We start from the raw sequence: 64,441 nt of genomic DNA on the forward strand, positions 1-64,441 counted from the left end.
AGATGATCATGATTCCTATTCAGAGTTTCTCAGCTCAGCTGAAGCATCTCTTTTGGGTTTTGAATGATGTCTTCATCAGCAAAATTTGATTTTTTTTTTTCCTCTGGGAAGTTTCAGATTCCGTTTTAGAACTGATGTCACTTTCTGACAATTTTCTCTTACAGCAAGAAATTCTAAATTTTTGGTTTAAGTTTAATGTGTTTTAACTGTACATTCTGTGTCACCCACAGATATTTCAGGAGATGGTGTTTTCCCTCCTGGCTTCAGGCTTCTTTGCTCCAAAGATCCATCTTCATTTAAAATTTCAAAATCTGTTGCAGATTCATACCAGGAAGATATGACATTTTTGATTCAGATTCTGAAATGTTCATTTGATATTTAGTGTTGCATTCCCTTTTGGTAATGCAGAATGCTGTTCAATTCTGGAAGAATGAATATTAATGTAAGACAAACCCAAACCAGAAATTCTAAATACAGTATTTTTAGAAGCTCTATCTCCCTTGCAGATGGGAAGAATTTTAGATCCAACACTCCTTGAAAGATTAAGAAGCATTTCCTCTGTTCCTGCATGAGAAAGATTCTGTGATTGAAAAACTTCAGCTCCCAACATGCCTGTAGGCATCTTGGAAGGAGATGTGAAAGGATGTTTCAGCAATCTAAATTGTCCAGCGTTTTCAGTTTCATTTACAGAGCCATTATCTGGTATACAAGCAGGTTTCAAGTTTCTGCAACTTCCTTCCTAAGTTCTCGTAGTTCCACATAGTTTCCATAGTTTCACAGACATTTCCCCCATCCCAAATACCCAAATTTTGACTTTCTGCTTGTTTCTGTCTTGTTTCCAGTGTGTGCTTTTTATCAGTGCTATTTCCAGTCCTCCCACCTGTATGGATCCTCTTGCTGTGTGATCCATTACATCTATGTGGATTCCTCCTTATAATTTCCCTTTTTATTTTGTTCATTTCTGTTTCTTCTGTGGGAATTTTGATGAGGCCTGTGGTGTTTGTTTATCTGGGCTTTCTTTCAGATCAGGTATTTCTAAACTGAGCTTTGATATCTGTGTTGTTATAGCTGCCATTTCTGGTGCAGTAAACCTCGATGTTGATTCCTTGTCTCTGTTTTTTAATGATTTTTTTTCAACTTCTGAATTTTTTTATTTCTTTTCTTCATGGGTGGGAATGCTGGTTTTTATTTCTTTAAAGTCTTTGGTTAAAGTTTCCAAACAGAGATTGGGGTTCATTTTCCTTGCAGTAGTTCAAAGCTAATTGAAGATGGGATGATTGGTAGCTGGCACAAATTCAGCAGTTGGGAGAAATGAAGAAAGGATCATCTGAGAGGATTTTCGGGTTGGTTTGCTGCTGATTCTCTTGTTTGGTGTTTCAGCAGAGCTGTCTAGATCTGGAGCAAAGCAAATGTGGAGTTGAATGGCTCTGTGTGGTTTGTGTGGTTGATTTACCATCCAGTGGGGCACAGCCATTGAGTCTAGAATAGTGCAGCTGATCAATATTTTGAAAGAGAGGAAAAGCTTTATAAACCAGATGCTTTAATCAGGGAATCATTATATGCATCAGCATATGAAATTACCATAACCTGTATGCTTCAAAATCAAATTAGGAATTGATCAGAAACTGGAGTTGCTGTTAAAAAAACCCAAACCTGCAAAGTCTTTTGTTAATCATTGTGTTTCTTTTGCTTAAAAATTATGTATTTCTCTCTTCACTTCTTATATTTGGGCTTTTGGCCTTTCAGAATGCAATACTACAGATGCATATGAAGGTAGAGAATTTAAGCAGCCTATCTATGAGAATGTAACCTTTCATTCCATTTACAAGTACAATCCTTCCTGTAAAAATTTCCCTGTTTAATGTTTTGGGGTTTTTTTTCATTTTTGAGGGAGAGAACTGAAATGCTTCTGTTGTCTTATTTTCCCTACAATTTTGATGTAGATCAGTTTAAATTGACAAAAGAAGCAATGGCTACACTACATATATTTTTGACCCAGATGCAATTTAAACAGAGATCACTCTCAGACAGAGAATCTCTTCTTACCAGGATGGGTTTCTTCTTACCTTGCACTGGCTGGCAGGAACTATTAAGTTCACTTCAGCAGCTGATTTCTCTCAATAAACAGAAATTTGAGCTGTGATAGACCCAAACTTGTGTATTTGCCCACACATTTATTATGGTTTGTTGATGATATCAAGGCTACAAGTGGTGTGTTTTCTCTCCAAGGCTTTTGGTGTTTCATACTTACCTTCACTGAGCTGTGATAATCATGGAATCATAAAATGATATAATGGTTTGGGTTGGAAGGGACCTTAAAGCTCATCCAGTTTCACTCCCCTGCCATGGCCAGGGACAGTTTCCACCAGAGCAGGTTGCTCCAAGCCCCTCCAACCCAGCCTGGGACACTCCAGGGATGGGGACATCATTGTCATTGTTGGCCTTGTGTTGGACGTAACAATTTCCACATTTCCAGTTTGCACAGGCCTCCCTCATGTTCTGAGAATTATGGATTTATCTTATTTTGAATAGGGGTGTGCATCTCTGCCATCAATTGACCCAATGAAATTGTGGCATAAATTGGAAATTCAACCCTCGTGTAGCCCAGAGTGAGCCCCACCTCAGGAGCTGCTGACTGAAAAATGGGTCCTTTAACACTCTGCACTTGGATAAATCTGTCATGTGAAGTAGATAAACACATCAAAGTATTCAGCTTTATCAGAGTATCTGCCCTGTGTAAAGTAGCAGAGGTGTGAAGGGGAAAAATAACGTGGGTCAAGTTTAGTTGGATATTATTTCATACAATTCTGAACCATTAAGAACAGAGTATGACAACTCTGAGTGCACAGCCCATGACAAGAACCACAGGAATTTTACAGGCTGTGTGCAAGGAATGATGCAGTGACAGTTAATGCTGTAGTAAGTAAAATTATCATTCATGAAAAAAAAAAAAAAAAGAAACTTCTTGAAGGAATTAATTCCATGCAGTGCTTGTTGAACAGAACTCTAGGAATGGAAATGAGAAAACAAATGTATCAATCTCTGCTCTGTTCCTGACAGTCATCATGGCATTTATTTTTCACTCTCACATTAGGATCCCCCTGAAAAGGGAAGGTGAGAGGAATCTTCCATTCCAGTCCTTCTCCCAAACAAGGCACACCAGCAAGTAACCCCAACTTCTGGCCAGCTTAGAACTTGAAATTTCAGAGGGCTTGAATGTAATTTGTTTCTCACTGAATTGCCTTGTGAAGAGATATGCAGATAACTTAAATTCATGCTTAATACCCTCTAAGCACAGCCCATTTTTCTGGCCAAGGCAAGCACCAGCAGAAATCTTAAATGTTTAAATGTGTTTTGTACTCACAGGGTCTGATATTCTGAATTCAGAGAGAGCCCCAGATGATTCCCAGGTCTGACTGGGAAAGCTGGTTAAAGGAAAGTATTGCATGCTTGACTCAGAACAAATCCCAAGGATTTGTTCATCAAGGATCTGATTTCTCCTTTCCTTTAACAAGTTCTGCTCTAACACTCATTTGATTTTATTCCTTTGCTTCTAATGGTATACAATCTGCTTGAGACTTTTTTTTTAATTGGTAGCACACTGTGCAACAAGAGAATTAAATACATCAGTGATTTTTCTTTCTTTTCCTAAATGCAGAAACCCATATAAATTGCTGGGCTTTACCCCTCATAATATCCCAACCCTGCCTTCTATTCCCTTATTTACAATGGTCAGATTCACACAGCTCTGCCACAGCTCTGAGGATTCACTTTTATGAAAGTTCAAGGCTGCAGCTCATAGAGACTTGCCTAAACTTGGAATCTGAAATTAAGGAAGAAGTGACCTGGCTTTTGTTGGCTGGACAGATCAGCAAAGCCCAGCAATGTGCACTAAGCAAGGATGCAGATCTAACAGAGCACAGCAAAATGAATGTTTTCTAATTAGCTACTTTGCCATTGCAAGCAACTTGCAGTTGGTCAGATGATTATTTCATTTATACAAGTGATGTGGGACTAATTATCAAACAGAATTCAACCAACCTGCAAAAAAGGCAATTGCCTATCCAGGAGCAATTAGAAAAGCTTTCTGAGCAGCACTGGAACCACAAATATTACATAAGTCTGGACGATGAGCATGGACAGGAAGATTAATTGGAGAGATAGACTCTGAAGTGAATAGAAATACGCATTTTAAATAAAATGTATATCTGAATCTTGTTCCCTGTGCAAAGCAAGAAAGTTTCTCTCATGTCTTAGAGAAACTGATTTCTTGTAGTGTCCAAACTGTGATGATGTGAGAACTTCTGATGGTGGGGTCTGCCTGCAAACCCTCCTGTGTGTGACACTTCCCCAGCTCTGGGATGTCCCTCCCACAGTGACAGGAATGCACACAGTGCTGCAGGACAACTTACCAGGTGTTCATGTGAATACAGAAAATACAATCAGATCCTAATCCATGCGAGAAGCAGAGCTCCAGTGCCGACAGAGTCATTCCATGCCCACGGCCCTGCTGATCCTGCATCCACGTCCCCTCTAAGATTGGAGATTTGGTCTTGCCTTGTCATTCCATGCCCATCACTGGGTACTCCCTAGTGAGCTGGAGGGGCAGGTCCTGGCTGTGATGTCCTGTCCTGCCAGCCTGGGGAGCTCCCAGCCCACCCTGTGCCCCAACAGCTCCAACATTAACCTGCAAGGCAGTTTAAACTGCCTGACTTTCCAGGTCAAATCCAAACTGAAACTAAGCACCCCCACGAAAACAAACATAAATTAACCTGGAGATCTAGACATTTTTTGGCTTTTTGATGGCAGCTTCCAGCTAGACTGGGAGTTTCCACTTTTTTCTTTTTCAAATTACAGAATTCTAGAATGGCTTGAGGACCATTAAGACCATCCAGTTCCAAACCCCTGCCATGGGCACCAAACCTTCCACTAGACCAGGTTGCTCAGAGCTCCATCTAACCTGGTCTTGAACACTTCCAGAGATGGGGCAGATGGTTTGAGTTATATATCTGGTTTTGTATATATTTATTTACTGGTTTGTTTTATATTTAGGTTGTATAATTGGTTTTATACCAGTCTGGGGCTTTTTGAAGTCCCTGTTTACAGGAGTAGCTATCCAGACATGCCTTAAACTCCCCATTCCCCATCAAGAATTAAAATAATTTATTAATTACTGTACTATCATTTGCAGTTATGGTCATCTTAGATTTTCTTGACTTCAACTACAAATGTAAAGTGACTTTTGGGAAGCTGGGAATTTGCCTCACCATATCTTGTTCTTTTACACCCCACTTCCTACAGAAATCTGTTTCAGAGGAGCCATCCTACAGTCTCCAGGTTATATTTCTGCAAAAGTCAGCAGATAAACTTAAAACAAAAAAAAAAAAACAACAACTTGGCAGCCCTTTGAGTTATAAATTGCATCTTTGCCAAGTGCTTCCCTGCTGCACAGAGCAGATTGTCGCTTCTCACTTCAGCTCCTTGTGCTTTGTCCCACAGCTTGATAAGCGTTTTTGCAAGTGTTACAGGATGGGATCCAATCCCTCCAGACAGACACACACCTCTCTCACATGCAGAGCAGGATGTGGAATGGAGAACTCTCCACACAGGGGGCTGCCAGACCAAAGCAGATGTGGAATGAAATTTGGGGGTTTGGATACCACGAGCGCTCTCAGACCCTTCTTCAGCACACAAATATCAGAGGGAGAACACAAGAAGTTATCAAACCTCAGGCTTTTTTGCTGCTGCTATCATGCTATGCAAAAGTTTTCCATGCACTAAGAGTTATACAGTCAAACTGCTGTACTATTTTTCAGGCCCCTTGCCTTTATTCCCTGGCAAAGCTTCCAGTGCTGTTAAAGGGTGTCTGATAGCAGCAGCATTCAAGCAGAACAGCTTTAAATCAAAGGTTTTGCAGCTTCTCTCATGGTTATTAAACCACTGCCTCAGATGCTCTTTTCTTGAAGCTGGTTCCACAGGCAAATCCAGGAATGCTTCAGTCTCTCACTCTTTTGCTCCTCTTGAATCCTGTCTCAGAAATCATCATTGTCTCTGCACAGTCCCGCTGAAATGTGATCATTCCCCAGAGAGGTCTCACCTTGAATGTGCCTGCCCTCCATGCAAAATTTCATTTCTTTGTTATTGTCAATGCTAGGTGGATTTTTCCTCCCCTGCAGCAGGAGTGTTCTTTTCAGTTCCCTGCTTTAAACAGGTGAAGAGCCAAGTGCCACCTTCTAATGTGCTCAGAGAAAAATCCTGGAGTTTGCCTGGTGATGGTAAAGAGATTGGAACAAAAGAGTCATGGGGTTTTGAATTCTGAAAGGAAAAAATTATGTCTAAGCTTTTTGAAATGCCACAGGATTTCATGGATTTGCACAATGACAGACCAGCTAAGAAGATAAATACTCCAGTGCTTGTCTGTAGGGGCTCAGCCCATCCTGCTTTCCCCATCTCAGCTTCCTCACTGCTCAAACTTCAGTGCTAGGGAAAACAGATGCTAACACCATGCACAAACCGACACTACAAAGTCAGGATCAGACCAACACTTCTCCAGGCTACAAAGCTGTTCCCACTTTTCAAGGCATGGAGAATTTTGGATCAAACCTAATGAGTTTGTGTTTTAAAAGGTATCTTCTATTTCAGTTTCTGAAAGCCTCTGGCTTTCAGACCCTGGGACTGATTTGATATTTAGCTTAAAAACTGGTTCTTCTTCCCTGGAAAATTATTGGTGAGCTCCCATAGTCTGCATGCTAATGGTGCGCAAGGAAAGGACACGAGAGGAGCACAGAAATCAAGTTGCTGTGATGACAGCAGTAACTCAATCAAGCAAAAAAACCCTGTATGAGAGGGTATAAAACCCCAAGGACCTCACCAGGGGAAATTGAGTAAGACTGGGACTCTGCCATTCCAAAAAGCAGATTATTCCCACCCGAGCGCAGCTGCCTGGCCAGCAGAGACTCCTCAGGGCCCTGCACATCTAGAAGAACACCATGGGTATGCTGCCTGCAGAGTGAACAGAGCCATTTCACAGTGTGGACATGACCAGAGACACTTCTGGAGTGCCCCAGAGCAACGTTCATGAGGAAACACGAGTCACTAACCAGCTAGAAACAATTTCTCAAGGGAAGAGAAGTCAGAAGTTTTAGGACAGCAATGAAGACAAATATTAGCTCATTTTCTGAGCCTAAAGAACTTCTTTCTCCCCTGGAAGGACCTCAAGAATTATAAACCCCTTGCTTTTCAGAACTGCACCCTCCCTCAGCGGTGTGTGGCAATGTTCCTCACTCGGGGCTCACCAAATGTTGAATTTTCAGGCAACCCCAACAAGGGAAGAGATGAGAATCTTGACTCCATGTTTCAGAAGGCTGATTTATTATTTTATGATATATGCTATATTAAAAGAAAATGAAATATTAAAACTGTACTAAATGAATAGAGGAAAGGATTTCATCAGAAGGCTAGAAAGGAAAGAAATGGAATGATAAAAAAATCTTGTGACTGCTCACAGCCTCAACACAGGTGGCTGTCATTGGTCATCAAGTAAAAACAATTTCACATGCTGGGCAAACAATTCTCCAAATCACATTCCAAAGCAGCAAAACATGGAGAAGCTGAGGCTTCTCAGGAGAAAAGATCCTAACGAAAGGATTTTTCATAAAATAGGTCTGTGACAGTGGTGCCATGTCCTGTTGAGCTTCCCAAAAGCAAAGAGCTGCTAATGACTCCCAACTCTGCTAATGACTGCAGAGCTCAGCACTGCAGACCAGCAGGTTTGGGCACCCCAAAATCCCTGACAAGGTCTCACCAGCACACACCTGTCCTCCAGACCAGCAGGCTTGGGCACCCCAAAACCCCTGACAAGGTCTCACCAGCACACACCTGCCCTGCACACAGAGCCTTGGGCTGAGCACATCTGTCTGTGTTAGTTGTGAGCTCTCTTTGCTTTTTTTTTTTTAACTCTTTAAACACCTTATTACAGGGTTTCATCTAGGAAGTGTTGTCTGGGAGCTTTTTGTGTTTGTGTGACATGGGTGATCTCAGATTTTGACAAAGGAAGACAACTGCCTGTTGCAGCTGCAGGGAGATTTAGACTGTGACTCCACATAATGGGGGCAGCACAGAGATGAAATAGTCCTTGCCACTAAGAAAGTACAATCTGTTTTTTTCTCTGAAGGATAGAGATTACTGTCCTCACCTGGATATTCTGGGGTGTATTAGAGAGCTGCCCAAGGTGACACAGGAAGACTTCACAGAATCAAGAACAATATAATGTAATTTTTCCCACTTCTTCTGGGGGAAGATTTAGACAGTGGTTGCCAAAAATCAAAGGAGAGCTCCCAGTTTACAGCTTCATCCTAAATAAATAAATCCTTTGCTCAGCTGACAGCTGTCATTTCAGATGACCTCATCAAAATAGAGAAGATTTGAGGAAGAATAAGGTAGCAGAGCTGAAACTCACTCTTAAAGAGGAAAACAAAACAAGATAAAAATACCTTGTTGCTCCCCTGCCAACCCCTATCGAAAAATAAGGCTGAGAAAAAAAAAATTAAAATCTAGCTCTGCCTGATCCATCCTTGACTGATTTTGTTTGAAGAATTTAGGGACAGGTTGAATAACAGAGGCTCCACCTCCTATTCCAGTTTTTTTGCTATACTTAGATACAAAATTCTTATGTTAATTTAAACCTCCCTTGTTTTAATTTAAATTCATTATTACTGGTTGTACCCACCATGTATTTGAACAGATTATTCCCCCGCTCTTTGAAGCCACTTACACACTTAACACAATTGAGGACTGTTCTTCAGTTTTCTGTTTTCAGCAGACCCCATACTTTTCATCTTCTCAAACAGTTCACTTCCTATGTCCACCATCAGCACCACACTTCCCACCTAGACCGTGGCTCACTGGTCCCATCCCTCTTGGATTGCAGTGCCCACAGGATTTGCAGGATTTCCCTGCATCCTACCTGCTTCTCCTCCCTTTTATTGATGAAGCTGAAACACATTCCACGTGTGAGCAAAACACAGGAGAAGCAAATGAGACGAGAATTTTTTCCCTTTTTCTCTGAGGTTCTCAGCTTCCCAGGAGAAAAACCCTGAGCGAAGGGATTTTTTCAGAGAATGTGAATGGCACACCCAGTGTGTAACCTGGGAGCAGTTTTGCCAGGAGGTGAGGGTTGGTGATTGGGGACAGACTTGGCATCAGTCAGTGGCTGGTGGGCAATTGCATTGAGCATCATGTGCATCACTTGTCTGTCTTTGGTTTAATTTTTTTTTTCCTTTAAAACTATTATTTTTGTTATTATTATCATTATTATTAATATATTTTACTGTGCTTCTATTATTAAACTGTTTTTATCTCAATCCATGAGTTTGGGATTTTTTCAAACTATTTCTCCTGATTTTCCTCCCCATCCCAGCAGGGCAGGTGAGAGTGAGCATTTGTGCGGTATTTAGCTGCCATTGAGGGTTAAACCACACCACCTGGGAAAGCCAAGGCATTGGCATTTCTGAAAACTGGCAATGGGACAGAGACAGAGCAGCACATTTACTTCTGCTCTCCCAGACTGCCTAATTTTGAAGCCAAGTTCAGTGCAGACCAAGCTATAAAAGGGATGGCTGAGGGATATATCAAAGTTCTCCCAGCCAGCAAGAAAATTAGTTTAGAAAATGCTTACCAGCATTCCCTTAAGAGTATCTTATCCATTTGACTTTTGAAAATAAGTCAGATCTGTTTAAACTACTATATTGCAGCCAACAAATAAAAACACCTAATAAATATCACTACAGTAATAGCATTTTGGAGCATGCATTCATATCTCTTCTTTCTAGTTACCAAATATATACTAATTTCTAAATATTCAGGAGATAATTTGATGTTTCTGGATATGACACTGTGAACAATATTCTTCTCAAAGTGATGGGAATACATTATGACTCACACATGACATCTGCCTAAGGAGTTATTTAAACTGGAGTATTTTATCAAGGGATTATTAATTTTGGTACCTAAATTAATGAGCATTAACCTGGGTGAATATCTAGAAAATATTAGGAATGAGTGGGAAGGGAGAAAACCTACTTGGTGACTCAGAGCAAAGTTTAAAATATCACTTAAGTGGATATAATGAGTACAGTAATGCTAATTTGAAAACTTGAGCCAAATTATGTCTGAGGTAAAATCTATTAAGGGTAACAGCAGTGCCCCCCATCACCATCAGAGGTCTGTGCCAAGACACCACAAGCAAGGAAAAAAATATCTTTTTTTTCCATCAGGCTAATTTGTTATGATCTGAGTGAGAGATTGTCACATTTTAAGGATTCCTAAGCACTGAGTTTGAGAGCCAGAGTCCACCAAAATGATTTCTTAACAAATGGGCAGAACTGCATTCCTACCCATACCAAAATAATTTTATTTGGCAGAACAAAGGGACCTAAAAGAGGACCTGGGGTTAAAAATCAAACATGCAGATTGGCAGGTGGCAAGAGGTAGTGATGATTTTCCACCAAATCTAGAGAATTTATGAAGTACACCATCAGAGGGTGGTTGTACCTCTCACATATGGGAATGTGTCTAATTAGAAATGCCTAATTTTTTCATCTTACACTTGGAATGGGCCACCCAGGGCTCAGAATATAGGCGCCACCTGACAAGATTGTAATGGGAACCCAGCAAGCCCTCCGTTGTTTATAAGCATGACTACTAAACTGAACTTCCCAAATGTATTTCTTGTCCTTTATGAAAAAATAATGAAGTTTTTCTCTGCAAGTATTTATAGTACTTCATGAATTTGGGATGAGTACTAGCAAATAGTTTAACAGCCAGTGAAACAATAGTAAATAAATGCATAAAGACTTGGACTTTATGGTGCAATGGTTTCTTTTCCCTTGGCTCTAATTAAAAAAGGGCAACTCACATGTCAGGCCTTGAAATGAGTGATCTTTTACACAACACAATCATTAACTTTTCAGGGACTAAAATTAAGCTCCTGCTCTATGTTTTCCCTGCTTTGGTAGTCACTGACTTGCAAAGGATTAGGAACTACACTTCTGCTTAATTCACCTCGCAGCAGGAACCCCAAAACTCAGAGGTGGTGGGGGGCACTGGTGCTTGGAGTGTCCCTAAGGACAGGATCTCCAGGGATCCCAGGATCGTTCAGTGTCTCCGTTTGGATAGACAGGAGTCTGCTAAGGAAGGCAGGAGCCTCCCCTGAAATGGAGAATGTAAACCCTCCCCACCCCTCCAAATAGGTATAAATTTTAAATTAAGGGGCTCAGGCAAAAATATGGGAGCAGGAAATAACAGTTCTTTAATAGGGAAGAAAAAAAACAAAAGGATAAAATAAACAATGCAGTACACTAGAACAGCACTGAGAGAGTCAGAACCCAACCTGACACCCTGTGGGTCAGGGTGTTGGCAGCAGTCCCATTGGAATTGTGGCTCAGCCCTCCTGCAGTGTCAGGGGTGGTTCTGTTGGAGCAGGGATCCTGGAGAGAAGGGTGTAGTCATCCTCTGAAGATCCAGGGGAAGAGACAGCTGCTGTTCTTCTCGGGAATCCATGAAGTACTATAAAGCTGCGTAGTTATTCCAGGATCTCCAGATTATATCCAGGTAGCAATGCTTGGCTCCTCCCTCTGGGCTCACATCTCCCAATGGGATGCTGTAGTTCTTATCAGCCATGCAGTGACATTCAATAGCTGTTATCAGCAGATGTCCCCTCCCTAGGGAGGAGTGATTGTGAGCACTCAGAGAGAGAGATAAGGAAAAACTGCCCATTTGACAAAAGACAACTGCCATACAGATGGTGATAGAATACATCTTGCCTTGCAATCTGGAACACTCAGCCAGGTGAGACCTGTGGCGATTTAAGCCTAGAAGAGAAAAAACTACAAGGGGAAGGAAAATCTCCATTGGATGTACAGAAATTTCAAGAGTGTCACTGGAATTTTCTGTCACACAGAGCTGCAGAGAGGGATGTGCCCTGAGGAATGAGCACTTACTTTTCTCTAAGCCTTCCTCGGGCTTGAAGGTCTCAATTTCCCCATGGAAGGAGAATGGCAGCCCTGGAATAAACAGTGTATGACGCTGATCTGAGCAGCCCCAGTCCAAAGCCTATCCAGATCTCCACAACATGAAGAACATCCCTCACAGGACAACTCTGTATAAACACTTTGAGGATTGAAATTCAGAGCTTCAGCTGCAGTGTGGTAGACACTGATTTAGACTCCAAAATAACCCATCTCAGGTAGGAGCAGACACAGGTGGTGCTTGCAGCGGCCTGTCCTCCCAAATGCCTCCTTTACTGGCACAGAAACAACCACAGCTTATTTGATTATTACAAACAAGATTTGTTTGCAATATCAGTGGCGATGCCAAGCTTCCACAGAGCCTTGTTTCATTTATGAAAATATATTGTTTTGATTTGGGTTTATGATTTTTTTTCCCTCTGAGTCATATATTTGCAGCATGAGGAACAGCAAAGCTTTCTCAAAGCAGGAAGAGGTGCAGAATTGAAGTGTAAGCCTGTGGAGTAAAGGCAATTTTGATATGATGCTGCTTTGTCAAACACAATTATTTTTTAGGATGACAAGGCCTGAGAAAATGTATTTTAAATTAAAATAATACTGCTTCTGCCATGAAAGTCCTTGGGTAAGTGCACTAAGATAAAACACACACAAAATCTCTCCCAGGCACTTGCAAGTTTGTCACAGCTCCAGAGGGGAAATTGTTACTGATCCAATGACCTTCCTCCAAAACCACACAGAGCTATTTGCAACACGACAGTGCGATAACTAAAACCAAGATGAGGGCAGGATCCTCAAAATTACCTGTTATGCAAGTCTGGGCTCTGGTTTCAAAGTGGTTTTGGTGGCAGGAAAGACAACCTGCAGAGCTTTTCCTTGCTGAGAAAGGCTGGGTGTTGGTAAAGCTCTAACTCTGCTCTTTGCATAGCCATGGTTGGATGCTTTTAGTAATAATTTTCAACCCCTCATAAATATTTTATCTGAAAGCTGTACAGCAATCTCTTCTTAGCTTGTAAGCAGGCATTTGACAGCTTGCAAAATAGGAGGTGAGTGTGCAAGGTGGGCTGACTGCCAGGATTTGCAGGGAGCTGCAGCAATGCCCTTTATTATCCTGAAAATCCAGGCAGCCTCAGAAGGAGGCTATGAAAACCCTCTGGCCAGGTCAGGAGCATTTTCACTGCCCACAGATTGGATAAAACTCTTCCATCTTTCCACTGACCTGAGAAAAATCCATAATTAGCAGGGCCTGAATTTAGGTATCAATCATACATTTTCAGATCCTGAGAGTTTTGACAGAAAATGCAGGAAAACTTGACACAACAGCTCCAGTTCAGGCTCAAAATGCAGTATTAGCACACACCCACTTGCTATGTTGTCTAGTCCTAAATAATTCCTGAAAACTGAGGAGTTTAGGTAATAGGAGAAGTGTGGGGGGAAAAAAGATGCTGTCATAGAAAAGTGATTTTTCCCAAAGCACAACATGCCACTAGTTCAGTCCTTCTGGCACAGCCAAGTTCCATTACTTTAAAGGAATAGTCCAGGCAAATCAGAACAAGCAAGGCCAGGCTAAGCAGAGCAAATGGAGCTGGCAGAGCTGCTGACAGAGGCAGGTGAGTCCCAGCACCATCAGCACAATGCTGCAGTCCTTGCTGCAAGAACAGCACTAAGCTTGCACTAATTTTCACACTCTTTATTTTCCTCCCCTTCTCCTTGCATGGCACGACTTGTTGAGCAGTGTCCTGTCCAGAAGGAAGGGAATTAATAAGGTGCCAGCCTTTCCAGACCCCAGTTTTGAGGAAATCTCAATTTCCAAGCTCAGCCAAAGCCCTCCAGAATGCTCCTCTCTCCCCTCCCCACCTGAGCCAGCCTTTGGAAGCAGAGCTGCCTGGCTTCAGCCATTAGGCTGCTAAGAGCCTGGCACTAAGACTATAAATATCCCATATTCAAACATTATCATTGAGCTCCCAGAGAAGAAACTACCTTGATTGAAGAATGGACTCATGAAGGGAGTGAAGTGACAGCTCTGAGCAGGCTCTGTTTGCAGTTTCTAAATGCATCTGCTCTGATGGGATTAAAGATGTGTTCCCCACTGGGAGCAAAGAATGGCCTTAATGCCAGGTCTGCCTCTGGCTACATCATTAAGCAATAAGACATGACAGGCAGTGCATTTCCAGGGGTTTTTTTGCACACTCAGGTATGCAGTGTCATAATGGTCATAGCAAAGCAATGTTGGCCCCCAAGAGCTGGGCTCACTGCACTGGTACCTATTAAACATAGCTCTCAGCCAGCCAAACACTGTCCATCTTCAATGCAATAATAGCAGGAGCAGAGAGCACCATTTTTTGCATGCCAAATAATTTTTGGGTGCAATTCATCCCAGCTGCCTAAACCCCAAGCAGACAGGCTTTAGATTGAACACACATAAGTCACTGTATCTATTAAAGAGGATTTGTGAGCAACCATCATTTCAGAATTGTTAGTAAAAGGCCACATCCTGGAGAATTCCCTGAGCAAGTACCATGCCAAAATATTCACAGGTGGGAGTAGAGAGCCAGCAGTGATCCCACAGGGCTTTGACACATCACTGAGCACAACTACAGCAAGCCAAGATGGGCATCCCCATGTGTGTCACTCTTTAGGAAGCCTGAAACAGTGGCACCTACATTGGCACGGGAATCTGCATCCTCTGCTGCCACCCTGGTGGAGATTTGCCCTCAGCTAACACCAATTCTTTGTGAGAGAGCCACCCATCATCACCAAAGCAAACAAAATGGTTTTACAGCAGTTCACTACTGTATTTGAAGGGACCCTCATGGCAGGAAGGAATGATGGATCTGACTCCATGTTCTCAGAAGGCTAATTTATTATTTTATTATACTATATTATATTAAAGAAGACTAAACTAAACTATACTAAAGAATACAGAAAGGATACTTACTAAAAAAAGCTAATAATAAAAACTCATTACTCTTTCCAGAGTCCTGACACAGCTTGGCCCTGATTGACCAAAAAGTCAAAACAACTCACACCAGAATCCACTGAAACAATTACCTGTGGGTAAACGATCTCCAAACACATTCCACATGAGCACAACACAGTAGAAGCAAATGAGAGAAGAATTGTTTTCCTTTTCTCTGAGGCTTCTCAGCTTCCCGGGGAAAAATCCTGGGCAAAGGGATTTTTTCAGAAAATGTGAATGCCACAGTTCACCTTCTACTGCTGCATACACAGGGAAAAAAACATCATTTTTTTCCATGCAGGAGATACAAGTGCAAGCCCCACAACCAGGGATTGCCTACACAGCCAGGACTGCCAAAAAGAGCAAGACAGATCCTGGTGACCGAATTAAGGCTAGTAAATCCACCTTAAAAGGAACAGGGTGGTCTTGAACCTCTCAGATCCCAAATGGTGGTGAAAAAATTAATGTAGCAGGGTCTACTGCTAATAACTGCTTCCAATGTGTCAGTCCTTTTCCACACATCAGGTCTGGCAGCTCTCCTTGCCTCTGGACTCACTACTGACTGCAGTTGCTTGAATGTATTCATAACCTGTTGCTTACTCAAATAAATTTTTCAGAGCAGAAATTCTCCAAAAATCCCTCAAGCGAGACACACAAAAATGAAGATGTTGAAAAATACCTTCAGGATGCTTTCCAAAAAGCATGTACACTTTCTTTTGGACTGCTATGACTGCAAAATGCAAGCTATGTATTTCATATCTTCACAAACCCAAAAGCAAGTCTGCTCCACATGCAGTTTGGCTGTGTGAATTATATGCCCTATGTGAACAATATAGGAAAGAAAACTACAAAAAAAAAAAAGATAGGCAATGGGGAAATTATTTCTTAGCTCACAAAGGGCCAATCATATGATCAGACACCATTCCCTGAAAGAGTCAAGTGCTCACAGCTGCTATAAAATTCTGACCACAGCAAATTGTTCTCATCAAACAAGCACCCTTACTTCAAATTGTGAGGGCTTATACCATCCCAGCGAGCTATGGAATATGTAGGGCTTCTCTTAGAAACCTGGAGATTTTTCTAAGTTGCTTAAATGAATGCATGTGGATGGGCTTAGGGCTGGCCAGCCCAGCACAACCTGCAATGGGCAGCTTTAGAGTCATTAAATACAGGAAAACACCACCTGAACTATCTGAGAGCTTAGTACTCCATTCCTGAGAGGCTTAGCCAGAGCACATAAAGGGGATTTCTCTGCTGGGTCTGAGATTTGTAACCAAAGTGTTTCCTAACAGTAAGAAATCACGACAAATATGACCAATTAGCCCTTTTTTTCTGTTTGTTTTTTTTTTTTCTTTTTTTTTTTTTCTTTTTTTTTTTTTTTTTTTTGTTGTTGGTTGGTTGGTTGGGTTTTGTTTTGGTTTTGTTTTGGTTTTGGGGGTTTTTTGTGGTTTTTATTTATGGAGTGAGAAAAGCTTAGATCACCACCATTTTCCCTCATGGCTCTGCTCAAACAGAAATCTTCACTGCAATGTTTTAGTCAAGAGGTTTCTGTTTCTACCTGGGGGGACATTTCCATCCACACAGATAACAAACTCAAATGACACCCTGGGAAGGCTCCTGCCCTATCCCTCCTGTATGTTTTTATCAATCACCCAGGTTGGTGAGCAAGCTTCCAGCCTAATCCCCCACCATGGTACAGCCACAGCCTCACATTAAAGCATGAAAATTTAAACTCCTCCTGCTCCTTTGCAATATTTACAAATCTATGAGAGTAATGCAAGCAAATGGCAGCTGTCTGGGGCTGAGGGGAACTGCTGACCTTTCCACCAGCAAATCTGTTCCCATCTTTTATTTACAGGAATTTAAGAGATTTCATTAGTCATAGAACAATTCACATTTCAAGACAAGTGAGGCCACACAGTTGTACTGCACTCAGCAACTCCCCAAATGCTCCCACATTTTTGTAGGAAATGCAGAGGCTGAAACTTTTCAGGCTAGAAAGCCCCAGGGATGAAACCCAGCAAGGAATCCTGCTGCAGAGGGTCCCACCAGGCTGTGCCACACAAACCCTCAAAGTGGAGGCTGTCGTGCTGTGGGATCATGAGCTGGCCCTGCACAGCAATCTGCCTCTGCTCCATCATCCTCTGACAGCTTTAACAGTCCCTTCTCTGCTCCTTATCTCCTACTGGCACGGGAACCACTTTGCTAAATTCATAGCTGTCCAAATTTTACAGGCTTATGCAATATTGGATAATCTTTCCATTTTAAATTGAGGTAGATTTTTAAAGAGCTGTTTTAAGTTCTGTGCCACTCAAACCATTTTTACACATTTGCTGTCATGTTCCTAGAAGCAGAAGAGCCACATTGCAAGAATATTCCAATTTCTTTTACTCACAGGCAGCTTTGTGTTACAGGTTCATTTGGCAAGAAATACCACTAATATTCTTCCATCCCTGAAAACATTCATCTGGTGGGAGATGTCCCTACTGATTGCAGTGGGGTTGGGCTAAATAATCTTTAAAGGTCCTTTCAACACAAATTATTCTATAATTTTATGCTGGGACAGACTCTCTGCCACCAAATGGAAAAGTGATTTCTTTGGTAGCCATCACAACCCACAGCACCATCATCCTCTCTGAAAGTATGTACCCTTCAGGGATCTGGCAATGGATAGAACCTGATCCATGCCACAGGCAAACTACCTTCCTGAAAATGCCTTGCTTGCCTTGATGCCATTTGCTATCAGACAGGATAAAGCATCCTTTTGGAAGAGGATGCTGATGCTACAGAAGCAATGAGATAAGTGAATATTTACCAATTCATGATTTATATAGGGATGAGAATCCTCTTGTCTGAGGATCTTCAAAAACATGAAGCTGAGAAACAGTCAAAGTTTTCCAATTACAGAAAGCAAGAAGACTCACAGCATTTGAAATTGATTGGTTTTTAACAAGAACATTTATAAATCCAGAATATATAGACAAGGCAGATTATGGGAACTCAGAAACTTCCTTAACCTTAGCTGACTTTAACTTTCTTTATAGAATTACCAAGACTCCTCTTCTTTCCTCCTTGCTTCTACATCCTTTGTCTCTCCAGAAACATTTTGAGAGCCCAACTCACAGTCCATGAACCACATAGCACAGTGAGTCCTCCTCTTGATTCACCCATAGATGTTACTGGAAAGAAACAAAATAGAGCCCATATAGCCTCCTCATTAACATCTGAGTTATTCCTGGAAGGCTCAAAGACTTTCCCATCAAGCTTGGACTGTTTTGGTTTAAAAGGTTTCAGCAATGTTCTGCCAGCTTTTCTCCAGCCCAGTCATAACTTATTAAATTAAACTGCAAATCTACTTTAATTGCTGTTCCTTCCCCTCATCTCCTCCTCCTTAAGGGGTTTCGGAATAATCATAAATTTGCTTTATTCGTGCTTAAAGCCTTGGAGCTGTTCTCTACCTTCCTGACATCAGAAATTCAGGTAAGCAGAGTCAGCCTTCAGGAAACCATCTGAGATGGACACAACTCTGTTTCCTCATCTTGGAAGAGGTACAAAGCAGAACAGAGCAGGTAACCTCCACTTTAGCCATGATATTTTCTGAAAAATCCTTTCCTTAGGATTTTTCCTCCTGAGAAGCTGGAGGCCTCAGGAACAAAATGTAAACATTGATTATCTGCTGCTGTGGAATGCAACAGGTGCATCTGTGATTGGTCTCATAGAGTTGTTTCTAATTAATGGCCAATCACAGTCAGCTGGCTCAGACTCTCTGTCCAGGACACAAGCCTTTGTTATCATTCTTTCCTATTCTATTCTTAGCTAGCCTTCTGATGAAATCCTTTCTTCTATTCTTTTAGTATAGTTTTAATATAATATATATCATAAAATAACAAATCAAGCCTTCTGAAACATGAAGTCAGATCCTTGTCTCTTCCCTCATCCTCAGACCCCTGTGAACAGGGTCACACCTCCACAGGACAGGAATTGCCCTTGGTGTACAGCCTGCCTGTCCTTGGCACATTGACCTCAGCAAATGCCAAACCATGCCTCAGATTAAAAAAAAATTCACCTCATTTATCAAGGAGATTCCTTGCAAGCCTTGTGGTAAGGAGCAGAGCTGGCTGAAACCTTCCTCCCCCCTCAAATAAAGATGATCAGTCCTGCAACAGGGTGCACACATGGCATGGTTCTGTTGAGAGACCAGTGACAGAACTTGGGAAACAATTATCATACAAGAGGAGATAGCTCTGGGAATATCCTGCAGCTGTGAATACAGCAGCAATCCTAACAGCCTGGGGAAGCATTGCCAGCACTGCTGTCTCAGTGCTCTGGAAGAGTTCCAGCCAAAAAACACTCCCTGGTTGTTGTGCTTGGTGTGACAGGACACACAACCACACCTCCTTGTGACTGCCACTACACCAGGGAGGTGTTTGCATCCAAAACAGGGTGGAAATTTCAGAAGATGGAACTGGTTTGAAACTTGTGATGTGTCTGGACTGTCCTAGGAGAAATCCATCACCCTTCTTTCCTGTGTTTGCTGGTGGACTTCCACATGAAGGTCCCATCCCATCTTTGGGTTCCCTGTGCTCAGGAAAATTCAGCTGCTGGGACTGGGCTGGAGCTCAGTTGGCTCCAGCCAGACCTGGTTGTCAGAAACCACAAAAAGAAGAGTTCTGGCCAGGGCCACTGTGCTTGAAAACACAAACAGAGCCAAATTCTGGCACTCACACAATCTGCATTGTAAATGCAGGGTCACCAACGTGGGGAGAGAATGATGCATCTGACTCCATGTTCTCAGAAGGCTAATTTATTACTTTATTACACTATATTATATTAAAGAATACTAAACTATACTAAAGAATACAGAAAGGATACTTACTGAATGCTAAAAAGATAATAATGAAAACTCGTGACTCTCGCCAGAGTCCCGACACAGCTTGGCCCTGATTGGTCAAAGAGTCAACACAACTCACACCAGCACCCCATGAAACAATCACCTGTGGGTAAACAATCTCCAAACACATTCCACATGAGCAAAACACAGGAGAAGCAATGAGATAAGAATTGTTTTCCTGTTCTCTGAGGCCTCTCTCGCTGCCTTTCAGCTTCCCAGGAGAAAAATCCTGCGTGAAGAAATCACGTTCAGAGAATGTGAATGCCACAGTCTGAAATTTGGAAGACTGGCAAACCTGGCCTTGAAAACAATCATGCCTAATTAAAAATGAAGACACTCCTGAGCCAAGTACTCAGGTGGGGAGACATTTCTGTTGGATGCCTTAGCCCTTCCTGCACCCAAAATGATTCCATATTATTGGTTTAAAAGAAAAAAGGCATCATCCATTTCCTCTCAGCTTACCATTAATTCTTCAATTTGTTTACAAGGCAGCAAGTGAAATACTCTTTCTACAAGGAGCTAAAATGCTTACAGATCACTGTGAGTTCAAAGGATGTGTCATGGAAATACATTGGGGAGAATTACTATTTCCCATCAGTGGGATAATTGCAGGCAATCCATCTGAAGGTTAGAACACAATATTTGGAAGAAGTTCTTGCTTCTACATTTCTTTATAGTCTGACATGAAAGATCTGAAACTTCTTCTGCATGTGACTCAAATATGAATAAAGCTCATAACAAAACATAATAGAGAAAAATGAAAAATTCCTGGCTGATATAGAGGCATCTGTGCTGTGGTTAAATTATATTTCGATTTTCAGCTCATTTGTTTATTCCTCCAGACAGCTGCTGACCGTGTTCTAGAGGATCTTAACTTTGTTGAGGACCTCTTGACTTTGCTGACTTTTGATCGTGCATCAGGGAGACTTTAAATAAATCAGCCATTGCTATTGGCCAGTAATGAAAAAACATTAGGAGGAGATGCAAGCAGTACCTACAAATTGCTGAGGATAAATACAGAGAGCTGAATTCCCCATCCATGGTGCAGCCAATTCCTCTGCAAAGTCAGAGCCTGCCCAAGGGGCCTGGGCTACTTCAACCAGGTTTGCCAGAAGCTCTCACAACTTTTTCTGTGTGGGAGCTCCTGTGGTGACTGAACCAGCAGAAACATGAGCAGGTTGTTGTTTTGCCAGGCTCATCATAGCAAAGGGACTACAAACTGAACTTACCTGGGAAGAAGAGTAAGACAGATTTTCCTTCTCACCCCCAAGATTTCACCTCTTACAGTTCAGGTCTCAAAGTCCCTCTCTGGAATCCACTAAAAATATTACTGGTACTCATCTGAGATTTTCCTCCTTCCTGCTTGGCATATGTGTAAGGGATCGCTTCATCTTCAAGCCCAGAGTGGTTTCTTTGCTCAGACCTGGTCTCTGAGCCCAGGAGTGCTCTGGAGTTCAAGGTGTCAAAAAGCCAGGCTATGGGGAAAGGCCTGAAGAGTTCTATTTCAGTGTCCTATGTCATGCTAAAGCCAGGGTGGCAAACAACATTCAATCACCTCAGAAATGCTGACCAAAGTTTTGCGGGTCTCAAGAAATGCATGTCCAACACAAGTGTGCTGGAAGAAACTTAAACAATCTGACATCCTCCCCAGCCTTCACTCCTCAGCATTTACTGCTGGTAATTGGTGCAGATTTTTGCCTTCAGCAATTTCTCACCCAAGCACTGCAGCTGAAGATCCTGACTCCCACCATGCTGGGGGAGCAGGAACAGCCTTGGGCACCAAAGACTTCCCAAGAACATCCCCCAGCAGATGGCATCAATTTAGGGAACTGTGGATGGAAAAGGGAATCCCCAGGAGATGCAGTGACAGCACAGACACTGCAGAGAAGATCTTTTTTCCTGTGTCCTCACAATCCATTTCCACACAGCTCTCAACTCTTCTCCACATAGTGTTTGGGACTTGAGCACCTCTAGGGAATCACACTTACTTGAGGCAGGCATGAGGAAGAAAGGAATAAACAGCATTTTCTGCTCTTGAAGAGAGATCCCTGAGACACCAAAGGCCTCTCTCTACCACATGGAGTGAGAGATGCTGCTTTGTGTCAGCATGAAGGAGCCCCAGCAGGATTATATTAGCAGCAGCAGGGAAATGCCCTGAGTTCTGCTGCCTCCAGGCCTCAGTTGTTCCCTTGCTTAGCTCCAAGCTCTGCACAGGATACACAGCTGTCTCCTAACTCCTCTGGGCTCTGCACACTGGGCTGCTCCAAGGGCTGAGACACCTCCAGCAATCATCATGAAGTGCCTCTCAAGTACAAGATCACAGAGCAGGATCACAGCCATGGAAGAAAACAGCTTTCTGTACCCAGCTGGACTACACCAAACAACCTAGCTACATTTAAAATGTGTTTTCTGCCCCTTTTCTGAAAGCCAGCTTCTCATACCTCCACACTCATGGGCTCAAAAAGCCCCACGGTTTGCAGACATGAAAGTCAGCTGCGGGACAGCAGAGCTCCAGTGCTGCAGGGTCTGCAAAGCTCTGCCCATCCTGGAGATGTGCACAGCATCAGATACCTGGATTATCACAGAACACACCTGGGCAGGTGTGACAAAGCAGGAGGAAACCTAACAGAAAACAATAGAGCCCTCAGGAGTGAGAGAAGGAATCCTTTCTCCTGTTGGAAATGTTCATGGCTGGGTAGCCAGACTATCCTGGTGAGTGATGCCTTTAGGGAGCCTTTCACCTGAACCAAATGCTTCAAGCATCCCACAGCACCAATGACCCCATCCAGAGTGAACCTGGATAAATGACCAAAGGAGTGCTGGCATTAAAAGTGGCACACTGAAGTGAGTCACCCAATTAGCAGCCTCTGTGCAGTGTTTAGTGGCCAGAGCAGGGCTGTCTTGTCTCCTAAGTGACTCAAAACATTAAAGAGCTTCACATTGTAGTGATCAATCACAAAAGGTGAATAAGCAGCAGTGGTTTTGTCTAGAGGCTGAGTAACAAACCCAGCTACACATCAATGTGATCCATGCTCCTTTCCACTTAGTTAAATGAGCACTACTGAGTGTAAGCCCATTGTACCAGGCAGGGCCTCCTCTAAAGGGGGGAGATCAAAGAGCAGCAGAGGGAGAGGTTTCCACACACTCCTTGTAACTTTACTATTGCCAAGCCTCTATTGCAACACTTGTCTGACTCCAGATATGCTTCAGAAGATTAGAGGAAAGACACTGCACAAATTCCAGCTGAACAGACTTGGATATACTGGGAAAAGGTAACAAAATGTTATTTCATTTCAAGATGGCATATTTTAGAATAATAGGACTCTTTGGGTTAGAATGGACTTTAAACACCATTTATTTCCAAGCCCTCTGCCATGGTCAAAGTGTCTTTTCACCAGACCAGGTTTCCCAGGCCTCATTTAGATGGGACTTGAACATTTCCATAGATGGAGCATCCACAGCTTCTCTGGTCAACCTGTGCCAGTGCCTCACCACCCTCACTGTCAAGAATTTCTATTTAATATCTCATCTAACTCTACTCAACTTCAGTTTAAAGCCATCCTTGCCTCTCAACACTTGCCCATGTCAAATTCCTTCTCCATCTCTCTCCCCACAATCTCTTACTGTAACTCAAGAGCTGAGCAGCAGCAGGAACTCCAGAACAGCATAACCAGGGTAAGCAGGGAAAGCAGTAGTGTTTTCTCTCTTAAAAAGACAAAGCTGCCACACACCCTCCCACACTGCAGTGCTCTCAGAGGTCCTGAAAGCTGAGGAAGAGCTGGGTCTGCACAACATCACACAGGACCTCACCAGGCAGATGGAGAGTTTGTGCTGTCAAGGCACCCTCCAGCTAAGCCATAAAATCCTCCTTTTTCTCTCATTATGAGGAGCAGGATGGCTTTAAGAAGCACCCAGCATACTGGAAAAGAGAGGGGTATCTGGGCAGGTGGGCACTGCCTTGAGCAGATACAAGCTCCATCTGTGGTGGTGTATGTGTTTGATGACTCCATGCAACATAAGAAGGCAGATATGGGCTCAGTGTAATGTCAGATCTCTGCTTTCTTGGTAAAGGAAAACTCAGAATTTCATACCACAGGCAATCAAATTCAGGAAAATAAAAGGGGTAGGGAAAAAAAAAAAAAGAAAAGCAGAACCCAGAGCCAAGTTCTTTAGCACAGAAAGTTTGACTCTACAATCTTAGTACCTTTACTTCCTCCTGTAAAGACATGCAAATACAGATAAAAATACTCCAATGATGCTGATAAAACCTTTACAATGCTGTATCTGGGGTGATCACATTATTCATAGGTTAGCAAGCTTTACAGGAATAGTGCAGCTCATTTGGTTGATTTTTTATTCAACTTTTATATAGCGGTAGATAATGGCACAACGTGTCATAAACCCTTTAGAATTCTATTTTAATGTCTTCCCCAAATATTTCTGACTTAGCATTACAACAGTTGCTTTCAGCTCCAGAGACAAATTCTTTGGAATGCGTGAAGGCAAATGGGCAGAACTCAGAAACAGCCTCAAGATGAACTAAGAAGCAAGAAAAATCCTTTTTTCACACTTAAAGACTTAGAATTCACTCAGAATTTCCAAGGATAATGATGTTTTCTCCCCTTCAAGAGCACACAGGAGCCAGACCCATCTGCAGAGATGCTGTAATCCAAACCAGCTGATGTTGCAGTCTGGTGTTCAGGGGAAGACACCTTGAGGTCTCTTTTCCACTCCCCCATCCCCATCATATAAATCCATTGAGATGTGAAGGCACAAGATAAGGACTTATTAGGCTTTTTTAATCAACACTTGAGGCAAATGAGACTCTGTAAATCCCAATGTTTTGTTTTTAATGCAGGAGTATTTTCACATCCAGCACTATGTTAGATTGGAATTTAGCCTGAGCTCTTCCATTCCACATCAGTGCATTCAATCTATTAATTAGACAGAGAAAACCCTAACTATTCTCCTTTATCCAGACAAACTCTCACTTGGATAGATTTCTGAGCTAACTTTAAAGAGTTGCACAAAAGGCAGCTCCAAGAAAGGCTTCCTGTCTATCTCACCAGTAGAGCCCAGTGTGTGCTCCAGACAACATCTCACACAAAAATGCAGGCAAAAGACTGAATTCCAAAGAGCTGCCATGACCTAGTTTCATGTCAACCTTCAAAAGCCCCCAGTGTGTGCATGATTTCTACATTTTCACTTGATTCAGAGAAAACCAACACTTTGTTTCTAACCCCAGCAGAGAGGCCAAGGCAGTTTTGGTTTACTACAATATGATCTCCCTATTAAGTGATGGTCTGAGTTACTGGTTTTAGGGCAGTCTTTCCTTTGGCTGAGTGCAGAAGGAATCATGTCTATAACGCTGCAAATTCTTCTGTACCTGTTCTGCTCAAACCCAGATTACCTTCAGCCTTTGGAGAAATCAAGTTCTCTTCCAGATTTTCTCAGTGTAATGGAATCAAGCCCCAGAGATTTTCAGCAGACCATGCCTTATTGTGTTTGTGGGGTTCCCAGGAAAGGGAGGAATGATGAATCCGACTCCATGTTCTCAGAAGGCTAATTTATTATTTTATGATACTATATTATATTAAAGAATACTATACTAAACGATACTAAAGAATACAGAAAGGATACTTACAGAAGGCTAAGAAGATAATAATGAAAACCCGTGACTCATTCCAGAGCCCTGACAAAGCTTGGCCATGATTGCCCAATGAACCAAAACAATTCACATGAAACCAATGAAACAATCACCAGTTGGATGAACAATCTCCAAACACATTCCACATGTGAACACAACACAGGAGAAGCAATGAGATAATATTTTTTTCCTTTTTCTGTCAGGCTTCTCAGCTTCCCAGGAGAAGAATCCTGGGCAAAGGGATTTTTCCAGAAAATATGACAGTGACAGTGCTTGAAGATCACTTGTGTTAAACCAGGATCTCCAGAGCCACACCATCCAAATTGTGTTTTCCCAGTTCTTATCCAGCACTACGTCAACTCTTCTGCATAACAAAACACAGAAGCACTTTCCATACTGCAGGATAATAAGGCAGATGAACAAAAAGTATATGTAAGCAGATTATCCTCAGATAGGAAGAGTTGCTCTGTATTCAGGTTTTGTTGACAAAAGCAGCACTGTACAGTTATGAAGCACACTCTTCCAATCCTTTCAACCAGAAACAAGATCATTTGGATCCCATATACCATTGGTCTGAGTATTAACAATCCCAAAAGAAGTCAAAGGGAGTATAACACTTGTGGAACAGTAGTCAGGCCCATAATGTACCAATTGCTCATTCAGCATGAGATGAAAGTATTTGAGCCTTTAATGATTTGGTTATGTTAATTCCACCTTCAAAAGATCCTTAAGCTACAGGGAGGAACACGGGGTACTCACATAATGCTGCAGCTTGAATCTTTTAATCTCTTCCTTAACACAGACCACATATTTACCAAAATGCAGTGCCAAGTCCGAAAAAAAAAGTTTTGAGAAAAACCTTTCCAGATAGTGACTTTACCATAAATATATACATTTTATAGGAAAAGCTTTGATTAAACAATCTTTTGTTCAGCCAGTCCCAAGTATCCCAAATTTACTCATCCACTTAAACAACAGCTTCAATCCTTATACCCCAGACCTAGCAATAACAAGATTTAAATAGGGCAAATAAGTCTGAAGACCAGTTTGAATGTATTTTTTGCAGTGCTATAGGAGGATGAAGAACAGAGAGAACCATGAGTTTGTGCGCCACAAAAATAAACTGTCTGTTTAAAAGCTTTCATTACCTTGGCCACAGCCTTTTTGAAGTTCCCACCATTTTTGAGTTGTTTCTTTGCCCGTGGTCGTTACTTAGGAGGAGATCTCTGAGTCAGCTGAGAAAGAAAGAAAGAAAATGTGAGTTTCAGCTTTCTGCAAATCTGATTGTTGAACATTTTCAGCTGATTGCATTATCCCCTGGCCTAAGCCAACTAATTGCTTTGGTTCAATTGAATGATAATTGGATTGTTCCCTATAGTTGTGGTTCAATGCCACAGCATTGTGCTGCCCATAATACAGTAAAAGCCTATTAAATCCATGGCCTTGCTGTGCAGAATGGTACCTTTAAAACACACATTTGCTTCTATTGCACATATCAATGCTAATTTTCTTCTTACTTAAATCACAGGAAAAGGGCATTAAAAATGCTGCAGCAGAGTGAAAGAGCAGAAACTGTGCTTGAGTTTCCTTCCAGACAACAATTCTAGATCTTATTCTAAGGTTTCAAAAGGTCTCAAAATCCCAAAGTTTTATAGTTGTAATTTAGACCCTTTGCCAGGAGAATTTGTATTTAAAGAATTGTATCCCAATGTTTTTTGTGTTTCTTGTGACAGTAGTCAAAAAATTCAACTTGAATTTAGAGCTTTAACTCCAGCTCTCTCTTACCAAGAAAACACGAGTTTCCCTGAGTGCCCTGTAAAATGCAGCACACTCAGAGGGTAAACTATGTTCCGATGAGCATTGCTAATGGAGACTTTTCCATTAAAAATTTGGAGAAACTGACTTTTTTCATATGGCAGTGATCCCAGCCATTGCAGAGCCCAGACCCCCATAAAGGTATGAGCAGGGGAGCTCTCAGGTGGATGAGGATGAAGCACCCCTGGAGAAGATGAGCTGTAGCTCAAGTGGAAGAGCCACAGCTTTAGGTGGTTCTTCCTCAGTTCACAGCCTAGATTCTGCAGAAAACTCACCTGTGCCTTTCCACCCTCCTTCCACAGGCTGCTTCTCCTTATCAAGACACTCAAAACTGGGGCTAAAGCACACGCTCACAGTACCTAGTCCTGACGAGGCAATATTAATTCTGGCAAAAAAGTTCTCAAATGCAGATAATTTGAATCAGAAATTGTTATAGGTATCTGTGAGACAGCAGGCAGCCTGGGACAGCCTTTGTCATAAAGTTTAATATAAGTTCACCTCAAAAAAAAATCTAATGTTTTACCATTTTCAGGAATCCTCTCAGGGCAAATGTACCTGGGTTCGTTTCATGGTTGAGAAGTGTTTGCCTCTGTAATAAATGAGAACTTCAAACCCTCCTGCAGCACCTGAGATGAAAACTACCTCCTCCTCTCTGAATTTCTCTCAACTCTATTAGCACACTGCAGCACAACTGTGCTTAAACCTACACCTCTTCCAAGAGCAGACATTGAAGGTCTCTATAACCCCTGCATGAGGTGATTAATTAGATTATTATTCACACACAGAGCTTAATCCCAAACCCAGGGAGACCTGTGGGAGTTTACTGACTAACGACCTGCAACTTGCTACCTGGAGACTCCCCAGAGATTAATTATGTGCTAGACCTGCTCAGATTACGGGCCTGATTTACAACATTGCTTGGTATTAAGCTTGCCAACTCTTTCTGGTTTTCAGTTTAACGCTAAATGTTTGTGCTGAAGGGTTCACGTTGTTGCCTCAAGAAGCACTTTTGGAGAATGTTCAAAGCCAACTAGCTTAGTGGTTTCCAAGGAGGAAAAAAAAATTAAAACAAGAAAATAATGTGAAGATGTTGGCTTGGTCCCTGCTGCCAGACCTGGTGTCTTGGTTTGGAAAGACAGGAGTCTGCTAAGGAAGGCAGGAGCTTCCCCTGAAATGGAGAATGTAAACCCTCCCCACCCCTCCAAATTGCTATAAATTTTAAATTAAGGGGCTCTCAGGCAAAAATATGGGAGCAGGAAATAACAGCTCTTTAATAGGGAAGAAAAATAAAAGGATAACATTGCAGTACACTAGAACAACACTGACAGAGTCAGAACTCAAGCTGACACCCTGTGGGTCAGGGTGTTGGTGGCAGTCCCATTGGAATTGTGGCTCAGCCCTCCTGCAGTATCAGGGATCCTGTAGAAAAGGGTGTAGTCATCCTCTGAAGATCCAGTGGAAGAAGAGGCAGCTGCTGTTCCTCTGGAGAATCCAGTGGAGAAGCCGTGCAGTTATTCCAGGATCTCCAGATTATATCCAGGTAGGAATGCTTGGCTCCTCCCTCTGGGCTCACATCTCCCAGTGGGATACTGTAGTTCTTATCAGCCATGCAGGGACATTCAATAGCTGTTATCAGCAGACCTCCCCTCAGAGGGAGGAGTGATTGTGATTACTCAGAGAGAGAGATAAGGAAAACTGCCCACTGACAAAAGATAATCTGCCATACAGATGATAATAGAAAACATCTTGCCTTGCAATCTGGAACACCTGAGGAAAAGGAAAGGATTTTTATTTGAAAACATCTAATTGCACGATGTCAGCATGTAGAAAGGGGGCTAAGAGACACCAAGAGCTGTTCTTTCCTCCAAGATCCACATTTGTGATTTTTGGTATTTCAACTCCTACAATACTGAAAGACCCTGTTCTCAGCTTTCATGGAAGGTGATATTTTCCCTGCCACTCCAAGTGGACAGCACCGTGGGCATTTCCTGCTGTGGATGGGAGTGATGGACCTCTCAGTCAACAACCTGCATCAGTATTTTCCTTCTGCCTGCATGGTGTGGCAGGACAGGAGGCAAAATTACCTCTGAAGGCCAAGGTAACTCACTCAATGGCACCTGGTGTCACACAGACACAGAAAGGACACAGAGAGATGGCCTGAGGCAGCAAAACTCCTCTGCATGAGCTATCTTCTCATGTATATACCACTTGAAGAGCTGTCATTAGAATATTTCTGAGGGAGTTTAACTTTCTGAATAGTCTTAATTGGGTCAGTACATCAGGAGCAGGATCAAGGCATTTGCTCATTTGTAACAGAATGGGTTCATGGCGCAGTGGTTTCTGTTTCAGCCTGTGCTTGGCTTCAGTCCACCAGCTGGACCATAAAATCCTTGCAGAGGGAGGATTCTGTTTCAGCAATCCCTTGGGCTGGAATTTGTGAGTGAAGGTTGCCATAAGACCATTGGGAAGGGTAAGAGAGCATCTCTAGAACAGAGCCTGCCTCACAGCTGGCACAGATTACAGCCTGTGAGCAGCCCTTCATCCCCTGGGAGTCTGCAGCTGGGAGAAGTCTGGAAAGGCAGAAATAAGTGTCAGGGATTTCCCTAATAATAAGGTTACTTATCAAAACAAAGGGTCCAAGCTGGCTTCCTCTCCCAGGCAGGAAAAGAGAAAAAGAAGGAGGTAGTGAGCACAAATAGATACAAAACTGGGGCTTCACCAAAGCTGCTCTTTCCAGGTTCTGGAGGACTTGGATTTTACCAAGCCTCCATTTGCACTCTTTAACCACAGAATCCATGTCTGCAGAGCTAAGGGAGGCAAGGGGAGAACATCCAGCAGACAGATTGTCCTTATCCCCAAACAAATAATGTCTACCTCAGGTGCATGGCAGAGATAAAGATCTTCCTGTAGAACACCACTTAGACCGTGAACAGGATTTCTTTTGCTGTACAAGACACTCATATTGGGTCTACATCCTCCCACCAGCCCCAGAAGGCACAAGACAAAATACTGCAATTATTAAATAGAAGATGCTGGAGCTGTACAGTTCACATCAGATACAGCAGAAAAATACAAGGATCTGAGTGTCCTTGCTCTTCCTTTGCTCTTCAGCCTAAATTGTCCACAAACCCCTTTGGTGAGAAAGGATGTTTTCCTAGAAATATGCTGCAGCATTTCACCATCAAGTGCTTTGCACTTCCTCACAGCATTTTCCTGTTGAGGGCAGGTCACAGGACTGGGCAGACTGTCCTCACCCAAGACACAGGCATCCAGCCCTGCACTGGCTTCAGGTCCACAAATTATAAACTGAACTGGGGAAAAGTGTCTTTCCTAGATTGTCTTGCTGCTCATCTCCCTGACTTCAAAGCTCGCATCTGTCTCGTGAGGTGAGGATGGTTTCTAACTTTAGTTGACCCAAATTACTCCCAGCCTTCCTCTGCAGCACACACCAACACTAAGCCTTTGTCTCCTGCCTTTGATCACTGCATCTGGGAAATAAACTGGTGTCTCTGCAAAGGAAGCTTTACAGGCAAAGGCACAGAGGTGAAGCCCATGGCTGAGTCACTGTCATTAACAAAATGATTCTGCTTGGGAGAGGCAACAGGGGGAACCTGAGCACAAAACACAACTTACCTGGAAGGTGTTGAGCTTTTTGGCACTCCTATCACACCTAAAGGCAGATCCTCACTTCAGGGAAGAGTCATGCTCTGGTTTTCCACAAGGTGGCCCTGCAGGTAGCAGAGACAAGCTTTCCTAGTAAAAAATGATGCAAAGACCTCATACAGCTCTTCTCAGTACTGGAATGACTTTCAACTTCCTCAGGGGTGGGAGACTGGGACATTCTTCCTTTGTATCCTGAAATCTTTCCTATCCCTCCTTGTCACAGTCCCTTCAACAAACACAAACACTGCAAATACTGAATTAACATGCCATTAATCCACCCTTCCGAAAGCATCGTGGTGTCTGGTTCAGAACAGACCTATGAAAATGATGCTTAGAATTAAAGAATTTATGACAGGATATTTATTATTCATTTTTTTTCCCTCAAATTAATTTCTAGTGTACTTTGCAGTTGTATTCCTGCTGAGCAGGGTGATTGTGGTGGTTGTCCTTCAGTATAAGGATGATTTTTGGTCACCCTCCACACTTAAAACTTTGCTGACTTAGCCACAATAGCAAGAAAGTAGCTGAAACTCTCAGGGATACTTGTAACTTTCACTTCTGTTATCTCAAAGAAAAATTAAACTTAAGCTAAAAAACACAGCATCTTGCAAAAGGGCAAGGCCATTTTTAAACACCACAGATTAGCAGAACATAGCACAATCCAAGCTTTTGCCTATTCATAGACATGACCCTCCTAAAAAGTGAGAAAAGGAAGGAAAGAAATTTTTTGTTTTTATAAAAAGTTTGAACTCTTAAACAGCAGGATATTATGTACCTGCTATTAAGCTCCATCTGGCACTAACCATGCAGGCAAGTGACAAGCAAAGACAACTTTTTTTGGGGAGGGTAGTGAGGGGTGGAGAGTGGGGGGGACAGACTGATTTTAGCAAAAGCTGTAGAACAAAAAATTTGTTTGAAGTGCTTCTGCACAGCTTTTTTGTGATGCACTTGCAATTTTTAAAACTATTTTAAGATATGGTGGTAAATGTGTTAAATAGGTCACTGTCTGTGTCCAGCACAGAGATAAGAGGCTGTTTATAACTCCAACTGCAGAACTTTGGCTTTTGAGCTCAACTGGTAACTGCTTACATGGCAGGTCCCCAGTGCTTGCCCAGAAGGCAAAAGTTACAGTCAGAGAAAATAAATAAATCTGACTGCTCTCATGTCCAGCCTTGCTCCAGCTCACCAATATTTCTATACATGGCAGCCCTGGAGCTCTGGGGCACAGACACCACTGAGGAGCACATGAGGAGTGGGAAAGGCAGCCCAAAAATGTTAAAAAGCATTAGGCAAGGAGGCAAACTGGATGCTTTTCCAAGAAGATGATGAGAGAAAGTAGGTGACATTTCTGCCAAAGAGGACTTGGGGTCTGCAGCTGTTCCCAGAAGTGACACTTCTTGTTTGATTCAAACAGGAGCTGCAGGAGGGGTCTGAAGGAGACAGACACCCAAGAGAAGGGTGAAGCAGCACCAGCATTGATCCAGCACTGCCTAGGCCAGGAAAAAACTGAAAACCAGAGTGTTGTGATCCACTGAACTGGTATATTTCAGGGTGGGCACGGCCTTGGTACCCACCAAGGAAAATATTCTGGCCAAAGCACGTGATGGAGGAGCTGGCGGAGTTCAAATGTGTTAAATGGCCCAGCATAGAGATAAAAGGCTGATTATAACACAACTGCAGAGCTCTGGAGCCCAGAGCCACATTTCAGAGGGTCTACTGTCCTGCACAGGTGCTTTTACATCCCACTGGGGTTACTCCCACCTCTAAGCTGGGTTAAAGACTGTGAGTGAGACATGTAGAGAGAGAATTGTAAAACAAGGTCTCTACTTTCTCTCCCCTTGTGCCTCCCAGAGGAATTATTTAAAACAGGATCCCCAAATTCTGTTCTGGCCACGAAGAATCCATGATTCTCATGGCTTTACAAACTTCCAAGGCTTCACTGTGCTTGGTAGCATTTTGTCACAGGCCAGTAGTGGACCATCAGCTCATCTGTGGGCTGCAGTGCACCTTGTTTGCCATCCAAGAGCAGGGGTTTAATCACCTCTCTGATTGCCCAGGAATTAGCTAAAGCACGACCTACCTCCTGTGAGGGCCAGGTGTAGCCACAAAAAGAAAGGAATCCAGGAGGTTGTGTTGCACCAAAATTCTGAAAGCAATGTGGTGCCTGGTCCAGGAATTCCTGATTTAACAAATAAATCCTGTGGGAGTTATCAGAGAGCATGGGCAGAAATACTTCAGACACTGAAACTGAAAAGTTGCAGCTGATGGCCAAAATAATCTTGTGAGATGTTTCAGAGAAGCAGGACACCAAAGGATGTGGTGACTATGCAGGAACAAGGAATTAGAGCCATAAATCCTCTCATCACATGCAGCCCTCCCTGACATAAAAATATTACAAAAAATACCCAACAGTGATGCCTGTGGGTGGTGAATGCTGTTCTGGGTCTTCACATTTCTGCTGCTCCTCTGCCCTTTTGTTCCTGCTTTTGGGCACAGCAGAAGAAGCGTGGAAACAAATCAAGAATCAGTCAAACACAGGAGGAGAAAAATCCCTGACAGCAGCTAACAGGAAGCAAAACATATGTTTACTGTCATCTTCCTCCCCACATTTGAAAGGCCACCTCACTTCCAAGGGGGAGAAAAATCCTTTTGCTGAGTCCCTTGGAGGAGAGAGGAGCACCTCATCAGCTGGCTGCTGGCTCAGCTCTCAGCAGTGGCTCATTTTCCTTCTGTGCCACCCTCCCCAGGGCTCTGATGGAGCCTGTGATTAATTCAGCTCTTTACTCGAGTTTAATGCTGTTCCACAGTCATTTTGTGCCTGTCGTTTCTCTCCCGTGGCAGAAAGCATCGCATTCTCATGCATGCCTGTGGGTTGTTGTCTCAGATTGATGGCTCCTTGTGCTGTCAGTCCCTGAAACATCCCTTGCACAATCCACAATCCACATCCTGCCCCTGGCCAGGGGATAGCTCAGTCCCTGATGAACAGGAGGGCAAAGAGCCCAGCAGAGGGATATGGCACTGTTGGAACCCTGGATGCTGAGAATTTTAAACTTTCATTACATTTGACCCGGGGCAATTCCAGCATTGATTAATATCACTGAGATTATGGGTGTGTAGTTGGTTAGAAGTGTGTGATTGCACAGGGTGAAAAAACTTAGATTTGGGGTTTTAGTATATGGTGATATATGGGAGCTAAGATGGAGAATTTGGGGTGTGGGTTAGATGTCTTTTTTGCACCACCTTCTTCACAAATCTGGGTGATTTTCTCTAATTGGGTGAAAGATGTCCACATTGCAGGTTTTGAGTGATCATAATTGGGTTAGAAGCATAAATAATATAGATGTCAACTGTTTATTGGGTAATTGGGACTTAAATAGCCTTGAACAGACACCATTTTAGGGCGCTTTCTTGACTTGTTAAGGAGAGCTCACATCTCATGAGTTTGTAATAGATAAGGATATTAAACTTCGGAGTGAGACTTCAAAAACAATGTTTCCTGAGTGTTATTCACCCTGACCTTGGAGCAAGAAAGAGCCTGAAATCCCAACATGGGACAGCACAGCAGCCTAACCCCAGAGCCCACAAACCACAGCCCAGCTTGCAATCCCAAACCCACTTGCACATCCCTGCCTGGGGACACAGAGGGAGGAAAAGGAGGAGTGAAGAGCAGAAGTACCAATTTTCACTTCTGACACTCTCATTTGAGCACAGGCTGCTGTGTAATCTCTTTATTCCACAAATCAAACATCATCAACAACCCTCAATTTACCCCACAGGGGTGAGCTCTCCTACCCAAGCACAGGGCATGCAGCCAGGTCATTGGCACAACCACCTTACTGGGGCACCAGGAGGTTGTCCAGCTGTGGAACTGGACCCAACTGGAATTCATCTCAGGCTGCAGAACCAGGAGGATTAAAACTGGACCATGCACCAACTTCAAGCAAATGAAAAATTGCATTTCTGGGGCTCCTGTATATAACACAGCACCAAACACACAAAGCAAGGACCACTCCTATGTACTTAATTCCATCACCAAAAGTATAATAAACAGACCATGTATGTTTCCACCACTTGGTTCTCTGGTCTGTTTCTTTTTTTTTTTTTTCCCAAAAAGTTCCATTGGCCACAAGATGAACTTATCTGTGGAATTAATTATCCTGAGACAGCAGCGCTGAGAAACAGAAGTGTAAAGCTCTAAAGTGCTTCAAAAATAGAAAAATATTAAGTCCATTTAAAAAGAAATATCAAACTTAAAATATTATATTTTAAGACAAGGGCTACCTATTCACTGTCACACACCAGTCACCTCAGAGAAGAAATTAATCTCACAAGTAAAAGGAGAAAACCTTTCTGAGAAGCCAACCTTTCCCAAATATAGTCCATCTATATTTTCTCCTGTTTACTCCAAGAGAATAAAGGCTTCAGTTTTTAAATTAGTAGTTTTTACTTCATATTCTGGATACTGTTGTCTCCTGGACAGTAGCATTTAGCAGCTCCACAGTACTGTCACAGTAATTTCTGTGTGAAATCAGAGCAGAAAGTACAAGGGACATTTGGTATCATCAGGATTACATAAACTTTCACAGCTGGAAATTTATCTCAGCTGGGATAGGAACAACAGGGTCATCAGGACATCTTTCCATTGTTGCAGAAGATTTCATGGCATTTTCTTTCATTACAAGCTCACACTGAACAGGTGCTTAAAGATTCTCAGAGAGAGAAAGAATACAGGATTAAAGAAGAAAAACCACCTTGATCTGACAAATTATGAGAGTATATGAAACAGAAAGAAAAACAATATTCAATTAGTTGTTACGGGACATTGTGTTTTGCAAAACATCCATACCATGTGGCAATCATGACATGTCACAGCAACACATTCACTTGTTATGGATGTTTGGCTTCAGCTGCTCACCAGAAAGATGGAAGGTGTTCTCATGGCTAGGAAATGAAAGCCAGCTAATTATTACAACTCACCAAGAGAGACTTTCTAGTGGTGAAAAGTGGTATTTATGCATTTATTTCTGAACTATTCGCTTTCATCTCATCGTTTCTATTATTTCCATAGTATCCAGAAGGAAATCTCTCTATTTTATTGACTTTCTACCAACAAATACACAACCACACATGCTTCTTTTACCCTCAGAAAAGCAATCACAGTGGCCAGGAACACAGGTCTGCCTTTGGCATCACATATAGTCTTTAAATATCTGGGGTTTGTTTTCAGTCCTTGACCTCTCCTTAATTTGGACTTGAAAAAATAAAGTTGGCAGCCACAGAATGTTTGATGGCTTCTCTCTCCCACACAAGTTTGGAGAGTGGATATTTTTTTTTTCTTTTTTTTTTTCCTAGTGGAAGTCAGGGGAGTTACCAGGAAAAAAGGAAAAGGTTTTGCTTGCTATGTTTTTGCTATCGTTATTAAAAACCTTGGAGCTTTATTGTTACTGTATTTGATAAAAGATAAACAGGAACATAAACCAGTAACCATGTGGAATGAAAAGAACCCTACTGCTTCTTAGAGGGAACATTATATCCTTCTTTGCATCCTTAGATGCTGTCTAGAGCATAACTAGGCACACACCACATCTGTGTTATGTGCCACCATAATTCTGATTTTGGACAGAGCTTTTTCTCCCTCCCTGCATTTCTCCTTCATCCCCAGGAATGAATCAGCCAGTGATGCCTTGTGAAGGCTGACCTAGAACAGAGGCTAGACAGAGTTAAAGAATGAAGCAGGGATTTATTAGAATAGTAGGGAGTTTAAGAAAAAAGTAGGGATTTATTAGGCTGTCACTGTCATATTTTCTGAAAAATCCCTTTGCCAGGATTCCTTCTCCTGGGAAGCTGATAAGGCTCAGAGAAAAATGAAAATAATAATTATCTGATTGATTCTCTTGTGTTTTGCTGCTTTAGAATGTGGTTGGAGACTGTTTATCCAACAGGTGGTGGTTTGGTTTCATGTGAATTGTTTTTACTTAATGACCAATCACCATCAGCTGTGTTGGACTCTGAGGAGTGAGTCACAAGTTTTTCATCATTATCTTTTAGCCTTTTGATGTATCCTTTCTCCATTATTTAGTATAGTTTTAGTATAGCATTCTTTAATATAATATCAGGCAATAATAAATTAGCCTTCTAAAAACATGGAGTCAGATTCTCAATTCCTTCTTCATCCTGGGGACCCAGCAAATACCACATTAGGCCTCAATGGATCCACCTTGGGCAGCACAAGAGCCCAGCCAGGGCTGCACCCAAGATGGACCAAAATGGTCACAAAATGGACAACCAAACACAAAGTCTCTCACTTTTGTAAGTTCTGGTCCATTTGCATGTTGGAGTTAATTGTCCAATTATAGTTTTAGCTTATGAAGTCCCATCCTTCTTGTTTTTCTCTCTTCAGTCCACATTGTTTATACTCTTGGGTCTGAGATCTGGATCATTTGTCCTTGGTCCCCAGCTAGAGAAGGAATTGTTTTGTCTCCCTGCTCTGCGGAGAGCTCACCATCCCCTCATATGAAGCTCAGAACTACACACTAAAGCAGCACAGAATCTGAAAAATAGAAAAGCTATAACCTGAGGCATCACCAGCACCAAACCCACCTGCACAAACTCATCCAAGTAACTAGTCACCACTAAAATGGTTTCTGACCTTGTCCTTGCTCCTGCATTCCCACCACACATCCCAGACCCCATCCCACCCCTTGCACTGTAAGTCTGCACTGCATCAGTGGAGGTTTGCTTCACAAAAAGGATCCAGAATGCCTTGTGACAGCCACTTGAAGCTATCTGAGCTTTACACAGACCAGATTTTCCATGCAGGCATGTTCTGGACAGCATTAGTGCAATAAAGGGCATTCCAGGGGGAGCACAACCAGATCCTGCAACAGGAATCAAGATGAATTTTAAGTATCAGTGTGAAGGCAGACTGTCTCCTCATCAGTCATAGCACTATAAATATTAATCTAATGTTGATTTAACAGGAATTTCTCCTGGTCTTGATCTGCAGTAGCGGCTCCTAGCATGCAGCTTCCAGCTACAGAGGCACTCAGGAATTCCTGAAGTTACATTACAAGGACAGAGCATGATTTCCCAGGTTTGAGATTACCTGATTAACACTGATCTGTAACACTTGGGTGGCCTCAGAGAGCTCTGCACTCACTGAGAGGATGAGGGTTTTGGGACTTGCATGATCCCCTGAGATCCAACACTACCCCAACACTGAGGGTGGGATTACAGACAACAGCTTAAGCAACACTCAAGGGGACAACATAAACTATTTAATTTGCCTCTTTTCCTGCCTGTGTTGTCCATCCTTTCATATTTTTCCCTTTTTTCTTTCAACATGCAGGTGTTTTTTTTAATACCTTTGTGGTAGAGGGCAAAACAGATCTTTTATCTGTGAAGAATTTCATGCCAGAAATTCTGAGCTAGGAAAACATCATATAAGGCAATGAGGAGCTGTTATGAACCCCAATATTGGACCAATATAACCTTAATACCTCCTGTAGCCATCACTCTGGCACTAGCAGCAGCCAGAAGGGGCATGAGGCTCTCCTGAGCTCAAAGCTGCACTCTCTGGCTCCCTGATCTCTTCCAGATGTGTCCTTTTACCTCCTCTCTCCAAAATTACCTGGAATTAGCAAGAACATGAAATATTCTGGGTTTGACAAAGGGATCTGCACCCCAAGCCAACAACTTGTCTCCTGGCACTGTAGGGTGATATATCCAGAATCAATTTTGCATCATAGACTCCAAACCACTGAAACAAACATAAAAAGGCAAGAGTCAAGAAAAAAGATAAAAAAAGATTACACTCCATACAGGCCAAGAAATCCCTAATTGTTCATGTTATGCTTTAGAAAATCACTTTAGCCCAGGCCTCACTTAGTGATTGCAGCCCCATTTCAGGCCCAGATACCCAAGTGAAGCTCTGATGGAAGGTTTAGAAAAGGCCTTTTAGCCACAGACAGGGAGATCAATCTGTTTAGTCTCAGAAGGGAGAGAGTGGGAGGCAACCTGATTACACTGTCTTCACATGGAGAAGATAACAGGCTCTTAAAAGGGGTTTTTAATCTAAGAGAGCAGCTTAACAAAATGCTCCTGGCTAAAAGCTGAGTCCAGACCAGTTCCAATTGGAAATAAGACACTTAAAAAAAAAAAACTGAATTAAAAAGAAATCACCTTTTTAAGTGGTTGTGACCACTGGGACAGTCCACTTAGAAAGGAAAGGACAGTCTCCAAACCAAGACTGCATGCTTTCTGGCATTTGTCCTTCTGTCACCCCTTAAGGAGCTCAAAAGGGAAAGCCAGTTAAGAATTTACCACAATTTCACCTACCAGCTCCTTCTGAGCTTATCTAAGCCCTCAAAATAGCTCAATTTAAAAAATATATATATTAAATAATCCTTGCTAACAATCACAATGCAGTGCTATTTAGGTCCACATTTACCTGGACTTTAGCAGCATTTGTGCCTCCATCAAAGCTGTCCTTGAAATGAGTGGACCACCCAGAACAGCCAGTCCAATGTCTTTTCACTATGTTAATGCCTTATCCCAGCTGGTTCTTGCCTGCTGTCTTCCCTTTTGGTGTATGTTTGAACTGGAAAAGAAGCTGTCTTTTGCAGAAAAAAAAAAATAAATAAATAAATACACACACACACACACACACACATGCATTTACAGCCTGCTGCAATTCTGTCCTGTTCCCACAATGCAATAGTCAGGAAGGGCAAGAGGGTGTTAAATAAATGCATGCACAGTGGACAGGCTTGTAATTCACTCCATTCGTTTCATTCATTGAATCATAGCTTGGAAAAAACCTCTCAGATCATTGACTGACATGCTCACCACTACACCTTGACCCTAAACACCACACTCACACATATTTTGAGCACCTCCATGGATGCTGATTCCTTGAACAGCCTGTTCCAATGCCTGACTGCCCTTTCAGTGAAAAGCTTTCCTAATATGCAGTCTAAATCTGCCCTGGAACAGCTTGAGGCTGTTTCCTCCTGTCCTGTCAATTGTTATCTGGGAGTAGAAACCAACCCCCACCCTGGCTACAGCCTCATTTCAGGGAGTTGTTGGGAGTGATGGGGTGTGATGGTGATCACAGGGGTCTTAGGATGAGGGAAGAGATGAGGATTTGACTCCATGTTTCAGAAGGCTTGATTTATTATTTTATGATATATATTATATTAAAACTATACTAGAAGAATAGAAGAAAGGATTTCATCAGAAGGCTGGCTAAGAATAGAATAGCAAAGAATGATAACAAAGGCTTGTGGCTCGGACAGAGATTCCAAGCCAGCTCACTGTGATTGGCCATTAATTAGAAACAACCAACATGGGCCAATCACAGATGCACCTGTTGCATTCCACAAGAGCAGATAATCAATGTTTACATTTTGTTCCTGAGGCCTCTCAGCTTCTCAGGAGGAAAAATCCTAAGGAAAGGATTTTTCATAAAAGATGTCTGTGACAATGAGGTCCCTTCTCAGCCTCCTTTACTCCAGGCTGAGCCCACCCCCAGCTCCCTCAGCTGCTCCTCACGGGCCTCGTGGTCCAGAGCCTTCACCACTCCTGCTGCTCAGCAGTGAGCACTGCTGGCATTGCTCACACCAGCATCACTCAGGACAGAGAGGTGTGGACACCACCACTCACAGCCTGTGAAAGCTCTGTGTGACCCTGAAGGGGTTCAGCAGGAACCAGCAGAGCTGCATGGCTGTTTCTCCTAGCACCTTCCTCCTGTATTTTTCTTCCAAAAAGAAAATTGTGCCATGGGTTCCCAGAGAAATGAAATGTCTCAAAGAATCACAGAATTGTTTCAGCTGTAAGGAATTTAAAGACTACCTAGCTCCAACCTCCCTGCCAACAACAGGGACACCTTTCACTGTTCCAGGCTGCTCAGAGCCCATCCAAGCTGGTCTGGAACACTTCCAGGGATGGGACAGCCACAGCTTCACTGGGCAAACAACTCTGAAAATATGAATGACAGGAGGACACAAGATATCTTATGATATCACAAGATATCTGATACGACTGTCCCCCTTTCTGCAAGGCTTTCAAAGGGAACACTTGGGTGGCCAAGCAGTGTCAGATCCCATCAGTGATTCTGAGGCATGATGCTGTTTGATTTATTTATCAAAGCTTTTATTTTCAAAGGAGTTTAAAGGGAACCCGGTCATCTGGGAGGGGAGGGAGAGAGACACAGAAAGGTGAGTTCACATCTAGAAAGGCCTTTCAGAATTTGAAGTTCCATGAAAGATTTCTTTAAGAAATCCCCAAAAGCTTTCATTGAAGCAGTTACACACTCCCCTGCCCTCCTCCTAGCAAAAAGCACAAACACCAAGGTGTAGAGGGATTTGTGTGCACATGCAAGACCTGCAATCAATGCAGGAAACTTTATCCATGGAGAACTTTCCTGTGGTTTTAACCTGGCAGCCCTTCCTTGCTTGTTCCTCTGTCTTTTCAGGGGAGAGCACATAGCTACATGGGAGGGGGAAAACAACTTTAAATATCACACCATAGTCTGGAAAACACAAAGCACAATTTTCCACCCCAGGTAGTTTCTACTGGCAAACAGTTCCTCAGGAGTTTGTGGAGAAGAGCCACAGGTACAGCAGCCACCATCGGTGGGGAAGGGACCCTGCTGTCACTTGGTCTCTGCACTGGAGCCCCATTCCTCTTTAGACCTGCAGGGAACTTCTCCAGCAGAGCTGCTAAAATAACCATGGGGTGAAGCCTTTTGTATTCTGAACGATTTGCTGCCATCTGTAGTCCAAGCAGAGCTTTATTCAATCCATGGCAGAACTCTATTCCTTCTAGCTGAATTTCTCCAGCAGCCTTTGGAAGCGAGAGCCCAGAGTGGAGTGAGAAAAAGGGGATGGGTCCAACAGGACAAGCAAAAAAGTCACTCTGCCAAGAGTGAGTTTTCACCAGGGCAGTCATCCCAAGGGTTTTCCATCTCCAAGGAAGCCCTACCTGAGAGTCAATCATCAAACTTCCCCACCCTGCAGAGTTAGAAAGGGGACAGGCATGGCTTAAGGCAGTGCCTGTCTTGCTGCTCCTGTGTCTCCAAGCTACAGGAGCTCAAAGCTAGAACAGAAATCTGCAAGATCTGTGTGAAGCTGGAAAAAAAAGGCACAACAGTCTGAGCATAGAGCCCTGGAGAGGCACAACTCTTCAGCACACTGTAACACATCTGCAGATAAAATATTTCACTTGTCAAGCTCCTGCTGCCCAACTGCACCTTTCAGTCCTGGGAGTGAAGCAGGAAAAGGAAGCCCAGCCCATTGCCAGGCTCTGCAGAAAGCTGATCCCAAGGGGACTGAGAAGGGCTTGGGTTTGGAGAACAGAGGGGCTGAGCCTCAGGGAACCACTGTCCAGCTCAGAAATAGATGGCTGGGAGTAAATTCAGGAGATCAAAGACCTCTTCATCTCCAATGTCACTTGTATTTAATTTATGTTTTTCAGCACAAAACAAGCTAAAGCTTTATTTTCACAGCCCTGCTATCCTGAAGAAAAAAATCTCCCCTTTCCCTCCCTGCCTTTATTAGAACTAACCACAAAGCTTCCAACAGGAAAAAAAGCACTTTCACTGCAAACCAGTGAAGTTTGCAGCAGATTTCTCCCAAAAGAAAACAGATTCTGCTTTCCAGCCTTTCCCAATTACGCTGGCACAACACATCTCCTGAAGTGACAGGTGCTCTGGGTTTAGAGTAACCTAAATAGAGCCTGCAGGTAGATGCAGCCCTCCAGTGGTGAAGAGAAAGACACGCAGATATGCATTTTGTGTGTAATGAAGAAAGAATTCTTCTCTCTTTTGGTGGCCTTTGGTGGTGCCAATGCACAGAAAACTGCAAATCCAGACCCAGCTCAAGACATCATTGCCAATCCAACCATTGACTTTGTTCACAGGGTTTTAGGATGAGGGAAGAGACGAGGATCTGACTCCATGCTTTAGAAGGTCTGATTTATTATTTTATGATATATATTGTATTAAAACTATACCAAAATAATAGAAGAAAGGATTTCATCAGAAGGCTAGCTAAGAATAGAAAAAAAAAGAATGATAACAAAAGCTTGTGGCTCAGACTCTCTGTCTGAGCTAGCTCACTGTGATTGGCTATTAATTAGAAACAACTGCATGAGACTAATTACAGATCTACTTGTTGCATTCTACAGCAGCAGATAACCATTGTTTACATTTTGTTCTTGAGGCTTCTCAGGAAGAAAAATCCTAAAGAAAAGATTTTTCATAAAAGATGTCTGTGACACCACCCTAATTGAAGATGATCTCCCATCACCTTTGCAGTGAAACAGAGCCAAAACTGATGGTCAGACAACAGATCTGGGACACCTTGGTCATCCAGGCGTCAGGGAAGGTCATCATTCCCTTCCTGCAGGGTCTAATTCTTACCTGCACAAATCAGGGATCATTTGCTGCTTCTTCAGGTTCTTCAAGAAGTGAAGGGTAAGGGGAGCAAGAGCCCAAAAAAGACAACTTCATTCACACCTTTTGGCTCTGGTCATTGTTGTTTTACCTGATGTGAACACCTGGGCAGAGCCTGGGTCACACTCCCATCCATCTTCTCACCACCAGAGCAAGAAGGCAGCTAACCCTTGTAAATTAGAGCAGCTCCTTGCATCTTATCCTGCTCACACCAGACCTCTGCAGAGCTCAGCAAGCAACACACAAGGTACAGCTTCTTAAGAGAGCAGAGGAGAGAGTGTACACCAATCTAGCAAGATCTGGACACTCTCTGGGGCCAAAAGCTAAGGAAAAACTCAGGATGATGCTGCAAAGAGACAGCTTTGTTCGGGGGTGGCCTGTCAGTGGGCAAGAGGGTCCTTTGAGTCCCACCCCACCACTGCACCCTCACCTGAGCTCCGTCAGCTGCTCTACCCTCCTGCTTTCCACGCAGCTCCATGACAGCAGTTTTCCAGCAATCCTCCAATGTAGCAGTGCCATCTTCAGGCCCAAAACCTGCCCTGCACCCCTGGGGAGCAGCGGCCTGCCCGGGGAGGGGGGAACAAGGTGGCCTGGGGGCAGGCTCAGTGCCCAGGGTACCAACATTTGATTTACTACAGCCCTGTGCTGCCTGCAGCTTGCCCTCACTTTCCAGGTGATCCCAGCCTTGAGAACTGCAAATTCAAGATCCATGTGGGCTTTTCCAGCCTCATGACAAGTCTCCCTTCCACCATTGATTTTTTTAATCCCACATGGGACCAGAGCAGACAGCTCTGAGCCAGTCCCTGGTCATGTCTTCACTCAGAGCCATCTCCCAGAACACAAACTGCCAGCTAAAACAATCCCAGGAGCAGAGGAACTCCTTGGTAGCAAGTGCAAGACTTCTGGGAATTGAGACCTTCCAGACCAGGTTTTTTGTACTAATTCTGGTGCTCCCAAACTTCTTGTCCTGGTTTAGGGCAAATTTGGTAGAGAATCTCCAAAGGGGGGCCCCTCCAGAAAGCAAACCCACGCAGCCCCTCCCCACAACCAGTTTGGGAAGGATTCCTCAGAGAGAAGCAGAAAGAACCTGTTTATTTAACAGGCACAGCACCCCCCAGCACACAGAATGAGCAATACTGGGTGACACCACTCTGAAAAAGATGACAAATTCAGAAAGTCTCTCTGGGGGTGCTCGCTCTGTTCTCAGTCCCTCCGGCACTGGGGCAGCTGCTGCCCAGAGTAGGCCCCGCTGGGCCACAAGGTGCAAACTCTCGGGGTTTGCCAGGCCCCAGCCCAGAGCAGGCTCGAGTGGTGCCAAAAAGGAAAGGAGAAACAGTTCAGGAAGAAATTTGGACTGTTTAGCTAAACTAGCTAATGAGCAGAGGCAAGAGCAAGCAGAAGCAAAGCAGAAGCAAGAGTGAGAGAGCAAAGCGAAAAGCAAAAGCAGCACCATGTACTGCCCTGTCTGTGTCCCACTAGGCTGATAAGAAAACCAAAACAAAGCTTTCACTCTTCAGAGCCAGTCTTGAAAGCACAGAACATAATATCCAGCATGAACAGAACACATGAATGGGGATACAAGCATCATAACATCACCCTAGGACACCTCTGCATTCTGCACCTGTCTGAGCAGCAGCCAGACACAACCTCTGGCTCTCCTCCAGGTCAGACTTGCCTTCACTACCACAGCCACCTGCAGCTAGACCTGTGCTCCTAAAGGATACTGAGATGCCCATTAGCCTTAGACCCAAAATTTTGCAGAAAAAAAGCAATTTACACTAATGCTGTAAGCCAGTGACCCATCTCATTGGGATCATCAGGAACAGCACTCTGATTCCATTATCAAAAGGTGGGATATCCCATGGTGGGATATTTTTATGGGATATTACACTCTACACCTGACCATGCAGGACCTGAATTAATGTCTACAAACACAGTGTAGGACCTTATGGCACTGTCACACTGGGAGCATTTACAGAGTTCCACCCTGCAATTCCATCTACCTACAAAATCCCAATATTTCCCTGGATAATCCACATTGAAATGCCACCCTTGCCTTCACTAGAGAGCTCTGGGAGAGACCCTGTCTGCCTGGGGCATGGTGCATCCAGCCTTTTGGAATGCCATCCCATGGTGCATCCAGCCCTTTGGAATGCTTTCTGTGTGTGGGATTGATGATCCCAAAATTCCTGTGGCTCCCCCCAGCATGGGCTATGAGCTTGTCAGGTGCCCAGACTGTGCTGGGCTGGTGCTACCCTGGCACTGCCAGCCTAGATCCATGGAGCAGCTGGCACAGAACCCAGGGAACCCTGTAATGGGGTGGTTTCAGCACACCTGAAATGCCTGCATGGCCCTGAGCCTCAAACACAGGAGAGAAATTACAGCTTCCCCACTAGGAACAGGGGATTCTGGCACTTTACAGGGAGAAGTCACCTTTTCCTTTCCAGCCATCCTTCCTCTCTCCTGGCAGCAGATGTTTCACACAAACCTCTTTGCAGCAAATTGGCATTGATTTCCACTGAGCAGCTTATGTCCCAAAAAAAAAAAAGACTCCTTCAACCAGTAAGAGCTACAATTTGGCACCACTCAGCCTAACTGTGGACAATTTCCCATCAGTGGCACATCAGCCTGTGGGCAGCAAGGCAGAGCAGAGCCCCTCAGTGGATTAGGAGAGCTGGAAGGCTGCAGGGCTCTGCTCAGCACTCAAAGCATTACCTGGTTTGGCCATCAGCACTGCTTATCTTGGGGCCTGGATTAATTAAGCCCTGAAATGCACCCAGGGTGGGATGTAATGATGAGTTACAGCTCCCAGCTGGGTTCCCTGGGTCCTGTGCCAGCTGCTCCATGGGCTGGCAGTGCCAGGGTAGGGCAGCCCAGCAGCTACTTCAATTCAAAGTGGCTGTAAAGAGCTAAAAAGAAAATACAGCTGAGTTCAGAGCAAGCCCACAATGGTGTGGCCATGGTATTTTCATCAGCTTCTTAAGCAGCAGAGGAATTGGCATAGAGGACCTCACCTTAAGTCTGGAACTGAATTTGCTTTGTGGTAGGATGATCCACATGACCTTGAAAAGATCCGTAGCAGGAAAGAGTTTGCCTGTGATGGACAAGCCAGTGCCTCTGTTCTGGGAGGTGGGAAGCTGCTCCAATGCCTTTGGTTTCCACACTACGGCAGTTCTCCCCACAACTGGGTCAAGGAAGCCTCAGCACACCTTACCTGTGTGGTGAATCCTCAGAGGTGGCAGCTCCTACCAAGGTGTCCAGGTGTCACAGGTGAGACAGCCAAAATACATAGAGTATCACCAAACAATTTCAGAAAGTTTCAAGCCATATAGAGCAACGCAGCATCATTTCAGAAGGCTGCAAGCATCTGCTCTTCTTGTTCTTTAGCCCAACCTTTCATCCCCTCATGTTCATGCATTGCAGCTGTGTGCCCTCTGTTCCCTTTGGTGGTTGCTCAGTGCCCCTGGGCACTCCATGGCTCATTGCTGTCAGTGCTGCTCACCTGCTGCTCACAGCTGTGCCAACTGGGGATGAGGCTGGCCCACAGCTACACTTCCAATTATCACAAACTGTGTGCCTACATCCTGGAGGATTTTTTATAATTTGAAGATATTTGTCTGTGCCAGAGACCCTTGGTCATTCACACAAAAGCAGGTTCAAACTGCAGACATGCAGCAAGCCCATTCTTCTAAGTCATGCACATCCCCAGACCAAGGTCTAGGTATTGATTTTGGTTAAAAAGAGGAGTGGTTCAGAGAGAGGTAAAGGTGTCTGATAAGAAACACTCCAGGGTCTGAGTGGTGACTGCTAATCCTGGCAATGCCACATTCACATGAGGCTTGTAGGGGGCTCAGGATCAGTGGTTTCAGAGCTGCCCTCAGGTTGAGGCATCCAGCTCTTGTCTCCTGATGCAGCAGCTTCAGAGGGGGTGACTGGTGTGTTGCTGTGCCTATGGCACCTGGTTGGGATGTTCTGTCTTTACAAAACTTGGACCTGCAGCCCAGGTGGTACCCAAGTCCTGGCTGGACATGGGGGCTGAAGCACCTGGCCCTAGAAGATGTTTGCTTGTGACTGCCTCAAGTGGGGAAAGCCCATCCTTTGTAAATATTTTTTCAGTATCTCTTCAATATGTTCAGTGTTTCACTTAAGCTTCTTCAAGAAAAGAATTCTAAAGGGTAAGGAAGGATGGTGATCTTTCCATCATAATTAGGATTTTTAGTAAAAAAACCCATTTATCTTAAAGGCTCCAAAAGCTAACTATTTTAGCTTTGACCCTTTGGCAGCCTCTGGAACATGCCCTGCAGAGCATCATTAGGAAAATGGTTCCTTGCAGATTTTGAAATAAAATATATAAACAAGGAAAATAAGAAGGGTCTTGCAAGTTCAGAGGCAAGTTGGGATGCAAACAATGGGATCAGGGCAGGACAAGTGAATGACAGAGGAGTTACCCCAGGTTTGCTCTCTGATCCAAGTCCTTCAATGAATCTGTGGTTATAAGTTTTTTAGGGGATTGATGGAGTTAGAAACTTCTCTTTAGAAACATTACATGCTAACTTGTAAACCAAACAACATACAATCAACAAGAGTCCATCTGGTTCAATAGAAATAGATCTTTATTAATAACATGCACATCATACGTATATTTAAAATACATATACATTTTTTCTACTATTCACTTTAGAAAACAATTTCATAAAAACCTTCAGTCAGGTCCCAGGTAATTTTAAACATTAAAAAGCTTTTTTTTGTTACAGAACCAGTAGGTATTATTCCAATTATTTGGTGTATAATCACCATGTATTTAACATAATGCAGGCTCATGCATTTCAATAGAAATAGGTGTTCCCTTCTCTGCTTTGTCAGTCGTGTCAAATATATGATGATATACTTGACAACACCTGCCACAGTTGCTATATGCAGCTGTGATTCCCTCCTGGGAGCATTCCACAGGTGGTATTTAAATTCTGGAGACAACTTTTTTACAACTTTCTGAGTTGCTACAAGGGGCTCCTGGTGCTGCAGGCAGCCCAGAGCCCAACTATGGCAGAAACCAGAAAAACAGAAATTCATGAATGTCAGAGAGGAAAGCAATCTGAATAAAGAAAACTGGGAATTGGCAGATCCCCTCTTGTGTTCATGGCAAACTGAGGTCAGGGTTGGGTTTCCCAAGGTCCTGCCAAGTACCAAATCAGATCTGGAGAGAGTGCACGGAGATACCAGCGATGGACGGTTTGCAGATTTACAGAACATTTACAGAGGCTCGAACGAGGGTGGGACTTAAGGCACAATAGTCCATATACTCACACATTCATTGGAAAACAGAAATTCAATTTACAGTGCAAGAGAGATGTGTTGGAGAGCTGAAGCAGCAGCTCGGGGTCACTGTCACTGATAACATGGCAATTGAGGGGGAGCTGGCAGCCCCAGCCCCACACAAGCTCGTGCACATGCTGAGCATCAAGCACACAAGGAGCCTCTCAGGAGGCTCTGAGTGAGGAAATCAGGTGATAACCCAAGCATTTACAGGATCAGGGCCCTAATGTCACAGAAGCATGGAATCATGGAATGGTTTGAGTTGGAAGAGACCTTAAAGACCGCCTGGTTCCAACCCTCCTGCCATGGGTGGGGACACCTGCACTAGGGCAGGATGCTCAAAGTCAGTGCTGGGGCTCTGCACCAGACCCCACCCACACCCACACTCTGGACCCCACCCATGTCCAGCCAGAAAAGCAGCACAAAGAAAACTCAACTCATAGAAACACGAATTACAGCCAAGTGTGCTGCAGTTCCCAGGTGGAAATGAAATGTCCCAAGCCAGTCATTTTCAAAATGATCACCTCTCCTCACCAAGTCTGTCCTTGTTACCCAGCTCATCTATATTCTCTCTGATGAATATTCCATCTCCAAGGCAACTGAGTCAAAGGGAAGCAAGGACTTTCTTTACATCCAGTGCAAACATAGCCCATATGTAGGAGTTCCTAATGCAGTCATAATAGAACATATATATATATATATATATATATATATATATATATAAAAATCTATCTCACTGAAAGTTGACCACCTACAGACAGATTCTCACATCAGAAGCCAGAAGAGCTGAACTGTAGCTACAAACCCAAAAAAGAAAAATCACTGTATGTAGCTGTATTAAAATGCTGGTACCCAGTAACTTGGCAACTAAATGTTAAAATCAATATAAGTATATAATTCAAAAGGTGTCAAATATTTTGGGAGTCACTTGCAATGTTATTGCACATTTTTACTTCTTTATCACCCCATAAACTATTTTTAAGCATTCAAATCAAAATTTTCAGACCCACTTTTCAGCAGCACCAATCACTGGGCAAAGCAGAAGGCAGTAAAAACTGAAGCAGACTTAAAGCATGTAGAAAAGTGAACCTTTGATTCAATGCCATATCAAAAAGTCAACTATAAAAAACTCAATTTGTTCTCTAGAAAGAAATAATCCATTTTAACAGCTCCTGGAGCAAGTGAAAATTAAAAAAAAAATTAGAGACAATGTGTTTTCTTCAAGAAAACAGCACATGAGAAAAACATGAGTAAATTATCATCCTCTGTCCTAGGTAGCCCAAGGAGTTTTGTGACCTGATGCAGATTTTTGTTTGTTATATCTGTTCAGTTATCACAATGCCTTCACAGAGAAGCTTTCAATGGGCAAGAAAGTATTTCCCTCTTTCAGCAGGCAAAGAACCTCTTCAAAGGTGAATCTGACAGGGCCAATGTTTTTTTGTTCAGGTGATGTTAAAGACTTTGATCCTACTGAGCTTTTTTCATTACATTGAAACGTTTCTAATTTTAAGTTAAAAGATTTGTTTATTCAAGCCAGAGCCATCCTATGAATATAAAGAGTCAGCCAGCGAGAGAAAAGAAGCATTTAAGCATTTCCTGTACATGCTGGATCGTTATGAAATCGAGTGAAAATGGACACTAAGAGAAACAAAATTGCAGAACTCAAACCACTTCAGAGTGGAAAATTACATGGTTTGAAAAATCAGAAGACAGGAGCAATTTTCCCTCACCATTCCCCCGGCCCTGGGGTGGCACGAGGCGTTCCCAGTGCCATGGAGGCCAGGGAGCTCCTGGGGGACAATGGCACCTCTGACAGTAGCAAATGGGCCTCTCTGCCAGCTCTTACTGCTCACACTGGGGCTGTCCTACACCCCTGAGCAGCAGCCTGGGCTCTCCCAGCCCCCTGTTGAAGTGGGCACGGCCCCTTCCCACTGGAAACTTCTCAAACCGCATTGAAACTATTTCTCAAATCATGCAACCGGACCAGCTGCATGATTTTGGGCTGGTGCAGGCCCAGGGGCAGCAGGAATCAAACTGTGCACAGCCAGGAAGCTCTGAGGGTGAACTGCACTGGCTGAGGATTGAAAGACAGCCTTTTCTAAGAGATAAGTAAATATGACTTGTCTCAAAGCAAAAACAGAGATCTGAACATTCATCATGACTAGCAGCACCTCCCAAACAGCACTGCCCTGCTTTTTCAGCCTTCCCACAGTATCTGAGATGTTTATATTCTCCATTTTGCAGGTTATCCTTGTTTTGAATTACACTGCTGACATTAATTTTTTTTTTATTAAAAAATAAAATCTGGATTTTACTGCTTCCTTCTGTCTCCTAAACCTGTACTGACTTCTAACTACTGATACCAGAGTTAACTTTGTTCTTCACACCTTTCTGCTTTTGCCTTTCCTCCAGCACTAACACATGCCTGGGAGCTGTGATGATATGTGTGACACACACGACCAGGGTGCTCTGAGCAGGGTGACAGGAGGAATCTGACACAAAAAGCACATTCCTGGCAAGCCACAGTATTTGTTCACACTATATAATGCTTCAGAAATAGCATCAGCCACATCTGAGCCACAAAGAGCAAAGCCTTTCAAAACAAATAAAAAAATTGGTTCTTAGATATATATGTATATATGTATATATATATATATCTGCCTCCAGCTGAGTGTGCACTATTATTTACTGTGTTTTAAAGCTTTAAAGTGGTGATAGTCAGCGAGGCAAAGCCAACAGACCTGCAGGACTTTGACAGGCTTTGAACCATCTGGTGTATTTGTTCAGCAGTTCTGGGATGCAGGTCCCTGACAGCTAATTTACAGACTCATTAATCACATTCCCCCAGATTATAGTGCAATCTCTGCTTCTGGCCCCATGGCTGGAGCATCATCCTTTCCCTAATGTTACTCTTTGGTATTTTCATGACGTAGCTTTGGCAGCTGTGAAACTTTCCACTTGTAGTCATTCCGTTTGCTGAACATCCCACATGCCATAGCTTGTGAAATATATATATTTACATATTTTAAAGTTAATTCCCAGATTGAAATTAAACATTTCACTTAACCTGAAACATTATTACTAGTGCTGAGCAGTTTTATCAGGAGAGCCTCTGAGGTCTTACCATCATCTGTCAGATACATTCATTCTCTATCTATGTTTTTTTTTTTTTTCTGCCTTTTATAGTCCACATAAAAAGAAATTGCTGTCTATTCCCTAGCACCAGTGTGAACCTCGGGCCAAACAGCAAATTAGCATGCAAAGAAGTATTCAGGGAAACAACTAGGGAAAGAGGCAAATGAAGTTAAGGGAACACTGATGATGGGCTGAAGAAACGATCTTTCCTGTGAGTCATTCTGGTTTGCATTAAAATAGCAAAGTAGATACCAGCTAAGAGATAATATAAGTAAAAAGTGAATGCAATTATTTTTTAAAAAAACCAACCCACAAACCCTTGCAAATCTCAGTACAGAGTGTCTGTAAGTAGCAAGCGAGTTCAGTCTCTGAAAATCCTAAGCTAAAGACTGATTCCTTTGGCACTGACTCCTTCATGTCAAAGCAATTCTCAAAGAAACTTTCTGTCTATACTTTTATAGCAGATAACTTGTGTTTTACTCCTCACTGTTAGACTACTCCACTGCTTTGGGGGCTCCCCTTGCACCGGGGATGGCGGAATTTAACTGCGAAAGGGATTGGGAGCATCCGTATCTACACACAGGTGACTTCAAGTGCAGCTTTGTTTCTACAAACCGCCTTGCACGCAGTCTCTGCAGGTTTAGGACCTCTGTCTTGCACCGCTCTGTGTGCACAGCAAGGTGCTTCACACCGGGGGTTAACAGAGCATTATCCAAAGCACCTTCCACTCAGCTCCCTCTCCGCCTCCCGATGATCATCGCAAACACCTCTGCAATCAGTGCCTCACCTCAACACTTCAACAAGCAGTCCAAGCATTCAGAAACAAACATCAGTGGGTCTAACAGCTACTTTTTTAATTCATTTTATAAATAAGCAACTGAGGATTTTGCTCCAGGTGGCTGCTCGTGTAGCCCATGCCGTAGACGGCGCTCTCTGCAGAGTAAGGCACGATGCGATACGAGTGCAGCTCTTCATAATAGAGCGACTGGGAACAGCACTCCTGCACCATCAGCTTCAGCCGTTTTCGTGCGTCAGAGTAGGCAGTCCTACAGCACGGAGCCTCCTTAAAGTATTCATAGCTCTCCCTCTCTGTCTCTAGGTGGATCTTCCTCAACAGATTGTTAATTAATACCGACCTACGGAGATAGGCCTCGGGGTCGTCCAGGAAGCGCAGCTTCTGCAGAGACAGTTTTAGGATACAAGTCCGGTCCTCTGGTAGTATCAGGTGCTGGGGAGTAAATGGGTGGGTCTTTAGCATCAAGGAATGATTTAGGGGGAGGGTTGGGGTCTGGAGTGAGGGAGATACTCAGTTTTGGACAATACTCATGGTAATCTTTCAAGGAATGAAATTAGAGGAAGGATGAGGTCTGGAGTGAGGGAGGTACTCAGTTTTGGACAATACTCATGGTAATCTTTCAAGGAATGAAATTGGGGGAAGGAGTGAGGGCGATAATTTCTTTCAAGGAATGAAGTTAGGGGTCTGGAGTGAGGGAGATCCTCACTTTTGGACAACACTCATGATAATCTTGCAAGGAAATGAAGTTAGGGGGAGGGTTGGGGTCTGGAATGAAGTAGATATTCACTTTTGGACAATACGCATGGCAATCTTTCAAGGAATTAAATTAGGGGAATGGTTGGGGTCTGTAGCAAGGGAGATATTCACTTTCGGACAATACTCATGGTAATCTTTCAAGGAATGGAATTAGGGGAAGAGTTGGGGTCTGTAGCAAGGGAGATACCCACTTTTGGACAATACTCATGGTAATTTCTCAAGGAATTAAATTGGGGGAAGGAGTGAGTGCGATAATTTCTTTCAAGGAATGAAATTAGGGGTCTGAAGAGAGGGAGATACTCACTTTTGGACAATACTCATGGTAATCTTGATGTAAATGTTCTTCTTCTGCATATTTTCTCTTAAAGTAAGCTACTTTCGACGTCGTTAATGTCTTTGGTAGGCCCCGATCAGATCAGCTCTGCACAAAAGAGGAAAAAGAAAAGTCAGTATTGGCCAGGGTGGCTGCAGCATCACAGTCGGGGTGTGCAGGACAAGGAGGGATCCAGAGGGGGTCAACATACAGACTGCAGCCCTCAACCCACTGGAATAACAGCTGAGAGGCTGGCAAATGTGAAGCTGTCTCTGAAACAGCCACCCTGAGCTTTGCCAGCACAGCCAGCCCCTCTCCCCTCTCTGGAGGGACGACCACAGCCCTGGGCACAGGCAGGGTGTCCTGGTGCTACAGCTGAGTGGGTGTCAGGGCAGCCACAGCCCCACGGAGCAGGCAGGAGATGCCCGAGATGGGAATGTCCCTGACCAGGATGGGGCCACTGTGTCCAGGACAGGGGAGCCTGTGCCCTGCTGGGGGGTGTGGGCCAAGGATTGGGGTTTGATTTCCATCCATCACACACGGAGCTCCGTGGCTTCCCTGGAAAACCAACGCTGAGTGCTCTCACTAGATGGTGGTGTTGTCTCAGAAGAGCAGCAGAGCCCCGGTTCAGTGGAAGGATGATGGAGAGGGTTTGTACTCTGGGTGGCTTCAGTTTTGCCGGGCACAGAGGATGGAGAGTCAACATTTGGGATAAGAAAAGGAATTTATTGGGCTTTTGTCCTGTGGCAAGAGCCCAGGGGAGGGGTGTTCCTCCAGAGCTGAACCCTGCAGAGGAGCAGGGCTCTCTGGGCTGCCTCATCTGAGCTTGCTCATCTCCCTGGAAAGGTGACATGGTGCTAATTCAGCATCTTAACAAGGTGCATAATTCCAATGGTACTCAGCCTGGAGAGCACTGGGTCCCTGTGAGAGCCAGGACTGGGCTTTGCTTGGCTATTCACCAGAAAACACGAGGAGACCTGTGCATTTCTGGGAAGCACAATCTCCTCCCACACCCTCCTTTTATAAGAAATTTCTGTTATTTGCTTTTAAATGTCCTTTAAAAAAAAAAAAAAAAAAAAAAAAAAAAACAAACCAAAAAAAACCCCACCAAAACTTTATTATACTGATGTCTAAAGGCAATCCAGGGGAAGAGAGTATCCAGAACCACTTCACAGAATAAGTCAAAGTCAGGTCCTATGGAAAATATTTTCTGCCCCAAATTGGGATCTCTTTATGGGAGCATTTGAAACTTCGATTTTCTGAAGAAATAAAGGCTTTGGTTCCCTGACACAATAGAAAAGCAATAATGTATTGCAGAGCCAGAGCACAGACCTCATGTTGCTGGAAGGATCCTTCCATGGGGCGTGAGGGGCTCCTTGAGTCTCAGCTGCTGCTGGGGGTGCTGAAATACCCACAGAACCATTCCAGGCACTGACAGCATCTCCCTTCACTGGCAGGAAGGAGCAACGTGTCCTCCCTTCCTTCTACATCAAAAACCCACAAGAAGGGGCTGGAGAAGAAATCCCTTCAGTCAGAGGATTCTTGCATTTTCTCACTGAATTTTAAGGATGGAGGTTTTTCATTAAGGATTCTGCAGGTGTGTGCAGAAAACTGACAGGTGGAGTGAAACCCCATTTGGAGTCAAGACCCCTCAGCCCTGCCCTGGGACCCATCAGGACATGGGCTGCACTTCAGAGCAGCATTTCTCCAGGAAAGGGATTATTGCTCTTACAGCGGGACCGCACTGCCAGGCTGTCAAGGTTCTAGCTGCCCTGGACCCTCACACACATCAGAGATGCTCCCAGCACCCAGCTCAGCTCTCAAGGACAAGGGCAGGGCTATGGTCTTCACCCCTCCACTGGCACAGCTGCAAACACAGCTTTAAATTCTTGTGCAGCAACCTCCTCTGCCTGCAGCTTTCATTCCAATATTTGAGTTGCCCCAGAGCCTGGGCAGCCTGGATATTTAATTACTCTGATATTGTGTTCTCCTAGGTGAAACCTCACTGTGCTGTGTTATCTGAGCACAACAACAAATGCATTCATCTCCCAGTGCCATGGGATAGGAGAACATTACAGCTTTCCTCACACTGCTCTGAGGAAAACAAAGGTACAGACAGATGAAGTGACATTCCCAGAGCCACCCAGGCTGTCAGGGCTGGGAAAGGAGCCAAAGCCAGCACACAGGTAGATCCCTTCCTCAAACCAAACCTCTAAATGCTAAAACACACTCCCTAGTGCTTTTCAGGGAAAAGGCTGGAAGCACAGCCTGCGTGCAGAGGAAGCAGAAAATCACCCTGAATGCAGGGGCAGCACAGAAAATTACAGCATACAGAGCATCTCAGCTCAGTTCTGCAGCTGCTCTAGCTCCATGCAAAACTCTCCCTTGCTGCTCCAGGCCACGGGAATTCTTCTCCCTGCCCCAGAGATGGAGGGTGATGTGAAATTCAGCATCCCCTGAGCACTGCTGGTGCAGGAGACGTCAGGGAGCCAGGACAAGGGAAGGAGCCCTGGCAGCCTGTGGCTGGGAGGGAAGGAGGGCTGTGGGTTTGCACATGCCACGGGCTGGCTGGCAGGAGCAGGCAGAAAAATTGTATTTTGCTGAGGGACACACATGACCATCCTGGCAGTGGGTTCATTGAGCACCCAGCTGGCATCCCCTTTCTGGGGTTATGTTCAGCAGCAGCCTGGGACACACCCCTGGTTGGCTGAATTTAAATTCCTTACATCAGCTAAAGCAGCAAAGTTGTCACAACCCCCTCACCCCAACACCCACAACTCAGTTTAGGAGCAAGAAAGAGAAACAACAACCGAGCAAACACCAAGAGCATCTCCAGGCTCTGTAAGTTTGGCTTGAAATGTGTTCCCAGTTTTAAATGAAAGACTACGTTTGAGGAGCAAAGTCGCCCCAAGCTGCTCAACACCACACCATCTGTCAGCAAATCCCAGCAGCTCCAAATCTGAAGAGCTTGGAGCACCCACTTCCCAGCTCAGCAGCTCCAGGGGCTGTCACAGGTGGCTCAGCTCAGCTCCCCCGGAGCAATGAGTGCTGCCTGCACACCTGCAGGGTGAGATAGAGCTGGAGGCACCCAAATCCCATCCCAGGGCTGCCCAAGAGGAGTTCAGGGTCTGCTCTTGTGATCAGTGCAGCTGCCATCCCACCACTACTCACTCCATCACCATCTTTTTTGTGGCTGCTGCTAGTGCCCACACATCTGTAAGTTCAGCACCAGCTGTGCCCTTGCACTGTGCCCCCAACACCAGCAGCGATACTAAGCCCTCCAGGACCCCTCTCCATGCAGGAGGCTCCCAAGGACCCAGTCTTTCTCTAACCCTCACTGGAATTCAGCTCTCCGTGCCTCTGTGAGTGCTTGGGAGCTGCTTGGCCGGGGTTACAGCCACCCCGGGCTGTAGTAATGCCGCAGTGAATCAGACCCTTGGCGTTTTGTTTAAATATAAACACATTGAATCAGTGCTTTTTGTGTAGAAGGCTATTCTCGCCAGCCAAGTGTTTTGACAGCTCCAGCGAGGTGCTGTGAGTCACTGCCTCTGCCTCACTCCAGCTCAGAGACAGATACATCTTAATCACATTACGTTTTCTCCAGCGCTACACCACAAGTCAAGGCACGGGGCCAAAAACCTCCCAACCAGCCCAGCGCTGAGTCCCCAGCCTGAGCTTTGTCCTTCCAGCCTGGATGAGAGTCGGGAAAGCGCATCCAGCATCCCGGCAGCGCTCAGCCCCGAGCCCTGCGCTGCTCCCCGAGGGCTCGGTGCAATTTGCACCGTGGGACCGGCAGCCCCAGGGATGCCCGGGGTTTGCATCCCGGAATGCAGGGCGCACCGGCTGGAGCTGCCATTAGCGCTAATGGGAGTTCGGAGTAGAAATCCCACTCGCGGCAGTGGGGGAATAGATAAAGGGCTGCCTCTGTCTCAGGCTGGGAGCTCTCAGGGTCAGCTTCTCAAGGGTTTTAATTGTACTTTCAACAGAGCAAAATGTGTCTGTTCCTGTTTGTTTCTCCGGGAATGATTGTGGTGCTCTGTGGTGTGGTACTCGCAGAGTTACTAGGCGTGTTTGGACAGAGGGCTGTCTTATCTAAATCGGGTTGGAAATAGATTTATATCGTGGCAACTTCCCGTTTGAACTGCAAATTGCAGCAAAGTCGCTTCACCTGCCCTCCTGCATCGCCCCGGTGACAGCAGCCCCTCCTCGGCATGAATTAATGCCGGGCGATTTCCAGTCTACCCGAGACAGGAGCTAGGACGGGGTTTAAAAAATTATTGAACATCCAGGGAAAAAAACACCTGAGCTTGTGCCTTTGCGTCTCAAACAGCAGAGAGGGATCTGCAAGCCCCGTCACAGAACTTGTTACGTGAGCCCTTGGGAGCATCCCCTCACCTGCCTGCTCCTGCACCTTCCCTGCCTTTCCTCGGGAGGAAAATTCCTCCCTGCCTGCTCAGCGCTGCAGAGAAAGGGCTCGTCGGAATCGATGCTGTTTGGTTGTTGATGCAGACACCTGCAGGGAGTGAGCACGGAGCCGGCCCCGCCGGGCTGGTGACTCAAATGTGCCGCTGCCCTGCAGGGTTCCCATCGCAGTCTGAAGGAGAGCGATCAATATGCGAGCTACGGCTGCCTGAGCCGGAGACCTTCACTGAGCATCCCTTGTGTGCTCAAACATAAACCTGAGGCTCCTGAGCACACAGAAACCGGCCTTTATCATCAGCAGGAGATCTGACTTTGACATGGCAGGACGCATCATCGTGTCCTTGCTGCTGCTGTCAAAGTGCGGTGACAAACTCCCCCGTCCCCAACCTTCAGAGCCCTCGCAATCAGGGGGTGCTCAGCTGAAACGTGCTCCTGCTTTCACATGCTCTGCTGCCGCTTTTCTCCTCTCCCAGGGCGGCACAAGCAGCTGGTCCCACTGTGGGATTCCCAGCTGATCATGCAAAGCTACCAGACCACGGGCAGATGAACATGTGGATCGAAAACACATGCCAGCCCCGGGATTTCACACGGCTGCCAATCGATGGCAGCCCTTCTAAGCATATCGAGCCCCTCTAGCACACCAGCCTTATCAGGCAGAGCAAGCCCCCTTTCACTGCCTCACGGGGAGCTGGGGACCCCCAGCCGCACTCCTGTCTGCTGCCTTTGCACTTTAAAACCGCCTTTTAGTTTGCTGATTGCTCTGCAGAGCTCCCTAATTGCAGATGCTCCCTGGGCACACATGTGTACAAGGCAGGAGCATCTGAATGGCCCTCGTGAGGGCATGAAGGCATGAGACTTAATGGCTGAGTGACTATTCCTGTCTCCCTCCTCAGAGTCCCACTGCTTTCCCCTACAGAATAAATTGATAATTCCAGGTTCACCCCCTTTCGACATTAATCCTGATAAATTCCCTCACTCTGCCCCAGCAGCTGAAGTTTGCAAACTTGTTTGTTACCTGAGGGTGCGGAGTCAGTCTGCAAAGGGTCGTTCTGGGGTAATCTCAGCAGTTCTGGTAAGATTTCCCCCTCGCACGGGCTCAGCGAGCATTTCTGGCAGCACGGCACTGCTGAAGGGTCACCTGCCGTGGTGGATCAAGGAGAAACACTCATGGCTCAGGTGGCAAAATCAGGACAAACACGGCGAGCAGCTGGACCACACGAGGACAAAGTGCTATTTCAGCATCCCCACAGGGCTTAGTAACAGGGATAAATAAGAGTTCTGATGTTACACCCAATTCTCTAACTTTGACCTTGCTTTCTGGAGTCCCTTTCACACATGGGGAAAGCAGATAAAACATTAAGAAAAAAAAAACATTTCAGTCTCTCAGTGGTGTAGCTATAATCCACTCAGAGCAAATGCTGCAAAAATACAGCTTGCTCCTCTAAATATCCGGATGTTTCTGGAGCTAGAACATTAATTCTGCCCCAATCACCTCTTAAAATGGCACATTATTTTCTCCATTAATTCTTGTCAACCTCAGAGGAAAGCTAAAGAGCTGCTATTAAAACCATGCCATTATTTTGAGTAGCAGCATTAATTCTCTATCATACACGTTCACACTGCCTGCAGAGCAGCACAGGTCTGGGGAAAGTCAGATTCTCATTTCTCTTTAACAGGGTGCACATTTCAGAGTTTGCCTGACACATTTTCCAGGCTGATGCCTTGCCTTCCGGGTGAAGTATTTGGCACGCTGTAGTAAAAACATGTCCCACTCTCATGGGGGAAAAAAACCACCACAGATACATGTGTATACCTAAACTCTGCACTTTTACACGTGTGTGCCAGAGGCACTCCGACTTTTTGAGCACATGAACGATATTAGACATGTCTAAATGCTGCAAGAGAGAAAGGAAAGGAGAGCTGCTATGTGTGTGTACTCGCGTCTCGCAGCTATAAGACAACTAAATTTAGACAGTTGTGTCATCCCAGAGGATGACAGCATTAACAGGGGATGGAAAGAGGAGCTATGGTTACTTTGCAGAGTTCAGCTCTGACCGTAAAAAGAGGACTCTGATGGAAATGACCTTTTCTAGAGTCCGGCAGAGCAGCAGCACCTCTGCCCGTGGCACTGCGGGACGCGCGGAGCCTCCCCCCGGCTCTTCCCTCTGCCCGCGCTGCAGCAAAGCCGCGGGAGCTCCCAAACAAACGCAAAACTTCCTCTGCACGCCAGCAGCCACCTGCTAAACCCTCCGGAGCGGATCCCGCCAGCAAAGCCCCGCACCACCTCCCTGACACGGCAACAACATTTCGCTGTCCCCGGGCACCGCGGGCTCGGTGTCACTCACCCAGCGAGCCCCGGCTCCAGCGGGAGGGAGCGCTGCTCCGTCCTTCCCTCGCTGCTCCTGGCGGAGGTGGCGGCGGTGCTGCTGGCGGCGGCGGTGGCGGCTCCTGCGGGTCCCTGCAGCCACTGAGGAGCGCATCACCTCCCGGCCGCAGCCCGCGGAGGTGGGTGCCCAGATGTTCCCCGCGCGGATTGGTCCAGCGGGAGCAGATGTTGCCCGGTTGCTAGGAGCGTTGCTAGGAGCGTTGCTAGGAGACGGTGACGCTCTCTCCATCACTGGCGCGACTCGAGGCCGCGGGGAGGGAGGGAGGGAGGGAGAGGAAGGGAGGAGGAAGAGGGGACGAGGGAGGAGCGGGTCCCCACCGCCACCGGGAAGCTCCGCGCCGGGCCGGGCTGCGGGGTGAGCCGGAGGATGGAGCGGGTGCCGCGGCTCAGAGCGGGACGGGCGGTGAGGAGCTGCCAGAACAGGGAGGGGGGGAGCAGCCCGGGGATGAGGAGGGCGAAGGGACCATAAAAGCTCCCGTCAGGGCGGGCTGAGGGATGCGCGGAGCGGGCCGGCAGCCGCGGAGGCGCCCGGCGCTCGCTGCGGCACTGAGAGGAGAGAGCTCTGCTCGCTTCAGGGAAAGACCGGGAGAAATACAACCCAGTGCCTGGAGGGGCTGGAGGGAGGGGAGTCAATTCGGTGCTGCTGGCAGAGACCAGCTCCTTTACTGGGCCATGTTCCTTACTGGGTCATGACCTTCTGCTCTCTTACTGGGTCATGTTCCTCTTCCCTCCTGATTTATGATTCTCCGTTTTCCCTCCATCAGATCCTGGCCCACTTTTTCCCCTGAGCTTTTGGGATATTCCACCACAGTGCCCTGGGTCCCACCCTGGCACTTACACCTATGATCCCATGGCCAGAAATTGGATTGCTGTAGGATAAAAAGCTGCACAGCAATACCACCCAGATCTCCTCTCAAATAAAAGAGCAGGTCACTGTGGGGTAGGATAACTCCTGCATCACAGACAGATTTAACTGCTGAGCACACTCCTTAAGGCAATAGGTGGGATACCAGGCTGAGTCTGCCCTCACAACCAAGGGTCCTCCCAGAAAGTCCCAGAAAAACATTAAAAGGAGTCAGCAAACTCTTACCTGTATAACACAGTGTGCAGAAAGAGGGGAAATCCCTTTTCCTGAAAGCCTAGCTCTGTATGTAAATACTGGCAGATAGGAAAGTAAAAAAAAAAAAAAAAAAAAAAAAGTGTTTTTTAAAAAATACACCAGCTATGTGTAGGGACCTTCCCTGGAAGAAGTGGGTCACTGCCAGAGTGAAAAGGAGTTGCACAACATGAGCTTTTCTGGACAGCCAGATTGGTGCCAATGGCTGCACTGGAGTTACCGGCTCAGATCAGCCCCAGCACCAAGCCTGGGCTTTGGTCAGGACTTCTCTGCAAGAAGAAACATCTCTAGACAATAAATTTTCCTCTGTACCTGCCAGCTGTGTCCATTTCCTCTCAACTACCATGGCTGACCCTGCTGCTCCTGACAGACTCACGTTCATGCCACAGCCTCCCTATCCAAGCACTCAGTCCAGCCCAGAGAATCTCAGAATGGTTTGGGTTGGAAGGGACCTTAAAGATCATTTTGTTCCACCCCCTGCCATGGGCAGGGACACTTCCCACTACACCATGTTGCTCAAAGCCCCATCCAGCCTTACCCTGAACACTTCCAAAACAACCACTGCCACCTCCCATCCTGGTACTAAAGGTGACTCAAAGGCTCAGACAGTGCCAAAAACAAGGCAAGGTGCAATGGGATAATATTCATTTTGACAGCCTTTGAAGCTCCTGGGCAGTTCCCTGTTCCTCTGGGATCTGTAAGATGTCTAATGCATATTCTATCAAGTCATGTCACTGCTGGAAGGGCACAGGAGTTCCCCTCCCTCTGATTGCTCCATGAAGGTTCTACAGAGGATTTTGAGCCAGGCTTTGTCCTCTTTCCTCTTAGACAGTGAAAATGGAGGCACACTGCATTTGGCATCCACCTGGATCAATATCTCACCTAAATTTGGCATCTACCTGGATCAATATCTCACCCAAATTTTAACAAACTGGGTCTTGGTAAGCCTGAGACTCACCTAGCACATGTCAGTGCAGCAGCCTCAGATCAGTTATTCCCTTGACTTGGATCCCCTGGCTGCATTTGCTACTCAGTGTGCACAAACATGGGCACACACGGCCCCCCTGGTCTCTGCAGCTTGAGGAAAGATCACTCAGGGCCACATATTTACTTCAAATTATCTCTGAAGTTCTGCTTCTTTTATTGAGAAGTCAAATGAAACTCCAACTAATTTCAAATTTGAATTTTCTAGGACAATAGGAAGGCACTAGAATTTAATTGATTTGGATTACCTGCCTTATTATTATGCTGTCAGTAGCAGCAGTTCAGGTTGGTGTAATGTTAAATTTACTGTGAGGTGAATCTGACATTTCTCTACTGCTGAATCGAGGACTTGAGTGATTCTTCAGCTCTTCACAAAGATGTTGTAATTAATTCAGTAACATCCCTTCTGTGAGCAGAGATAGAAAAGGAAGACACAGAAGCACCTACTCCATGCTTAAGAGCTGAATGAACGACAGCATCACTCACTCCTATCTCTGTGGAATTTACTGCAATTTTTTAAAACATTCAAGACAATTTCTGCTGCAAAGACACACCTTCCCCTCTCCTGTCAGCACAAAACCAGGACTTACTAGCAGGCAATAATAACACAGCCAAAAGGTCAGCTGTGTTTCCTCAGCTGGATCCAAGAAGTGTTTCCATCCCCTGATCAGCCCTGAGGAAATTCTTCCACAATCAGAGTGTAGCTGCTTTTCCTTGCCCACTTTCCAAGGGGGCAGATCCCCTGCCAGTGTAAATCAGCTCTGTTCTGCTGGCTCAAAGGAAATTCCATTAGGAAGAAGAGATGCCCCATCCCATCCCATCCCATCCCATCCCATCCCATCCCATCCCATCCCATCCCATCCCATCCCATCCCATCTCCTTCCTCCTGCCATGGAAGCTCAAGAAATCACCTCTCTCCTTGTCTGGAGAGGAATATTCCCTTCTGCCTGGTCAGGAATCACTGCCCAGCTGACTCACACACTGTTTTAGTGCAGCAGAAATTAAACAGACCCATGAGCTGGGACCAAAGTCTCTATTGACAGGGATATTATTTGAGAAGATAAGATTTTAAATGTGTGCTGCACAAGATAAAGCCTGGACAGGCAGACAATAGAAGAGCAGCTTTTTCCTTTCATTTTAGTTTTTCGAAAGCAGGATTGCCTGACATATTCAGTGCTATAACAAATGCATGTTTTTAAATGGTTTAGAGCAGTTGGAAATATAAAACCCTGGAACATTTGCATTTACTTTAACTGTCTCACAGAATTAGGGGAAAAAAAATCAGTTCCTTCATTTCAAATTTCAGTTATGTCTTCGCAAATCAAGTGTTTAAAAAACTGAATTAAATTAATGTATCCTTTTGAATTCAAGCACCAAACATTCAAAAAATGTGTGTATAAAAGCACCAGCCCTCCCAGGCTGCATATACCTACACAGGTGCTGCATTTCTAAACACAGCATACAGAAGGCATTTTCAAAAGATAAAATACACCCAAAATGTTCTGCAGTTGTACCTGAGAAGTTTCAGATGTGAGGAGCTGCATCCTGGGCTGGGTTTTATCCTTGGCCTGGCCCACTCAGACACAGACCCTCCAAAGCTCTCCCAGCCATTGGCTTGTCACAGCAAATGAAGATGAGTGGCTCCAGTTTCTGGAACCTGTTCAAGCCTCCCAGTGGTTGGCCAGCCTCAGAGGGACCAGATGCCTTGGGAGGCTATTCCTGCCTCCATCTAAAATGCAGACAGCTCTTTCTGTTCTTTCTGTATAG

The 64,441-nt window shown here is 44.6% G+C and overlaps 1 long non-coding RNA gene across 1 annotated transcript; it reads right to left on the bottom strand.

Moving 5' to 3' along the window:
- Positions 1–48,073: 48,073 nt before the first annotated feature.
- LOC131559014 (uncharacterized) lies at positions 48,074–60,667 on the bottom strand. The gene is made up of 4 exons (XR_009274841.1): positions 60,533–60,667; positions 59,203–59,325; positions 53,757–53,873; positions 48,074–53,128 (listed from the first exon to the last, which is right to left on the bottom strand). It is a non-coding gene; the product is annotated as an uncharacterized LOC131559014 (long non-coding RNA).
- Positions 60,668–64,441: the final 3,774 nt, after the last annotated feature.

The sequence above is a fragment of the Ammospiza caudacuta genome, chromosome 6 (genome assembly GCF_027887145.1).
Source record: "Ammospiza caudacuta isolate bAmmCau1 chromosome 6, bAmmCau1.pri, whole genome shotgun sequence".
In the NCBI taxonomy this organism is placed as follows: domain Eukaryota; kingdom Metazoa; phylum Chordata; class Aves; order Passeriformes; family Passerellidae; genus Ammospiza; species Ammospiza caudacuta.